At 42.7% G+C, this 67,560-nt stretch overlaps 1 protein-coding gene and 1 non-coding gene across 2 annotated transcripts; both read left to right on the forward strand.

Annotated features, from left to right (window-relative positions):
• The first annotated feature begins 15,735 nt into the window (after positions 1–15,735).
• On the forward strand, positions 15,736–46,844 carry LOC120065242 (angiopoietin-related protein 2-like). The gene is made up of 6 exons (XM_039016102.1): positions 15,736–15,947; positions 16,047–16,200; positions 23,908–24,833; positions 43,910–44,103; positions 45,296–45,566; positions 45,737–46,844. The coding sequence occupies exons 3-6, from the start codon at positions 23,939–23,941 to the stop codon at positions 45,934–45,936; spliced, it is 1,560 nt and encodes a 519-aa protein (XP_038872030.1). The 5' UTR covers positions 15,736–15,947; positions 16,047–16,200; positions 23,908–23,938; the 3' UTR covers positions 45,937–46,844.
• LOC120057281 lies at positions 26,425–26,478 on the forward strand. Its single transcript, XR_005477896.1, has one exon. It is a non-coding gene; the product is annotated as a U7 small nuclear RNA (small nuclear RNA).
• Positions 46,845–67,560: the final 20,716 nt, after the last annotated feature.

Below are 67,560 nucleotides of genomic sequence, written 5' to 3' on the forward strand. Positions count from 1 at the left end.
AAGAATTACTTATTTTTCCAAAGTCTTTCTAAGCAGAGTGATTTCCTTCTGCTTTCCTCATCTAGGCAGCCAAGGCCTTCCAGAAAATGATTAACTATTGTTTTCAGAGAGGAAATCATCACGACTGATTTGTAAGCTCATGTCAAACACAATCACAGTGGGGACACATAAAGGAAAAAGCCCAGCCAACACAGCCTTCTCTTTCTGGTGAATGTCAAGTGTGGAGAAATTTCCTATAAAAAGTAAGAATACAGAACAACCAAATGTCTGTCACAGTCAATCAGTCCCATTGTACCAGTGCATCTTTACACATCCTAATACCTCATGATCCTCTACCGCAGTTTTGTAGGTCTTGGTGATTAAATGCTCTCGACCATCAGTATCTCATTAGAAGTTGTCCATGCAGTAACTCTCTCTGGTCTGGGGATGAACCCCATGGAGCAGCTGGGGACCAAGGTGGCCTGAGTATTTTACCCAACTTCTGGTCTGCTTATTTGAGTTCTAATGATCCAAGACAAACAGGCTGAGCTTTCAAAGAGCTCAGTGTGGTCTACCTGTGTGTGACTGCAGTAGTAGTGCCCCTACTGTAACTCTGCCCACAATGGGCCAGAATGATGCCAGTGAACCACCAGGAGGGGAGGGCTACATAGATTCTACCTAAACATGGTTATATAGAGCAATATAACACTGTCCAGCTGAGAGGATTGGACCTGGTCAGGTCAAAGGTCACCTGTGTTTCCGGTTGTCAAGGTCTCTCAATGGGAGATGTTGAAATCAGTCATCAGCGTCTCTGCTCTTTGATGCATCTCTGCACAAGGCGACTGGGCTTCTGTGACCACAGAAAGGTGTGTGTTTTTTGGCAGGGACACACAAATACAGATGCTATTCTCAAACATTGGGGAGGAAAACACCACACTTTAGTGATTTTGGCCACATAAACTGGACAGAGTGTACTCCCAGGTGTTTAGGGTCACTGTCTGTGGCTTGGAAATATACTCATTAAGCAGGAATTGATCTGAGTAAAATGATGGATGGTTAGCAGACTAATGTGGAATGGAGGACAGAGAGTGAAGACACATCAGACATACATCATTAAAGAAAGTCTCCTGGCTTCAAGTTCTGTCAGATATTTTGCGGCTAAGCATAACTACAGTCGTTTCAACTTCTTCCACTTTCATTCCAATCAAGAAGAAAAAGGAATCACCTCACTAAGTGCTGTATGAGTACTAACTTTTAGATTACTGTACATGCATTAACCAATTTTGTATATCATTGATCGTGACAGAAGGTAGAATATAGCTTAAATAGGATACATGGCTAACAGGACATTGCATAAATAAAGTAATAGCCCAGCTAGCACAGTCGATCTGGGCTGATTCCCAATGAGAGTCGGGGCACTCAGCGGAGAGTCAGACTTGGCCTACGTCATGTGGCCCGAGTCTGGGCCGCCTTCGGCAGTATTACCTATGGCTAGGATGCGAGGATTGAGCTCGGGCCGATTCCGGTGTGAGTTATCTGGCACAAATATATTAATTGTGGCTCGGGCCGATTTGGGCTACTCTCTGGCAGACGATTGCACGGGCTGTTTTATATAATTAACATTTCATTATTTATTTATCCATATTTTCTCATTGTTTCTGTGATATAAAATACAATTAACATTTGAATTAAATTATTTAAGAGTCCTGTTTAAGTAGTATTTTAGTATTTTGATACTTTGTGCAAGGCAATTGATAAGCATTAAAAACTTTCTGGATAGAGCCTCCTGAGTGGCGCAGCGGTCTAAGACACTGCATCGCAGTGCAAACTGCTTTGTTACAGATGCTGGTTTGAGACCCATGCCAGTTGCAACCGGGAAACCTATGCGGTGATGCACAATTGGCCCAGCGTCGTCTGAGTTTGGCCGGCCGGAATGTCCTTGTCCCATCGCGCTGTAGTGACTCCTGTGGCGGGCCAGGCGCGTGCACGCTGACACGGTCACCAGGTGTATGGTGTTTCCTCCAACACAAAATGTTTTTTTGTGGATGGGTATAATTTGTATGTATAAAATGTATAATAGTAATATTTAAAATGACTAAATCGGGTAATTTTGTATTCATTCATTTAAATTTGCATTGGGCCGCTTCTGGGCCGATTCCTCATTGCTAGCTGGGAGAGCTGCTTAGGTATGTGGTCTCAGTCCTTAGAGTATGGTAGATCCACCAGAATCTCCTAATAATCACCCAGCTTAGTTTGCTCCAGAATCTCTGGGCTCAATCAGGTAACAGAAAATTACCTCAGACTGCTTTCAGATTTAGCATTGCTGCTGGGGTTTATTTGAACTACATCAACCTTTTTGACCGCAACATGCAAAATAAAACACTTTGGCGACATTGATATTACTGATATTCTGCCTAACACTGCTTCCTGTAACTCTTCAGCTGGATCTCTTTCTCTATTATTAAGCAGTGAAGCCTACTGGAGATTTAAAGTTTTGGCTCAGAATGGTACCACACTTCAGTAGTGATTGGAGCTCTACTCACCAAGGTACATAAACACAGTGGAAATTGGGTATGGATGGGTCAGGACAGGAGTCCCCCCCCATACCGCTGTTCCCGCTGTTCATTAGGCTGTCCCCAGGTCATCAGTCATTAGTCAGCAGACCTGAACCTAAATACACACCAGCAGAGCACATCTTGTTCTCCACAGTCAAGCAGTCGAGGCAGCACGGAAATGGGATTCATGTTAACACCACTACAAGCAACACTTGGCATGAAGACCAGCTTGTTCAAAACTGTTTTCAAAATGATGTTTTTCTCCTCATAAAGGTTGCATAACATTACCGACTACAGGAATTTGAGGTGTAAAACATAATTATTCAAGAGGCTGTAAAACGGAGCTGTCACATAGGCGTGTTATATTAAGATTTTAGGTATAACTGAGAAGCGGGGTCCTGTTTTGCCTTACTAAGTGTAACTAATAAACTGGAGTTAGTATTATTCTTTACTCCTCTACAAACTAAGACAGAACAGTCCACTGGAATGATCGAAGTAAAGGCATTTACCATTTATCGTGTTTATTAACTGAATATACATGTCATTTTATCATTACAGGAAAGTTAAAATATTCTACATCCACTTCAATCAAGCTGGAAGTTGTTTTTAGGGGGGGTATGTCAAGTATGTCAAATATATGAGGTCAGTCATAAAATACATGTCTCGAAACCATAAGGTATGGCTTTAGAAGCCTTTGAGGCCTACAGATGTAGGATTTTAATTTGAGACAGTTTGCTACAGCATGAAAATAATCCTGCAGCAACATGAAATGTTATTCCTGTAGGGGTTGATACGTTTTTCTTAAGGGAAAATCAAATCTGAAAGTGGACATTACAAACTTTAGAAACCTTTTGAAACCTCAAAAATACTACAAATTTTACATTTGCTCCAGCAACAGGGTGATCCTACATCTGTACCAATGTAACCTTGAACTTTAAATGGAGTGGCTTTTAGATTTGGAACACATAGTATGTTGTCAAATGTAATAAATGTAGAGGACAGATGTACTGAGTTAGATGAGCTTGCTCCTCTGTAATCCTGGAGGATTGCAGAAGGGTGACTATTCTCCCTATCTCTAGTCAAGATTTCTGTCAAGCTGAATGGCTGTTAAAATCTGCTGTAATTGAATAACAGCACAGGGTTAGGATATAGTTCAGGCACACCAGGTTGCTAGATCCCTGAAATGTGACATTTGCAGCTTCAATACTTGTGGTGATGAATCAATAAATCATACAAGCTGGGATTTATGGGCAGGTAATGTGAAGACTATGCCACACAGGCCTACATTCCTGTAGCCACTCACACTTTCAACTTCAGACTCATAAAGTTGAAATGAAATCCCATTCCTCTGAATTCTCACACGTTCTATATTTAGTGGTTTCATTCTGAGGCTTTTAACAGTCACTGTGATTCTGACAGAATCCTGAGCCAGACACATTTTTTCCACTGTGATCATAAAACAACATTTCTACCCCATAGGATCAGACCAGGTTCCAGCTTAACAATCACATCCGGCACAGCATTTAGTCCTTCCCTACTGACATGCAATGGCTGGAACCATACTATGGAAAGATAGGCAGGCCAGTTTTCCCCTGCATCACTGAGAAAGTCCAAAGTGGGATTACTCATATGATTAATGTGAAATGACCTGATAACAAAAAACACACAAAACAACAACAGCATGTGTACATCTAAATGTATCATGAAATAATAGTCTTATGCTGTGTGATGGTGTACAAACAGTGAGATCATTGACCTCCCCTCCCCCTTTTAAAAAAAGGAAAGCCTGTGACTCACTTAGAGATGTGACCTGCGTCCGAGTCAGTCTTAACTTCTTTGAGGTAGGGGGCAGTATTTTCACGTCCGGATGAAAAGCGTGCCCAGAGTAAACTGCCTGCTACTCAGGCCCAGATGCTAGGATATGCATATTATTAGTAGATCTGGATAGAAAACACTCTGAAGTTTCTAAAACTGTTTGAATGATGTTTGTGAGTATAACAGAACTCATATGGCAGGCAAAAACCTGTGAAAAAATCCAACCAGGAAGTGGGAAATCTGCGGTTTTTAGTTTTTCAACTCTTTGCTTATCCAAGATACAGTGGAAATGGGGTCATGTTGCACTTCCTAAGGCTTCCACTAGATGTCAACAGTCTTTAGAACCTTGTTTGATGCTTCTACTGTGAAGTGGCGATGAATGAGAGGGGATTGAGTAAGGTCTTTCCCAGAGTGCCACGAGCTGACCATGCGTTCATGTGAGAGTTAGCTTGAGTTCCATTGCATTTCTGAAGACAAAGGAATTCTCCGGTTGGAACATTATTGAAGATTTATGTTAAACACATCCTAAAGATTGATTCTATACTTCGTTTGACATGTTTCTACGGACTGTAATATAACTTTTTGGACTTTTCGTCCGTACTTTCCGCTGGACTTGCATGCGCGTCGTGAGTTTAGATTGTGTACTGAACGCGCAAACAACAAGGAGGAATTTGGACATAAATTATGGACATTATCGAACAAAACAAACATTTATTGTGGAACTGGGATTCCTGGGAGTGCATTCTGATGAAGATCATCAAAGGTAAGTGAATATTTATAATGCTATTTCTGACTTCTGTTGACCCCAACATGGTGGATATCTCTTTGGGTTGATTTGTCGTCTGAGCGCCGTACTCAGATTATTGCATGGTTTGCTTTTTCCATAAAGTTTTTTTGAAATCTGACACAGCGGTTGCATTAAGGAGAAGTATATCTTTAAATCTGTGAATAACACTTGTATCTTTTTATCAATGTTTATTATGAGTATTTCTGTAAATTGATGTGGCTCTCTGCAAAATCACTGGATGTTTTGGAACTACTGAACATAACGCGCCAATGTAAACTCAGATTTTTGGATATAAATATGAACTTTACCGAACAAAACATACATGTATTGTGTAACATGAAGTCCTATGAGTGTCATCTGATGAAGATCATCAAAGGTTATTGATTAATTTTATCTATATTTCTGCTTTTTGTGACTCCTCTCTTTGGCTGGAAAAATGGCTGTGTTTTTCTGTGGCTCTGACCTAACATAATCGTTTGGTTTGCTTTCGTCGTAAAGCCTTTTTGAAATTGGACACTGTGGCTGGATTTACAACAAGGGTATCTTTAAAATGGTGTAAAATACATGTATGTTTGAGAAATTTTAATTATGGGATTTCTGTTGTTTTGAATTTGGCGCCCTGCAGTTTCACTGGCTGTTGACGAGGTGAGACGCTACCGTCCCACATACCCTAGAGAGGTTAACCCAGAACACTCCATCTTCCCAGTAACTCCAGCTGTCTTTACAGCTCCACAACAGCAGACCTCCTCAGGCACTTCGCCAGATGCACAGCCAATAGAGCCAACCATTTCATTAAAAAAAAACATCACAAAGTTGAAAAGTACATGAGAGGATGGAAAAGGACTCAAGTGTTACACAGAAAAGGCCCCAGTCTTGGTGAACAACTAGGGGGAGGATACAAGAGACTGTAGTTACAGAGTGCCTGTTCTGCGTCTCAGAACAGGTGAAACAGAGATCAATAATTCTACCAGACTCTGTAATTCTCTTCATGATGCATGATAGTTGAAACTGAGTGATGATGAGTTGTTCATCTGACTGTTTACTTTAGCTCTGGGGCTTGTGTGTGAGGAGTGGAACAGTCTGTACAGTAAGTGTACTGTACTGTAAATTGTAAGTAAACAAGTCATCCAGAAATAAATATAATTTCCAGACAGAAATTCACCCACCCAATACTTCATCCAGAGGGAATAAGCATGCTCTGATGCTAAGATTCCACACAAAAAGAAACCTATATTTCTCTTCTGGTCTGAGAGCTGTCAGTCAACGTGGGCTACCAAACAGTGAGTAACAGTTGAGAGCAGCCCAGGGGTGACTAGGTCGCTAGGGGTTACCATGGAACCATCCATCATGGCCAGGGAGACAGGGGCACACTCTGGCCTTGTGGTGCAGCAGAACCATGTTTATCCTGCAGGGGCTGAGCAGTATGCATACTACACTATGTGTGTGTGTGTGTGTGTGTGTGTGTGGTGATCTGACACAGTAGGGCACACATCAGGCACACACTGTTCAGCTAAATCACAGAGACGTCTGCATCATCTCTATTCCATCTCTTTAATTTGTGTAAGATTATGTTTTCTCTCTTTCCTAAATATATTCTACCTATTGTTCTATGAACACCTTAGGTGACTCTGACGGTATATCTATGCTACAGTACTGCATGTCATGACTCTGCAGTTGGAATAAGGTCACTGCTGCTTTCAGCCTTTGTTTCATTGACAGTACATACAGCCACATCGACAGTAACTGGGAGCTTATACTCATGAACACTGGAAAGCCAGTTAATCCATCTGTATTAGCCACGATGAACTGATCACAGTGATACAAATAAAAACAATGTTGTGTGTCACAGTGTCTCTGTAAAATGGAAGCATGGATTTCTGCTGTTTTCTTATTTCTGTTCACTCTTGTTTATCTTCCCATGGCCTATTGCTTACTGCTTGATGCTACAGTACATCCCTCAACTAAGAGAGGGATAAAGACAGATAGGAACTTCAAGTTGTTGGACTTCAGCCCTGGGCATCAGACGGAATTCAGAACTTCATGTCACAGTTACCAGGATGCAGTGCTGATTAAAACAACATACAGTACATTTTCTCAAATTCACTCCCTGTATTGATCAAAGAAAAGGCTGCAACTTGATTCTTGCCATAGTAAAAATCCATACCAAAATCCTAAGGGATTCTTTTGGGCAGTTCTGTTACTTTTTCAGACATGATTTAAGATGACGCTTTACTTATGATCAAGGGCCTGAGGCATTTAGAGTCACAGCAAGACAACACAAAGTTGATATAGGCATAGGCTATGTCGCCTAAAACCAAGAGGCAACACATCAAATCATCTGCTTATCCACTACCATTGCATGTATTCAGACTTAGATTCCTTCACTTTCCACCACAAACTCTCTTAAGTTTAATGTGGAACATAATAACTTTGCACAATTTGTGAGATGCTCTTCCATCCCTAAATAGATACTGCTACATTTTAGCAAGGGAGTCTTTGATAGGCTGTGACAAGTCACTGAGCCTGTCTCCCACCATGTGGTGATGATGTAAGCTGTATGTGGATGATCTGCAGTGCAGACCTCTTTTTCTTTGTATAGGCCTCTCATTATCATGATTTTCTGTGGATAGGGAAGGCGGCTCATTGCATTGTCCCCTCTTAACGACCATTCTTTTACCTTTTAACGTTTAGCCTAAACCCCCTTTAACCTCTCATAATATGTGCATTTGCTTTCATAGTGTATGTGACAGAACACATTTCTAGAAAAAAATAACCATGCATGCTTAGCACATAATTAGACGAGTTGGAGAAAAAAGGTTTAGTGTATACCTAGTTTACATCATCACAGCATGCATAACAACCATTATGGCATTCAATCAATCAGTCAAATGTTGTCACAAAGTGCTTATTAAAAAGTGCTGATACAGAAACCCAGCCTAAAACCCCAACGAGCAAGCAAGATGTAGAAGCACGGTGGCTAGGAAAAACTCCATAGAAAGCCAGGAACCTAGGCAGAAGCCTAGAGAGGAACCAGGCTCTGAGGGGTGACCAGTCCTCTTCTGGCTGTGCCGGGTGGAGATTATACGACTACATGGCCATTAAGACCAGATCGTTCTTAAAGATGAGAGAGGGAAAGAGAGGGTTGAAACAGCTGGCCCAGGACAAGGCAGCACGTCTGGTGAACAGGTAAGGGTTCCATAGCCGTAGGCAGAACAGCAGAAACTGGATCAGCAGCACGACAAGGTAGCACATCCGGTGAACAGGTCAGGGTTCCATTGCCGCAGGCAGAACAGCAGAAACTGGATCAGCAGCACAACAAGGTGGACTGAGGACGAGGACAGCCAGAAGTCATCAGGCCAGGTAGTCCTGATGCATGGTCTTAGGGCTCAGGTCCTCTGGGAGGGGAGAGATAGAGATTGGAGAATTAGAGGGAGCATACCTAAGATCACACAGAACCCCAAATAAGACTGGAGAATTATACCAGACTGACCCTAACACCCCAGCACATAAACAATTGCAGCATACAATGCGTTCAGAAAGTATTCAGAACCCTTGACTTTTTCCTCACTTTGTTATGTTACAGCCTTATTCTAAAATTGATTAAATTGTTTCCCCCCTCATCAATCTACACACAATAGCCCATGACAGAGCAAAAACAGGTCTTTAGAAATGTTTGCAAATGTACTAAAAAAACTAAAAACTGAAATATTACATTTACATAGGTATTCAGACGCTTTACTCAGTACTTTGTTGAAGCACCTTTGGCAGTGATTACAGCCTTGAGTCTTCTTGCGTATGACGCTACAAGCTTTGCACACCTGTATTTGGGGAGTTTCTCCCATTCTCCTCTGCAGATCCTCTCAAGCTCTGTCAGGTTGGATGGGGAGCGTCAATGCACAGCTATTTTCAGGTCTTCAATCGGGTTCAAATCTGGGATCTGGCTGGGCAACTCAAGGACATTCAGAGACTTGTCCCGAAGCCACTTCTGTGTTGCCTTGGCTGTGTGCTTAGGGTCGTTGTCCTGTTGGAAGGTGAACATTCGCCCCAGTCTGAAGTCCTGAGTGCTCATCAAGGATCTCTCTGTACTTTGCTCCGTTCATCTTTTCCTCAATCCTGACTCGTGTCCCAGTCCCTGCATCTGAAAATCATTCCCACAGCATGATGCTGCCACCCCCATGCTTCACCGTAGGTATGGTACCAGGTTTCCTCCAGACGTGGCTCTTTGCATTCAGGCCAAAGAGTTCAGCCTGGTTTCATCAGACCAGAGAATCTTGTTTCTCATGGTCTGAGAGTCCTTTAGGTGCCTTTTGGCAAACTCCAAGTAGGCTGTCATGTGCCTTTTACTGGGGAGTGGCTTCCGTCTGGCCACTCTACCATAAAGGACTGATTGGTGGAGTGCTGCAGAGATGGTTGTCCTTCTGGAAGGTTCTCCCATCTCCACAGAGGAGCTCTGTCAGAGTGACCATCGGGTTCTCACCTCCCTGACCAAGGCCCTTCTCCCGCGATTGCTCAGTTTGGCTGGGTGGCCAGCACTAGGAAGAGTCTTGGTGGTTCCAAACTTCTTCCATTTAAGAATGATGGGTGGCCACTGTGTTCTTGGGGACCTTCAATGCTGCAGAAATGTTTTGCTACCCTTCCCCAGCTCTGTGCCTCGACACAGTCCTGTCTCAGAGCTCTACGGACCATTCATTCGACCTCATGGCTTGGTTTTTGCTCTGACATGCACTGTCAACTGTGGGACCTTATATAGACAGGTGTGTGCCTTTACAAATGATGTCCAATCAATAGAATTTACCACAGGTGGACTCCAATCAAGTTGTAGAAACATCTCAAGGATGATCAATGGAACCAGGATGCACCTGAGCTCAATTTCGAGTCTCATAGCAAAGGGTCTGAATACTTATGTAAATAAGGTATTTCTGTTTTTTATTTTTAATACATTTGCAAAACAAACTGTTTTTGCTTTGTCATTATGGGGAAGTGTGTGTAGATTGCTGAGAAAATAAAATATATTTAATCCATTTTAGAATAAGGCTGTAATGTAACATAATGTGGAAAAAGTCAAAGGGTCTGAATACTTTCCATAGGCACTGTAAGTACAGTACACACCATTCTCATGAAGGAAATATTTGGGGGATGACAAATTCTGGAACGATGATAAGCATTCATTGGCAATCATGAGTTAAGTTACTGTATGGGCACAAAATAATATTCACCAGGACTTGCATATTAATCCACATTAATCACATTAATCCTTTGACCTCATGGCTTGGTTTTTGCTCTGACATGCACTTTCAACTGTGGGACCTTATATAGACAGGTGTGTGCCTTTCCAAATCACGTCCAATCAATAGAATTTACCACAGGTTGACTCCAATCAAGTTGTAGAAACATCTCAAGGATGATCAATGGAAACAGGATGCACCTGAGCTCAATTTCAAGTCTCATAGCCAAGGGTCTGAAATACTTATTTAAATAAGGTTTTTCTGTATTTTAAAAAATTCTAAATGTGCCAAAAAATATAACTGTTTTCACTTTGTCATTATGGGGTATCGTGTGTAGATTGATGAGGAATACGTCTGTAACGTAATTTATTTTTGAAAAAGGCAAGGGGTCTGAATACTTTCCGAATGCACTGTAGATACTGGAGGGGGGGAGACACTGTAGCCCGATCCAAAATGACCTCCGGATAGGGTCAACCAGGCAGGATATAAACCCACCCACTTTTACCAAAGCACAGCCCCCACTCCACCAAAGGGATATCAACGTAGTACCCTGAGAAAAGGCAGAGTATAGCCCATTCACATTTGGCGGACAGAGAAGGGTCATTCATGGAAGTGACATTCATGGAAGTGATCAATAATGATGAACACACAGTCAGTCCAGTAAAAACACCTGCTCTGGCTCAGTGAAGGATGGCTCTTGGAGCTATAAAGACGATTCATTGGGTAGATGGATCTCATGCAGTCTTCAAGTGAGTGAGAAGAAACCCTCTCAAAGTAATCGCTAGTTGCAAGCTCCACCCAATACCTAACTGCTACTTTATCTTAATGGCTTCGAGGTATTGCCATTCAGTGGGTTTATTTTCAATACCTTTGAATCCACAATATGCATTTACTTTTATAAAGTCAACACTTTTCCAGGAATTGCTCAGCTCAGTAAAGCTAATGCCAAGAAGAACACCAGAGCACTCTCTTCACCTTTTCCAAACTAAGGTATTTTTGTCTTCATATTTAACCTTTATTTAACTACACAATATTGTTTTGAACATTTGTTTTAGGACTGATGCCCAACTGAGCGTTCTACTCAATGCAGTCTTTTTTCTTTTTTTCTTTATTTAACTAGGCAAGTCAGTTAAGGACAAATTCTTATTTACAATGACAGCCTACTCCGGCCAAACCCAGACAACACTGGGCCAATTGTGTGCCGACCTATGGGACTCCCAATCACGACTGGTTGTGATACAGCCTGGATTCGAACCAGGGTGTCTGTAGTGACGCCTCTAGCACTGAGATGCAGTGCCTTAGACCGCTGCACCACTCGAGAGCCCATTTCTGTATAGAAATGAGAACTCAAGGTTTCATTTGCAAATAATACAAACGTGTTTCTGATTAGAAATGCATAAATGCAAACTGTCTTTCATTCATAAACGCTCATTGATATAGGCCTACTGCATTTTAACAGTTAAGTAGCAAATCAGTAGAATCTCAATAAAGGCAGGCTGCTAAATTAATAGCACCAACCAATTAATAGCACCAACTCTTATAACAGTGTTATAAGAGTTGGTGTCATGATGTGAAAGCAAAATGCCTACTCTAAATAGAAAAATGTGGTCAGCTATGGCAATAAACATTATGTTTTAGCTATTTTAATCTATATTTCAGGTTGCAGTTAAGTTAAAGCCTGGCATTTCAGTGTTGTAAGTATCACATTCCCTCTGACTCATAACAATGTTTTATGTGTTTAAACAATGGAGGGTTATAAATGTGAATCTTATATTTGTCTATTTGGTCGACAAGAGGTTAGGGCTGGCCTGATGGACGGGAGGCTAAATAGCCTATAGGTCTCATGTTTATACCTGTAGCAGTGAAAGGCAACATCTGAATCACATTAGAATGGATGTAGCTCAAGGGAAACGCCAGACATCCTGTACATTGTAAAAACCCACAGTTTCACTTAATGATTTTATTTTACACCAAGCTACAATAAAAGCAGAGAAATAACATGCTTACATAAGAGTGTAGCATTTATAATACGGTAACATGTTGTAGCCTGCTGTTTCAGCCTACCAATATTTCTCTTCAGTCAGCTTTGATCAAGTATCACAAACCAACAGTCTGAGCAAGAATGACGGCAACTGCTAATATTTTATTATTACATACTCACTATTGGAAAACAAGTAACCATATTTATATTTAACCATCTAGTACCCTTACAAAATTGTATTTGTTGCTGCAAATTTCCTGTACGTTTGTGGCAAATTTGCTGCAAACCAAATAGAGTGCCACAAAATGTTGCCAGAAGTATGCAAATGTTTGCCACTAGTGATGAATTTGCGGGAAAACTTTGGCAACAATTATGTTTATTGCCGCTAATGGAGGCATAATCACTCATCAAGGCAAACAATTATCTCTAAATTCTATTTAAATCTGTGGCAAAACCTTTGTCAATGTATTGCCAGTGGCAATCAGTTTACTAGAAGTTGTTTCTGGTGAACACATGTTCATAACCAAGTGGGAAGGTGGTATTTACCGAATAAAACTGGGAAAAATCCACTTGAACGCAACTGGTAATTAGTAGTGGGAAGCTCGTCTATCATCCTTGTGCTCTGACTTCTCCCACATGCTGACTTCAATAACAGCATTTCCGGCAATTAAATAGGAAGACAAAACATTATTTCTAAAAAGCAATCTTTAATATGATTTTTGAACACCATCATTTGTTTGCAAGCATTATAGTTGTACTTTTAGTTTATTATTTGTCATTAGACAATCAGTGTTTCTCAACGAGTTCTAAGCACATTAATGCATCCAACTCATTTTTACTACTTCACAAGTTGAAATTACCACCTTCCCACTTGGTTATAAACACAGTATGTGTCCCAGTTTATGCTAGCTACCTCATTTGTTAATATAGCATTTATACAAGGCAGATTGTTTCCTTGCTGAAAATTATATAGAATGGCAGTATCAGTGAGAAGCATAGCAACATCAAGGCAACTTTGTAACAGATAACCCCGCTTTTCTAATGCCAAACTAATGCCAAACCTGCCCATTAGCTGAGTCAACATTTTAAGATGCCAAAATATTAAATGTTTTCAGTAATTGTTTTTAGTAGGTCTATCTTAATGTTGTTTTTGATTGTTTTAGTGCATGTATTCAACAAGCTTTGGCCTAAGGACTTCTAGAGGGCTGCCATCTCCAAAGTTCGCTCAAAAAGTAAATAGTTCTGAACTGGGTATGATTTTGTGTTTCTTGTGGATTTAATTATTTCATTTTGTTCATACTCTTTAAAAATTCCATTGGTTGAAGCTCATTGCTCAGTTATCACTTAGCTAATGTACATTCTGACGTTGTCTCTTTAAACATCCTAAGGTTAACATCCCCATAGCGTTCACATTTTCTCATGTAAATGTTGTGGCTACGTAAAAAGATTAAATACAAAAAGATTAAATAAACACTTTAAAGAGGAAATATTCAGTCTGCTTCTTTCTTTATTCACATGCTGATGATTTCAAGGTTAATATTATAGCACTCTGCATAATGTTGTTTTCATTGTGAGATAGATAAGTTATATTGGATACATTTTTTAATATACGTAATACATGTTGTTTAGTATTTTTAGTACATTTAGTATGTTTAGTTTAGTTTCCTCTGTGAGTAGCAAATTCATTTAAAGTTATATGTGATTTGTTTTTTAAAATAAGACATTTCAACACTGTTTGCTAGGTCAGCTTATTAGCTCTCAGTCTAATTGACCACCAAACATTGCTAATGCTAGCTAGCTAGCTACTTAATATAACTTGTTTTCTCAAAATGTATGCTAGCTAGCTAAGTTAGTAGTGTAATGAATACAACTCCCATCTGCTGTTGACATCAGAATATAATTTGAGAGCACTAATTTGCTTCAAATGTTGTTATGGGTTTGACTGTATGCTGACACTGAATTCAGAGCAATTCAGAGCCATTCAGCTACACTTACAAATATAACTTGACACGGTTGCCGTGAAGCAATTGTAATGACAGTCCACCACAACAAACCCAAGAGTTTCCTGATTTGTTTAATTTGATTGTGTATTCAAATTTGAGATCATTGTGAGGGGATTTCGCAAGTGGTTGAATGGGGCATTGGGCTTCCCGGGAAAATGTTGCAACAGTAACCAAGTGGGTCGGGGTTTAGTGAAGGGTGAATTGTTTGCCACAAACTAATTTGCATGTGAAAACATGAGCTTGCCGCAAATTTGCCAAAAGTTTGCCACAACTGTTTGCCAGAAGCTTGTTTTTTTATAAGGGTAAGGTTAATTTAAATGCCTACATATAATGATCATCTTAGGTTGCTAATCACCCTGGTTCAGACAGTATTCTAAATAAACACGTCATGTAAATAAACAATTAAAGTGGAATCCGGAAACCTAGTAACAAGACTATTACCTTGAGAAATAAACAATTCAGTCCTTATGCAAAATGAGAGAACAACAAAACCTCTTTGACTATAGCCAGTTGAAGACTGTCACAGCCAATTCTCTGCATGACTGCTTTTCTCAGCTTTGGCAAGCTTGTCTACACACTGACACATCATGAACACGCCTTGGCTCTGTCCATATTGAGCAACATGTTCCCAATCACTCTAACAAATTCCAGGCATCTTCTTCAAACAACAAGAACAAAACAAACACACAAACTCAATAATGCAAAGAACCCCAACAATAACAAAAACAACACTGGGTAGAGAAGGATGAGGCGATAATACATAAATAAACAGTTTAAATCATCCTCATCACCCCCTCCAGCCCAATCTGGTGCCCTCTGTAGAGCAGCCTGTTTCACAACCGAGAGAGCCTGCCCATTAGCTCTGGTCTAGGAACAACTTTCTCTCATCCAATCCAAAGCTTAACTACTATTAGCTCAAACCAAAACTGCCATTGTACTAATGCTTGGGTATATTTTCTCCATATCTCTATAAGCTGCTTCCTTCCTCCTACAGCGGCTCACATACATGCCCAATTAGGCTCTGATTACTGTGATATCACCACTCCTTGCTGTTACAACCAACAGCCAATGCCAGAAATAGTGGTGGTGGACCAAGAGGGGGATGGGAAACTGGAGTGAAGTGTGTATGTGTGTGGGAATGAGAGAGGGGAGGTGTGTGTAGCCAGAGCTTGTATCTCATGCTTGTGGGTGTATTTGTGCCAAGGGGAGGAGAAAGGAGAAAAGGGGAGGGCCTGTGCTAAATTTGTCATCTTACTGAAACGTTGTGTCAGAGCATTTTTCATCATGTAAATGCACTGAGAGAGGAAGAGAGAGAGAGAGAGAGCGCAAAAGAGAGAGAAGGAGAGTGAGAAACTGAGGGGAGGGAGAGAGAAAGGAGAGAAAGAAAGGGGGAGTTAAGGGGGGCAGCAGAAAAAGATTGTCTCAGAGTCGTCAGCAGAAGTGATGGACTCAGCACATAGAAAGTGATAGTCTTCTCCTACCGGGCTACAGAGAGCACACTGACCAGATGCTGCTGGCCTCTCACTGCCTGCTGCTCTATCACTGCCTCTGGGGAAACTACTCATTACATCTAACACATTTGGATGTATTCTCTTTTAATTGGTAAGTGTCTAAAATCTTATGAGGTAATTTTTTTTGTGCAGCTCCTGGTTGTAATAACATGATTCAAACCACAGTCAACTATTGAGTGAGTTTACTCAGGTGCCAAAGAGCAAGTGATCCAGAGAGAGAGGGACAGCCCCAAGCAGCTTTTACACAGACTGGTGATGACTTTCTTCAAGGGGACACGTCAATCAGTGTTGCCGGGAGGGCAAGGGAACTGAAGGGATAACAAGCTACAGTCTACAATTATCTGGTAAGGATTCAGTGGCCTTTGACTTTCCCTGTATCTTTCACTGTCTTTATTGAATGTGTACATGCAAACATCTAGCATGGCTTGCTCATAGTTCTTTAAGTGTTGCTAGTCTTATCTGTTGATAATCTAGTACATTTGTAGACATTGATTGCTGAGCTGCACAGTGACAGAAATGCTTTGGCCACTCTGTGTTGAGTTAGCCAGAGATGCCTGCTGATCAGTTTGAAGCTTAGCCCTTCAGTGGTAATCCAAATGGAGATACAAGGAGAGGTTTGTTGCCCGGGGCAATTCCCCTGTTTGATTCCTTTAAGTTGTTTAACAAGGCAGCTGGCTCTGATATAGACACAGCAGAGAGGGATTGACACAAAGCAGAGATAATGAAGTAGTGAGCTTTCCAGAGCAAGGGCTTGTTAACCACTGGTAAACACTCAGCTTGTCATCATTCCAAAGACATACTCGAACAACAAAGATAGGCTGCCAGTGAAAAGTGTCAATATTAGGAGCCTGGTCTTTTTACCAGGAGCATCTCTGGGGCATTCATGATTGCAAGCAGTGCTCATTTTGTGATGTGGTTCACACCAGTAGAAGTTGCTTATTTGAGGTTGTTTGATTATTCAGAAAAAATAACAGATTGACATCACAAAATGCCAAATTTCAGATACATTTTAGTCTAAATGAGTTTGCTGTCATTTGTACATGAATGGATAAAGCTTATGAATATATACAGTGTCTTTTTTAAATACAATTCTGCACAAAGTACAACTTTCTGCTGCCTCATGATATACCTCCATGCTGAAGTGAACACGGACGAAAAGGGCTGTTCTGTTGAATCTCTGCTTTGTCTCTGCTGCCAGGGCTGTGGATAAGAGTGCTTAGATGGTGCAATTAGGAACGTATCAAAACGATTCCTGAAACCCCCTGTCTGACAGCATGTCCAAAACACACCACAACACACAATCCTGAAAGAGTAAAATAAAGAAACCTTATTAAATGTGGTAAACTATCATCAGAACTATTCTCTGCCGTGGAAAGCCATAACAATGGCTGCTTTCCATCAGCGGCAGACTGAGCAGGTAGCGGAGGTTGGGGCTGAGGCTGGGCTGAGGTTAATTATGTCTACAGTGTCATGTTATGGGCTAACCAGGATTACATGCTTAAGGAAAGAATGGTGTCACCTTAGATAATGAATTACTCAGATGACCATTTCAAAGTTAACTTAATTCTGATCCAAGACATACTGAATGTTTACAACCAGCACTGTCAATTGGTCCTAATTTGAGCATATGCCTCATTTTGCACAGTGTTTCAGTGCTGTAGATTGGGAGGTGTTGAAATGATATGTTATGACTAGTAATAAACTGTGAAGAATTATGTGCACTTCTATTAGTTTGTGGTAGTTGAGATAACAGAGCTGCTGGTATATGTATGACTAGCTGTGGTGTGGTAGAGCAGAAGGCAGAACTGACTTGTAGATACAGCAGAGCTGGAGCAGAGAGGAGGGGTCTCTCTCTGTCGTTCTCTCTCTTCACAACTACCAGTGTGTCTGTCTGTCTGTCTGTGGCAGCTCACTCTAAAGAGTGGCTAAGAATGTGAGGAATGCCACTCACTCTGAAATGAGAGGGGCTGGGGCGAGAGACATCAGCCAGACCCGCCGGGCCGCTCTGCTCACCTACTAATTATTATGGGCTGCGCATGAACAAAAACACTGGAGCACGCTGCTGCTCACAGCCACACTGACCCACACAAAGCACTGCCTGTCACACACTATTAGATACGGAGAAAAACAGAGAGATGATTTGATAAAGTCATTACCAAGCTGTGAATTTGACAGACATTCTAATGAGCAAAACAGCCCTAATTAGACAGTCCTAATAAGGAACACTGTTTACCTCAAGTGCACTGTCATCCATAAAGCTACTGTAGTTATTTGTCTATAGTAACACCGTCCTCTTTTTATGTCACAACAATTACAAGGCCAGTTAGTCAGCTGTCTTTGTATAACTACGGTGGAGAAGAGGGCATGGGGCCTGCTGTTGTTGCCTCAGGTGCTAGGTAACGGAGGGGTTTTAATAATAGATTGACTGTCTTGGGGAAAATGGGACTAACTCTGGTCCCTGGGAGCCCTGGGAGCCCTGGGAGCCCTGGGAGCCTGAGTCTGGCATGTTGTGTTATCTGAACACACACACTCCCCCACTGCCAGCTCAGGCATTTTCCTCCAGCTTTGAGGTGGTGGGAAGCCTGGCTGGCAGACTAATTGGAGACTCCTGGCTGACCGCGTAGTACTATGGGGCTTTTCTGCGGCATGGAGTGACATGGAGTGGCCGGTGCATAGCTTCTCCCAGACACAGAGCTGATGTTCCAGAGAGGGAAACCACATCAATCCCAGGCCATTAACATAAGGGAGACAGTGACTGTTCCATTAGACCAGATCATTATCATGTGTTGTTGTCCTCTGTGTCCAACTGAGGAATTCATTTTTCCCCTGTTGTACATCCCACAACGTGGTCTTATATTAGTGAAGGCCATCACTGTCTCTTTCATTCAGAACCTTAATAAGGACTTTATGTATGTTTAGATAATGTAGTTAGATCCAACCTTTACTATTGTCTCTTTGTCAATCAGCATCTACTTTGATGACGTCACACCGCATCATACAACAGGGCTTTGTGGGAATGGATTCATTCCATGAAAGGGACCCATATACTGCATCCAGAGGAGAGTTTCACACTAAAAGCCTAAGACTCAAACCAAAACTTAACCACGGCTTCTTCTGAGCTTTTACTCGTGGGCAGACACTTTGTGGGAATAACATATGGGCATTCAGTAACAATATATATAGCTTTAAATGTGTTAAAGACATATTTCACAATTAATAGGAGACAAAAATGTAGGCTAGGCTTATAGAAAAAAAAAAATATATATATATATATTTATACAGTATATACAGTACTAGTCAAAAGTTTGGACACATCTACTCATTCAAGGGTTTCTTTATTTTTAATATTTTCTACATTGTAGAATAATAGTGAAGACATCACAACTATGAAATAACACACATGGAATCATGTAGTAACCCAAAAAGTGTTAAATCAAAATTGATTTTAGATTCTTCAAAATTGCCTTGTTGACAGCTTTGCACACTCTAGGCATTCTCTCAACCAGCTTCATGAGGAATGCTTTCTCAACAGTCTTGAAGGAGTTCCCACATATTCTGTGCACTTGTTGGCTGCTTTTCCTTCCAACTCATCCCAAACCATCTCAATTGGGTTGAGGTCGGGTTATTGTGGAAGCCAGGTCATCTGATGCAGTACTCCATCACTCTCCTTCTTAGTCAAATAGCCCTTACACAGCCTGGAGGTGTGTTGGGTCATTGTCCTGTTGAAAAACAAATGATAGACCCACTAAGCGCAAACCAGATGGGATGGTGAATCGCTACAGAATGCTGTGGTAGCCATGCTGGTTAAGTATGCCTTGAATTCCAAATAAATCACACACAGTGTCACCAGCAAAGCATCCCCACACCATCACACCTCCTCCTCCATGCTTCACAGTGGGAAGCACACATGTGGAGATCATCCGTTCACCTACTCTGCGTCTCACAAAGACACAGTGGTTGGAACAAAAAAATCACAAATTTGGACTCATCAGACCAAAGGACAGATTTCCACAGGTCTAATGTCCGTTGCTCGTGTTTCTAGGCCCAAGCAAATCTCTTCTTCTTATTGGTGTTCTTTGGTAGTGGTTTCCTTGCAACAATTCGACTATGAAGGCCTGATTCACATAGTCTCCTCTGAACAGTTGATGTTGAGATGTGTCTTATACTTGAGCTGCAATTTTTGGGCTGCAATTTCTTAGGCTGGTAACTCTAATGAACTTATCCTCTGCAGCACAGGTAACTCTGGGTCTTCCTTTCCTGTGGCGGTCCTCATGAGAGCCAGATTCATCATATCATTTGATGGTTTTTGTGACTGCACTTGAAGAAACGTTCAAAATTCTTGAAATGTTCCTCATTGACTGACCTTAATGTCTTAAAGTAATGACGGACTGTCTTTTCTCCTTGCTTACTTGAGTTGTTCTTGCCATAATATGGACTTGGTCTTTTACCAAATAGGGCTATCTACTGTATACCACCCCTACCTTATCACAACACAACTGATTGGCTCAAATGCATTAAGAAGGAAAGAAATTCCACTAACAGACTTTTAACAAGGCAGACCTGTTGATTGAAATGCATTCCAGGTGACTACCTCATGAAGCTGGTTGAGAGAATGCCAAGAGTGTGCAAAGCTGTCATCAAGGCAAAGGGTGGCTACTTTGAAGAATCAAAAATATATTTTGATTTGTTTAACACTTTTTTGGTTACTACATGATTCCATATGTGTTATTTCATAGTTTTGATGTCTTTACTATATTATTCTACAATGTAGAAAATAGTAAAAAAGTCAGAAAAACCCTGGAATGTGTAGGTGTGTCCAAACCTTTGACTGGTATTGTATATCTTTTTTGGCCTTTATTTAACTAGGCAAGTCAGTTAAGAACACATTTTTATTTATAATGATGGCCTACCAAAAGGCAAAAGGTCTCCTGCGGGGACGGGTTCTGGGATAAAAAATTTATATATAGGACAAAACACACATCATAACAAGAGAGACACCACAACACAACATAAAGAGAGACCTAAGACCACAACATAGCATGGCAGCAACACATGACAACACAGCATGGTAGCAACACCACATGACAACAACATGGTAGCAACAAAACATGGCAGCAGCACAAAAGGTTAAGTGAGTTAGTATCTGGCTGTCTCTCCCATTCCATGCCTTTATCTCTTTCATATCTTCAACTATAATTTCCCTCATACCAGCCAGAGATCTCCAAAGGCCTTGTTCTTGGACAGTTTTGCTCGCCATCTCTTTAACCTAATGTGCTGGCCCCATGCCCAGAATAGCAAGGCAAAAACAAGTGTTCTCCCCTCTCATTCTGAAGGCAGTCTGAACATCATGCACGTGGTTCTCCTTTGGGTCAGACCTCTAGCAATAACTACTGAACAGTTAATATAGTTACCCTTATACTGAACAGACTCAACAGAACTAGGCAGCCATGAGCCTGCCCTGCACCAAGCCTCCCACTTTGAGATTAGAAAGGCTTGTCCTGACTCTGGGGATTTGTTGCACAGGCTCCTCTGTAATACAATATGGAGCAGCTTTCAATTAAGCAGCCCCAGGGGTACAGGCCCTTGTTATCACATTCTCCTCTGCACTCTGGGGCATCCCCTCCGCTTCCAATAACACCACAGCCCCTTCAACTGCTGCCCGGCTATTTTTCTAATACAAATGCCTTCACTTTGAAATATGGAACAAACAGTCAAAGTGCCTCTTTTTCATGCACTCCTGCGAAAAGCTAAGGGTTGTATCTTAAAATGTAGTTGTTGTGCATTAATCACACTACTTAAATGTAACCTCTCTGCAGAGACACACTGTGTCAGGGAAGATTGATATTACACAACATTCTCTCAACACTGATAAACAGAGCAATGTAATGATCCAGAGCACATTGAGAAGGTTCAATTTGTTCTACATTCTAGACAATGTTCTACATTGAATTCTACATTGTTCTACAATGTTCTACATTCTTTTCAGGTTAAATTTAGATTGAAATTCCAATATTCCAAATACATATAGGAAATGATATATGCACAATGATGTGTACTTTAACTTGTGAATGCACCCCAGTATCTTGCTCTTGGTAAACAGTTCAGGTCTGATACAATCTGATCAATATATTAAAACAGGCGCAATAACAGCATCAGCTGCTATGCGTGTCAAACGTTCCATAAGAAGTGATGCCCAGGCCTGCACAGCACTGAGGAGCAGATAGGGGATAGAGATGTGAAAACACTCCTCCTAACAGTGGCAGTCACCCAAGAGAGCCAGAGTCAGGACAGCTAGCTAAACACAACTCCCTGACATCATTAAAAAAAACTTAGCAACTAGAGAGATCAGTACCTTATTAGCTAAAAGAAACAACACTTGCCTTAGCAGAGGTGGAAAGGGTTAGACTATTGACACTCCAACAGCTTCCATTTAACACATCTAATTCCAGTCCACTGAATAACAGTTCACAAACCCAAGCTACTGTATCGCAGATGACTTTACATTTAAGTAAAAGCACAATGCAGATCAAATTGCATGTGCCTGGCTATGTTTTTCATACTCAAACATACATTTTAAGGTTATTCCTCTACTTTTATTATGCAACACAGTTACAGTTGATGTTATATAATACAAAGTCACAGCATCCTAAGCAGGAAATGCTTCCTTTTATGGTGGCCAATATTTATTTAGCCCTAAGGACCCCCAGAGGTGCCCTAGATGCTGGGCTGGGCTCTGGAATGAATAGGGGCTCCCAGGGTAGGTGTGCCTGCCTGGCCCTCACAGGTAATAGAGACTGGGAGAAGGCCATTCTAAGGGACAGGCGGCCTCTGGTCTCAATCAGTGGAGCTGTGAAGGCTCACATTAATGTCCTGTCAGTGTAAGAGTAGATCCCAGCCCTGTGGGGCTCCAGCAGGGACCTTAATGGACTAAACAGGCAGGCCACGGAAAAGGTTTCTTAATGCCCAGAGCCAGCCATGCTCTCACAACCATAGCCAACACCACCAGCCTGGTGCCTGTTTAGAAACATGATGGCACGCCAGCTTGGCATCTTGGTGAAATCAAATCTGTCTCGGAGTTGAGATTTCCACTGTTTGATAACATTCAATGATATCACAAGCATAGCATATGTGGTGCCAGAGCTTGTGTCGGAATCAGTGTCTTGTTTCTTTCAGCCTGTACAGACAGGACCCATGGAAAACACACCATTACCAAGTGACAATACCTGACAAAATAATACCCTTTCACTTGAGACATGCTAACCCCAAGAAGTGAATATGAGTATGAGTTTAAAGGAAAAACCACTAATTCCTTTAATTTACAGTGTTAAATAACAGTAATATGTAAGAACAATATTTTTTTGTGAACAGAAGTATCATTTTGGCGTTATAATAAGGTAGGTAGCAACATGGAAAATCATTGTGGAAATCTGTTGCAGCTCAAGTCGACTACAAAATGCAAAATGCAATGCCTTGTCTATAGGTTGGCTGGCTAGCTAGCAAACGTAGCTAAACACACAATAATACCAAAGACAATATCAGCATGTAACATAGCTAGTTAGCTGTAAAATCGCTTAAACAAACTGCACAATTAATTTAGGAGTCTACAACGGCAGATATACTTTTGAGGAGATGGGAAACGTTGCCCATGCTACGTCAATGGGCCGTGAGGTGTAACCTGGGAAAAAGAGTGCTCTCCTTCAAGGAGTGAATGGGAGTCTATTGGGCGCTAGCTCAAAAACATGAAAACATGACATGACTCAAGGAATCAATAGATCACTCAGAGATGCACAAAAACAACATAAAATAAAAAATGGGTGAACCTTTCCTTTGAATTAAACAAATGAGTTTGTTTAGGTTTTATAACACATTCATCCATTTATCAAAACGGTAGGCCTATACTGTGCGATTAGAGATCATTTGAATGAGATAGCTGACCACAGGGTGGAATGCCACAGTATTTTTAAAACAATTCATTATTTGTGCCAAACCAATGACCTCCCTTTCTCTTTCCCCATCCATTCCTGTTGTTCTAAATCCCTATGCCTCCTAAGGTGTGTGTGAGTGAGAGCCCTTCCCAGACTGATGGAGCTCCCCGTGGTGCTGCTGTTCCTAGTGTATGGTCTTGTCTCTGGAGCCCAGCAGTCCCAGGGTCAGGGGAACCCTCAGGAGAACAACCCCCAGGCCAGGAGCAAGGAAAGGGAGAGCAGTGAGGATGGCCTGGAGAGAGAGTTCCTGTATGCTGGGCAGAGGAGCAGGCAAGCCCCCGCCGAACCTCAGCAGCCTGACCAATGTTCCTACACCTTTATCGTTCCCCAGCAGAAGGTGACAGGGGCCATCTGTGTGAACCGCAAGGAGCCGGATGCAGCGCTGGAGAACCGCGTCAACAAGCAGGAGCTGGAGCTGCTGAACGAGGAGCTGCAGAAGCAGAAGAGGCAGATCGAGACGCTGCAGCAGCTAGTGGAGGTGGACGGAGGCATCGTAAACGAGGTGAAGCTGCTGAGGAAGGAGAGCAGGAACATGAACTCCAGGGTGACCCAGCTCTACATGCAGCTGCTACACGAGATCATCAGGAAGAGGGACAATGCCCTGGAGCTGTCCCAGATGGAGAACCGCATCCTCAACCAGACCTCGGAGATGCAGCAGCTCACTAACCGCTACAAGGACCTGGAGCACAAGTACCAGCACCTGGCCTCTCTGGCCAACAACCAGTCAGTCCTCATCGCTCAGCTGGAGGAGCAGTGCCAGGGTCGGCCCGTCAGCCCCCCTCGCCCTGTTCCCGTCCCCCAGCCAAGGCCACAGCCCCCACCCCCACCTGCACCATCACCACCCATCAACAAGCCCTACCAACCTCCCACCTACCCACGCCTCACCAACCAGATCACCAACGAGATTCAGAGTGACCAGAAGTCTGTACTGCCTGTCATTCCTACCATGCCCAGCGGCACAGGCAGCCCCTCTATCACTACCAAACCCTCTGGTGAGTCTCTCTGTTTCATTGAGCAGCCTGACTGTTTTATGTTACCAATTGAAATGAATATTCCTTGATACAGATCTGGTCTGAAGTTAAATTTATATGAGGGGTCAAGTGGAAAAAGAGAAGCTGGCATGTTCTATGAACACTCATCAGACTAATGTCTACGCCAGTCTGAAACAGAGGGTTGTGTGTGAGAGCAGTTTGGTATTTCTTAATCATAAGCCAACAGCAGCTCTCCATTCTTTATCCATTCTTCTCACTATTGTCTATGGGAATAATAAGTTCCACACATTCCCTGAGAAAAGGCCTCGAAGGGAGAACAGAGCTGTTGTTGTCTAAAACCCTTTGAGATGCATATCATCTAATGGGCTTGATACTACAGTCAGCTGATTACAATCCACACAAGAATCTTAACACACATATTTGTGTGTGCTCATGGATGGTTGGACTAGAGCCCTCTGGTTTTGAGGCCAGTGAAAGTGGAGCTGTCTGAACCTATCCTCCCTGATTTGGTACACTTAATGAAGCTTAAGTAAGTGGATGATTAATTGATAGATTTAGTTAACTGTATAGTTGACTAAATACAACAGGGATCACAACTGGATAAGGCTGTCTGTCATGTACTCTAGCTGTGTGTGTGTCTGGCGAGTTAACTTGGTCTTTATCTGATAAGAGAAGTAAAACAATCTGACTGGTCTTCAACAAAACATGACTAATACCTACAGTATATCATTGTCCTTAAAGTTGTATTCCTTTATTCCTCATATTTAACTGTTAACAGTGAAATATTAGCTCGTATGTCTGTGCGAGTGACTATTGCTGTTGGATATGAATATTCCGACATGAAAAAAACACTACAGTTAACTATAACATACTACAGTACTTACTATAGAATTCTGTAGTAAACTGTCATATACTATAGAACAGTGGTTCCCAAACTATAGGTGAGATCAGCAAGGGGGGCGTGGAGTTCCCCTTTCCCCCCAATTGTCTTTTTTTTAAGGAAGTCAGTCAGGCTTTCAACTTACTGACGTTCACCAATGGTGGAAGGGGGGCCCGAGTGAAAAAGTCTGGGAACCACTGCTGTAGAATACTATACTACACACTGTAGTATCCCTCGATCATCTGTAGTACTTACTATAGATTATTGTAGTATACTGTAGAATACTATAGTAAATACTATAGTATTATCCGCAAAAAAACACTGTTGTAAATACAACAGTAATGTCCGCAAAAACACTACAGTTCGAAAAGAAAAAAAAAAATTAAACTACAGTAATACTATAGCAGTTCATTTGCATATACCCTGCCTATTCCCCTCCTCCATATCCCAATTTGTGCCACCGATAAGTGAGAAACCTACATGCCAAGTATAGACCATATATGGTGTTCCCTATAGGTTACAGAAAAGAGCAGACGCTCTGAACTATCTGTTCAGACCCCAGTCCTACCTGCCTGCCTGCCTGCCTGCCTGCCTGCCTGCCTGCCTGCCTGCCTGCCTGCCTGCCTGCCTGCCTGCCTGCCTACCTACCTACCTACCTACCTACCTACCTACCTACCTACCTACCTACCTACCTACTGTACATGTTATGGAAAATGTGCTCTTTTAGTATTTGTCCAGTAGGTTTGCTCAAGGAGAAAGACCCCACTTCTATGTCAAAGATAATTCAACAAAAACACTACAGTAAACACAACAGTAATGTCCGCTATAAAACACGACAGTAAATACTAAAGTATACTAGGAGTACGCAAAAACACTACAGTAAATACGACAGTCCACAAAAACACTACAGTAAATACTACAGTATACTAGTCAGCAAAAAAACTACAGTAATTACTATAGTATATACTACAGTTACCAAAAACAGTACAGTAACTACTAGTTTATACTACAGTTTTTTTTACAACAGTGTTAGTCAATTCTAAATACTACAGTATACTACAGTAATGGCCGCAAAAACACAACAGTTACATTAAAGTCCGCAAAAACCCTACAGTGAATAATATAGTATTTATACCATAGTATACTATAGTATTTTTTCAAATGGACTGAGCGAAAAGCAGATGTGTCTCAGCGGACAGACACCAGATGAAGGGAAGTTTAGAGACAGGGTTTGTGTGGTCTCAACTCACCATGGGCTACAAGCCGACTGCTGAGGGGGCGAAGCCAGCTTACACTGCATTTCATGGTCAATCTATCCCTGACAATGGTAGCATGGTAAATATAGCGTTTCAGTTATGAGGGAATCCCCGCCACAGACTAGCAGCACTCTGCCACGGATTGTCCAGAGGATGTATGAGACTCGGTGAGGCTTCCATAAGGGGCCGACTGCAACTCACCCCTCAAAGGTTATACAAACTCCTCACACAAAAACGGAGTCCTATACAATGCAGACAGGAAGGGAGAGAGAGAGGTGGAGTGGTAGAGAGAGAAAGAAAGAAAGAGAGCAAGAGTAAGGAATAGAGGGTATGAAAAGACAGAGGAAAGATAATGAATACGTATCTGTGTGATGTCATTTATTCCATCCCCACCAGGCTTGTATCAGTCAAATGTTCTGCCACAGTGGCAGGCTCAGCCCTCTGGTTTATGTCTGAACAACACAGCTCTTCCACAAAGCCCACTGGAGAGGAGGAGGCTAGCTGATGGATTACTTCCCACATGCAATCCAAGCACAACCTAACCTGTTTTAGCCTGGTAATTTACAATGTGAACCTTTGTTCCTCTGTCTCTGTGACAGTCCTGCTTGTCGTTTACAGTCCTACTTGGAATTAGCTCCTTGATCTCTCTCTCTCTCTCTCTCTCTCTCTCTCTCTCTCTCTCTCTCTCTCTCTCTCTCTCTCTCTCTCTCTCTCTCTCTCTCTCTCTCTCTCTCTCTCTCTCTCTCTCTCTCTCTCTCTCTCTCTCTCTCTCTCTCTCTCTCTCTCTCTCTCTCTCTCTCTCTCTCTCTCTGCATGCTGGGAGTGTTTGGTGCATGCTGGGAAGTGTGTGATCGAGGGAGTGCGTGTGTTGTGTAGAGTTGGATATTCAGAACTTTCTTTCGGTTTTTTCTTTCTTGGTGGCATTCTTTGGTTTCTTCTGTGCATGATTAAGATTATTATATATTTTTTTTGTGTGGTAGAATTAAGTATTTGGGTTTTTTCGTATCGAAATTACCTTGATTTTGGCGGGGATGGCTTCCAGAATTGGAATGCCGTCCCTGTCACTTCGGCACGGCTTTAGGTGTGTTACTGAAGCTACTGTCACGGTGGAGGAGTTTCTGGTCGCCGTAGGAGAGAAGGTAGGATACGATAATGTTGCTTATGCGTCACGGATGAATAAAGCGGTGGTGGTATTTCTTAAGGAAGAGCGCCTTGTTGATCGTATGGTTGAGCAGGGCGTACTTCTTAAGGGAATGTTTATTCAAGTTACCCCGCTTTTTTCTCCGTCAACAAGGGTAACGATTTCAAATGTACCACCGTTTATTCCAAATGAGCTATTGGAGCGCGAGTTATTGCGCTTTGGGAAGTTTGCAAGCTCAATTAAGGTTGTTCCGTTGGGTTGCAAACACCCGGCGTTGAAACAGGTTATGTCGTTTCGGCGACAGGTGTTTATGTTTTTGGACTCACCGGAGCAGACTTTAGAGATATCGTTTAAAGTCAAGTATGACAATAGAATGTATATGGCGTATGCTAGTACGGGTAGTCAACGGTGTTTTGAGTGTGGGGATGTTGGCCATAAGCGACATGCTTGCCCGAAAAGGGAGAAGGCAGAGGGAGGGGCGCAGGTGGTCACCGTAACGCCTGGGCCCACTGATGTAGGGAGAGGTGGGCTGACAGTGGTTGAGCAGCCACAAGCACCTGTTGCCGAGGAACAAGTTATCCGTGTTGAGGCCACGAGTTTGCAACTTGTATTAGAGGGAGATGTTATGCAGCAGAAAAATATTGTTGTAGAAGGTAAGGATGGATCTGAAGAGCCAGTTCCTCAGACTGGTGAGGAGGTGCCCAGTACGAGTACTGGGGCACAGGAGGGGGTTCATATGGAGTTAATCTCACAGGTAGTGGAGGAGATGCCCACTACGAGTAATGGAGTACAGGAGGGGGTTCATGTGGTGCTAATCTCCCAGGTAGTGGAGGAGATGCCCACTACGAGTAATGGAGTACAGGAGGGGGTTCATGTGGAGCTAATCTCCCAGGTAGTGGAGGAGATGCCCACTACGAGTAATGGAGTACAGGAGGGGGTTCATGTGGAGCTAGACTCCAAGGGAGTGGAGGAGATGCCCACTACGAGTAATGGAGTACAGGAGGGGTTTCATGTGGAGCTAGGCTCCCAGGTAGTAGAGGAGATGCCCACTACGAGTAATGGGGTACAGGAGGGGGTTCATGTGGAGCTGGGCTCTCATGTAGTGGAGGAGATGCCCACCACGGGTAATGGGGTTCAGGTGGGGCTAGTCTCCCAGGTAGTGGAGGAGATGCCTGGTACGAGTGATGGGGTGCAAGTGGGGAGTGTTGAAAGGGATGTGGTAGAGGGGAGTCAGTGGTCTGTGGCCTCAGCTGAGGAGGATCAGGAGAAGGATATGGATATCTCTTCTGATATGACAGCAGCTGGTGAGGACTCAATTTATGATCTAGAGGAGGTAAATGGGTTTCTGGATCAGACTTTTGGGAAATCTGTCAAATTGGCAGAATATTTTGAGGTTGATAAGTTTGTGAGGTCAGCTGTGATGTTACAGAAGACGGTGGGGTTAGACCAGTTGAGTGAGAAGAAGCGGTTTCGCTTGAGGAAATTTGTTACTGCTGTTACAGCAGCAAAAGGTGGTGGGAAACGTGGTCAGGTTAATAAGAAAAAATTTAAATAATGATGATGATCATGCTTCATAGGGTGTCTTTTTTCTCTTTGGTTTCTCTGTGGTATCTTCTGCTTTTCCTTTCTCTTTTCTACATGGAGGTACTAAGGGTGGGCTCTCTCAATATTAATGGGGGAAGGGACAGGAATAAGAGGGCTTGGGTTTTAGAAGAAATAAAACAGAAAAGGCTTAATGTAGTTTTCCTACAGGAGACACATAGTGATGAGGATAATGAGGTTGACTGGGGAATGTGGTGGGAGGGGCAGCATATACTCAGTCATGGTACTAATTTCAGTGCTGGGGTGGCCATCTTGTTTTCCTCAGGTTTAGGGGTGACTGTGATATCTACAACAGAGATTGTCAAGGGTCGGGTTTTATTGGTCAAGGTGGATGTTATGTTTTTTTTTTTTTTTTTTTTTTTTTTTTTTTTATGTTTATGCTCCTAATGAGGGTACAGAGCGTCTTGTTGTGTTTGATAAAATAAAAGAAACCTTAAGACAGTGTGACCAAGAGGGGTGTATGGTTTTAGGGGGGGACTGGAACTGTACTGTGGATTTTACTGTTGATCGCAACGCTGAAGAACCTCACCTGCGGTCAGCCACTTTCCTGTCTGGCCTATTAACTGAGTTAGAGCTTTCTGATGTGTGGAGAGTAAAGAATGCAAAAGTTAGGCAGTACACATGGTTGAAAGTGAATGAAGGTCGTGTCAGTGCAGCAAGGTTAGATAGGTTGTACGTATCTGATCAATACTGTAGTAGGGTTGGAAGGTGTGCCATTACTCCTGTGGGTTTCTCTGATCATCACATTATAACTGTTGATATTCACTTGTCCTGTCCACGAAGGTCATCACCTTACTGGTATTTTAATGTTAAATTGTTACATGATGTCAAGTTTTGTGAAAGGTTTTTGTTGTTTTGGGAAAAATGGAGGGTTACAAAAGGGAATTTTGAGTCCTTGAGACAATGGTGGGATGTTGGGAAGGCCCAAATACGAGTATTTTGTCAACAGTATACTGCTTTGTCTCAAATTGAAGTTAAAGAGACTATCAATGCCCTTGAACAGGACATCAAATCAATTGAATTGAAGCTGCTCACTCAGAATGACCCTGGACTAGTCATGAACTTACAGGACAAGAGACATGAACTGAGGTCGTTTCTGCATGAAAGAGTGAAAGGTGCCTTGATTAGGTCTCGTTTCGCTTCCCTCAAGGATATGGATGCTCCTAGTGCCTTTTTTTTTAACCTTGGACAGTCGAAATTACAACGTAAACAGATGGTCTGCCTTCGTCTCCCTGATGGGAAGGTGACCACGGATGACAGTGAAATGCGTCAACATGCCGTGGATTTCTACTCTGCCCTCTATAAGGCGGAGGATTGTGACTCTCTGTGTACTGAACAGTTGTTACATGGTCTTCCTAAATTGGGACCTGAACAGAGAGTCGCATTGGACTCTGACATTACACGGCAAGAGCTGTCCACAGCAGTTATGCAGCTCTCAACAGGCCGAGCTCCTGGCATTGATGGTTTACCATCTGAGTTCTATAAGCACTTTTGGGGGTCTATTGGGGAGGATTTTTATGAAGTGGTGTGTGAATCTTTTCATGAGGGTTCTCTTCCTGTATCCTGTCAACGTGCGGTGCTTTCACTGTTGCCAAAAAAGGGGGATTTGGCTCTCATAAAAAATTGGAGACCTGTTGCTTTGCTGTGTGCAGAATATAAAATAGTTTCAAAATGTCTCTCAAACAGGTTGAAAGAGTATCTGGGATTGTTGGTCCACAAGGACCAGTCCTACTGTGTACCTGATCGCTCAATTGTTGACAACTTGTTTCTGATAAGAGATGTTCTAGACATTTGTAAACTGTCTGATGTAAATGTGGGTTTACTTTCTTTGGATCAGGAGAAGGCTTTTGACCGAGTGGACCACCAGTATTTGTTCAAAACGATGAAAGCCTTTGGGTTTGGGGATGTTTTTTTGTCTTGGATGAATTTACTGTATGCTGGGGCCTCGTGTATGGTGAAGGTGGGGGGTGGTTTGAGTTGCCCCATCCCTGTCCAAAGGGGTATCAGGCAGGGATGCCCAATTTCAGGGCAGTTATATAGTCTGGCGATTGAACCAATGCTTTGTTTTTTAAGAGCGAAGCTTACTGGTTTCTCTGTGCCAGGTGTAATGAAGGGTCCCACGATAGCACTGTCTGCGTATGCAGATGATGTGACAGTTTTTATTACAGGGGCTGAGGATGTTAAGGTTCTCTCAGACGCTTTAATGGTGTATGAGGGTGCCTCCTCAGCTAGAGTCAATTGGGGAAAGAGTGAAGCGCTGTGGGCAGGTCAGCTTCAGATAGGGTCCGCTCCACGGTTACCAGGGGGGCTTCAGTGGGGCAGAGATGGGATGAAGACATTGGGTGTTTTTCTAGGCTCTGATGTCTTTCAGAAAAAGAACTGGGAGGGTGTAGTGGAGAAAGTGTGTGCCAGACTGTCAAGATGGAAATGGGTGCTACCCCAGTTGTCTTATAGGGGAAGGGTACTGGTAATTAATAATCTTGCTGCCTCTACCCTGTGGCACAGACTAATGATTTTGCAGCCACCAAAGGGTCTGATACAAGAGCTTCAGAGGACCCTTGTCAATTTCTTCTGGTCTGGACAACACTGGATCAAGGCTGCAGCTTTGTACCTGCCACTGCACGAGGGGGGGCAAGGCCTGGTGGACATTTCCTCTAGGATCATGGCTTTCCGGCTTCAAGCAGCCCAGAGACTGTTGTACAGTGACGGTTCTAGCTGGGTCGACACAGCCTACGCACTGATGAGGAGAGCAGGCTGTTTGGGCTTAGACAAGCACCTTTTCCTCTTAAAGCTGGAGGGGGGTGAGTTGAATGGCCTGACTCCATTCTATGAGTCTGCTATGCAGGCTTGGAGGGTTCTGGTCAAGTCCCGTAAGGCCGGCACGCTACCAGGGATGTGGCTTTTTGAAGAGCCTCTTTTTTATAACACTGCCATCCAGTCCAGTGCTCTGGGTTCAGCCAGCCTGCGTTCATGCCTGTTAGGTGTCGGGTGCACCAAGCTGGGTCATCTGATGCAGAGCAGGAGCAGATCGTTGGAGGAGCTGGGAGAAAGAGCGGGGATCCGATCATCTCGCCTACTGAGGAAGGTCGTCGCTGAGGTCTGTGACTCTTTGCCAGTTCTTCATCGTCAGTATGTGACTGACATTTCCAATTCTGATCGGTGGAAGGAGGGTCTGGATTATGTGTTCCCTGCACTGATTGTTAGTGCTGCGGTGGGGGCATTTGAGGAGGATGTGGGGATGCTGCTTTCCTTCGATACCCCGGAGCTGGGGGATTTCAAGGAGGTGGGAAAGAAGGCCATGTACAGAATATGTGTAAAGGTGTCCCATGCCTCTTCCCTGGAAGGGGTAAAATCGACGAGGTGGGCGGGTGTGCTTGGTCCAGGTGCTTCCCCAAAAGGCTGTTGGCGATCATTATATAAACTGCCGATTGATAAGAGGACAGCTGACCTCCAATGGAGGATCATACATGGAGCTATAGCCACTAACATGCATCTGGTACACCTGGACCCTACTGTTGGGGAAGGGTGTCCATTCTGTGCAGAGTCTGAAACTCTGGCACACCTGTTTTTACTGTGTCCCAGGTTGGTCGGGATGATTGACCTGATCACTGACTGGTTCTCAACGTTGGGAGAGGTTTTCTCCTCCCAACTGTATATATTTGGGCCAAAGTACAGGTTCAGTCAAAAGGGTGTCGTTGTGTTGCTTAATTTTGTGTTAGGGGCAGCAAAATTAGCGATATGGAAGACCCGAAAGAACAGTATTCAGGGACAAGGGTCTGTGGATGTGGTGGGAATGCTGGAGGGAATGGTGGCAGCGAGACTAAGGGTTGAGTTTGCCTATTATAAACTTATCAACAATATTGATCTGTTTTTGAGTATATGGGGTATTCAGAGGCTGTTGTGTTTAGTTACTGTGGAGGAGGAGTTGGAGTTGTGTTTTTAATTGATGTGTAACTGTGGTTTTGTATGAGTATTTATTGTGTGGTGGGCTCCCAGACCCAATAAAGATTATTTAAAACTCTCTCTCTCTCTCTCTCTCTCTCTCTCTCTCTCTCTCTCTCTCTCTCTCTCTCTCTCTCTCTCTCTCTTTCTCTCTCTCACAGACAGACGGCCTTTTCCTAGTAATTTAAACCAGGGCTCGCTTCCATTCCCTGGTTGGACACAGACTAGCTCCTTCAGTCTCTGTGTATACCTCTCTTCCTCTTGTCTCTGTACAAATGTCCATCTTGTTCTAAACAGGGTCAGTTGGCTAATCATATCAGTGTAAACCAGTGGTCACCAACTGGTCCAGTTCATGTTTTTATTCAGCACTGTCAACACTGTTTTTATTCAACACTATTACAAAACATAAAGCGCGCTTCTCCCTACTTCCACTCGCGCTGCAATGAATGTGTAGCCAAGTGTATCGATACCACAGGAGGTTGGTGACACCTTCATTGGGGAGGACGGGCTTGTAGTAATGGCTGGAGCGGTATCAGCAGAATGGTATCAAATATATCAAACACATGGGTATCTTTCTAGAGCTCCAACTTTCCGACCTGAAGATCACTGACATCATGATTTGACCTAGTTTTTTTCCGAGTTCCCAGTTGTTTTGAAAGCACCATGACCATCAGATGCAGGTAACATCAGTCCAGTAAAATAAAAAAGCGAATTATTTCAATTTATACTCAGCTGTGCCTCGCACATCAACTTATCTATTATGTTATGAAAGCTTGAGTTTTCAAATATAATTTGGTCTGAGAAGAACAATATTGGCAGGCCAGGTATATAGCCAATATGCTGGGATAATATATTAGGCCTACTGCACAAACCTCATTCCTACAGAACAGTTTTTATTAGGTTAATGTAAATAAAAAATACATGTTTTTTAAAAATCTGAGCGGTAGATCTCGGCTTGCTTTTTGACTGCGATAGTGATTTTTACACTAGTTGGTGACCACTAGTGTAAACTCTTGAATAGGAAAATACTTTCACATCCAATTAGAGAAGTGGAGCCAGTGTAACTGATGTGAAATGGCTAGCTAGTTAGCGGGGTGCACGCTAATAGTGTTTCAATTGGTGACGTCACTTGCTCTGAGACCTTGAAGTAGTTGTTCCCCTTGCTCTGCAAGGGCCGTGGCTTTTGTGGAGCGATGGGTAACGATGCGTCGTGGGAGGCAGTTGTAGATGTGTGCAGAGGGTCCCTGGTTCGAGCCCAGGTAGGGGCGAGGAGAGGGACGGAAGCTATAGTGTTACACCAGCGGCCCAATATAAGCCGGTTTCCAAGTATGATGACTAGAGCTCTTCTGAGTGGAGAGTAATGGCTAACAGGCAATAAGCCAATTAATGTTATTACAGATATGAACCAGTTTCAAAGAGAACACCAAGAGAGACTAATAAACCAAACACGTGCAGCATTTAACATAAACTTCATTCCTCGTTAAATGTTATACTGCAGAACAATAGAAAACACATCCTGCTCAGACTTTGGTATCTGTCAGAGCATCCATTTTAGCATACAGTTCTGTTACTTCTATGCAGTGAATCATATTACATATGCTGCTAAATGCATTAGAACATCTATGGTGGTGGAGGATGTTTCAGAGATAAGGAAACATACTTTAACCTACAGAAAGACACAACATTGCTTAAATGGTCAGTTTTCAAATTTGTCTTCAAAATATAGCCATATTAAATACCTCATCACAGTACTTCTGTAAAACAACCAACTGCCAAGTTGGGAATTATGTCAGATAAATGAAACGTGAAGTGAAAGGTTGAACATTTTGGAATTTGGGATAAGTTCCAGCGGTCTCCCTGGCAGAGTTACTGAGGTAAAATAAGGATTTTAATGTAGTAGGATTATCTTAAATTAGTCCAATTCAGTATAATGAGCTTAAATAAACAACCAGATTAATAGTGTACACTTGAAAAGGTTCAGGAAAATCTGAGTTGAGGTAATGTTTTGCAAAAAGTGTCATTGTAGTGCTGCAAAACCCACGCAGTCTGATGCTGGAACACCCCAACACAACACATTCCCCGTCCCCCTGAGGATCTGTAATTTTCAGCCATATATTTGTGATTTTTTTTTAAATCCGAGGGTATCCTGCTATTGACACTCTTATGCAACAGAACGTGACAACAACAGTAATTAATGAGGCTGTCTAGACAGCGCAGGTAAGTGCAGGTAGGGTAGACAGAACAGGTAAGTGCAGGTAGGGTAGACAGAACAGGTAAGTGCAGGTAGGGTAGACAGAACAGGTAAGTGCAGGTAGGGTAGACAGAACAGGTAAGTGCAGGTAGGGTAGACAGAACAGGTAAGTGCAGGTAGGGTAGACAGAACAGGTAAGTGCAGGTAGGGTAGACAGAACAGGTAAGTGCAGGTAGGGTAGACCAAAGTGTTTGGTGGTTGCAGCCATGTTCAGCCCTGTTCCATCCCTTTGTGTAAATTTATTAATGCAAATATGCCCAATAGTTATCTATTTTAACACGAAATATCTGATAAGAAAATGTATATATGATTGCATTCTAAGAAAAAGTGAAATTCAACAATAAATGCAATGCCTGAATTCCCACCAAAATCACTGAACTCCATACATTATTTGTCTATGTCAGTAAAAAGTCAAAATCTGATGGATTATAAAAAAAGAAAACATTTGCAGTATTTTCATCTATTGCCCAACTCTTGCATTTATTAGAATTGCTATGATGATTTCTACTCGACGGAGGTGCAACCATAAGACAGAGCATAGCCTGTATTTGTACTTCTCCAAGTTGGAAAAGGGGCTAGCATATTCATGGGTTGCACCTCCGTCACTAGGTTGCATCGTTGCGATTTCTATAAACGTTCTACAGATGCTGCAGCATATTGATGTTTGGCTGATGGTTGATGCCAAGTCTTTCTGAATGGGGGCTAATGACTGTTTCATCAAATGTACACTATAATGGCTTGGAAACATTGCTGCTTGGACATTGCTGAAGTAGATTAAAACAACTTTGTCATCATTATGATGTGGTCAAGTTTACTTTAAAGAGATGGCAAGGTTGCCATGAGCTAGCAAAGTTAATCAGAAGTACAGTTAAAGTCAGAAGTTTACATACACTTAGGTTGGAGTCATTAGAACTTGTTTTTCAACCACTCCACAAATTTCTTGTTAACAAACTATAGTTTTGGCAGGTCGGTTAGGACATCTACATGACACAAGTCATTTTTCCAACAATTGTTTACAGACAGATTATTTCACTTATAACTCACTGTATCACAATTCCAGTGGGTCAGAAGTTTACATACACTAAGTTGACTGTGCCTTTAAACAGCTTGGAAAATTCCAGAAAATGATGGCATGGCTTTAGAAGCTTCTGATAGGCTAATTGACATAATTTGAGTCAATTGGAGGTGTACCTGTGGATGTATTTCAAGGCCTACCTTCAAACTCAGTGCATCTTTTCTTGACATTATGGGAATATCAAAAGAAATCAGCAAAGACCTCAGAAAAAAAATTGTAGACCTCCACAAGTCTGGTTCATCCTTGGGAGCAATTTCCAAACGCCTGAAGGTACCACGTTCATCTGTACAAACAATAGTACACAAGTATAAACACCATGGGACCATGCAGCCGTCATACCGCTCAGGAAGGAGACGCGTTCTGTCTCATAGAGATGAACGTACTTTGGTTCGAAAAGTGCAAATCAATCCCAGAACAACAGCAAAGGACCGTGTGAAGATGCTGGAGGAAACAGGTACAAAAGTAACTATATCCACAGTAAAACGAGTCCTATATCGACATAACCTGAAAGGCCGCTCAGCAAGGAAGAAGCCACTGCTCCAAAACCACCATAAAAAAGCCAGACTACGGTTTGCAACTGCACATGGGGACAAAGATTGTACTTTTTGGAGAAATGCCCTCTGATCTGATGAAACAAAAATAGAACTGTTTGGCCATAATGAACATTGTTATGTTTGGAAGAAAAAGGGGGAGGCTTGCAAGCCGAAGAACACTATCCCAACCGTGAAGCATGGGGGTGGCAGCATCATGTTGTAGGGGTGCTTTGCTGCAGGAGAGACTGGTGCACTTCACAAAATAGATGGCATCATGAGGCAGGAAAATTATGTGGATATATTGAAGCAACATCTCAGGACATCAGTCAGGAAGTTAAAGCTTGGTCGCAAATGGGTCTTCCAAATGGACAATGACCCCAAGCATACTTCCAAAGTTGTGGCAAAATAGCTTAAGGACAACAATATCAAGGTATTGGAGTGGCCATCACAAAGCCCTGACCACAATCCCGTTGAAGATTTGTGGGCAGAACTGAAAAAGCGTGTGCGAGCAAGGAGGCCAACAAACCTGACTCAGTTACACCAGCTCTGTCAGGAGGAATGGGCCAAAATTCACCCAACTTATTGTGGGAAGCTTGTGGAAGGCTACCTGAAACGTTTGACCCAAGTTAAACAATTTAAAGGCAATGCTACCAAATCCTAATTGAGTGTATGTAAACTTCTGACCCACTGGGAATGTGATGAAAGAAATAAAAGCTGAAAGAAATCATTCTCTCTATTATTCTGACATTTCACATTCTTAAAAAAAGGTTCAATTAATAAAAAAGACTGCATTGAGTAGAACGCTCAGTTGGGCATCAGTCCTAAAACAAATGTTCAAAACAATATTGTGATGAAACGTGGACAGACAGCTGTATGGCACATTGTGTGTCCACAAATACACAGGCCTTTCCAGATGGAGGCCATTGTCTCAGTAGAGTTTTAATGGCTGATATCTGAGATTAGATTACCAGAGAATGGCCGAGCTAAAGTCCACTGCTGAGAGAACCCGCTATATGAAAACACTATCAATCACATAGAATGTCTCCGATCTGCATGACAGCACAACTGCTCTCTGGGTCAGTATAGTAGAGGATGTGGTTTGACCTCCAATGGGGTAGGTCAAAACACCCATTGACAATAACAACATAAGAAACATGCAAGGGTTTAATAGGGGTTCAGGAAGACAGTGATTAAATATTAACTTCTAGTTCCTCCCAAACCCGGATCCGGGAGCACCCCCATCAGTAAAAAAGCTGACTAGCATAGCCTAGCATAGCGTCACAAGTAAATACTAGCATCTAAATATCATTAAATCACAAGTCCAAGACACCAGATGAAAGATACACATCTTGTGAATCCAGCCATCATTTCTGATTTTTAAAATGTTTTACAGGGAAGACACAATATGTAAATCTATTAGCTAACCACGTTAGCAAAAGACACCACTTTTTTTACTCCACCATTTTTTTACTGCATCAGTAGCTATCACAAATTCGACCAAATAAAGATATAAATAGCCACTAACCAAGAAACAACTTCATCAGATGACAGTCTGATAACATATTTATTGTATAGCATATGTTTTGTTAGAAAAATTTGCATATTTCAGGTATAAATCATAGTTTACCATTGCAGCCACCATCACAACTCTCACCAAAGCAACTAGAATAACTACAGAGACCATCGTGTATTACCTAATTACTCATCATAAAACATTTCTTAAAAATACACAGCGTACAGCAAATGAAAGACACAGATCTTGTGAATCCAGCCAATATTTCAGATTTTCTAAGTGTTTTACAGCGAAAACACAATATAGCATTATATTAGCTTACCACAATAGCCAGAAACACAACACCATTTACCAGCAGCAAAGGTTAGCGATCGTAACAAACAGGCAAAAGATATATAATTTTTGACTAACCTTGATATTCTTCATCAGATGACAGTCCTGTAACATCATATTACACAATGCATATAGGGTTTGTTCGAAAATGTGCATATTTAGCGGCACAAATCGTGGTTATACAATGTGATTAGTGGCCAAAACTTCAAGCAATCTGTCCGGCGCCATCTTGGAGAGGCACCTATTCTAATCGATAAGTAATCATAAACTTGACTAAAAAAATACAGGTTGGACAGCAAATGAAAGATACATTAGTTCTTAATGCAACCGCTGTGTTAGATTTTTAAAATTAACGTTACTGCGCAATACAGCGTGCGCTAAAGCGAGACCGCACCGAAATTCATGGCGGAATTATTATTTGACATTTGTCAACATAAATACGAATTAACAGCATAAAGACTGCTTACTATTTGCTGAGCTTCCATCAGAATCTTGGGCAAGGTGTCCTTTCTCCAGAACAATCGTCTTTTGGTTGAAAGATGTCCTCTTCTCCTGTAGAAATAGCAGCTAACGCTAGCCATCCACTGGAGAGGTGTCCAACTAGCGATAGCGCGTCACAAAGAAATCCCAGAAAATCGCAATAAACTGATATAAACTGCTATAAGTCGGTTTAAATTAACTACCTTATGATGTCTTTAACACCTATAACGAATAAAAACATGACCGGAGATATAGAACTGCTAAAACGAAAGCTTTTCAGGACGCCATTGTGATGTCCCTCTTGCGCCAGGCGCCCCGTTGAAAAGAACGGTACTTCCGTTCCAAGAGCTTTTATAGTGCCCCAGATGGTGCAATCCACTCCATTCAAATTCTCACCGCTTACTGACATCTAGAGGAAGGCGTATGCAGTGCATGTAGCCCCATAGCTTACATGGGGACTTATAAACTGACCCTAGAACAGGGACCTCGATTTCAGAAATCTCACTTCCTGACAGGAAATGTGCTGCAGAATGAGTTCTGTTTCACTCAGAGAAATAATTCAAACGGTTTTAGAAACTAGAGAGTGTTTTCTATCCAATAGTAATAATAATATGCATATTGTACGAGCAAGAATTGAGTAAGAGGCAGTTTAATTTGGGAACGAATTTTTACAAAGTCGAAATGGCGCCCCCCTATTGACAAAAGGTTTCCAACTCTACTTCAACAAAAGAGTGTTTTCTACAGCCCAATGCCCATGATATCATTCATCAACAAGGGACCTTTACAGTACCTGCTGATCTACAGTATCTGCTACTGTTGCATCATTCAGCAATCAGGTCTCCCTATAGCCATATGCCAATGTTGCTCTTGGCTGCACAGCCTGCAGTCATTTCACTTGTGAGAGCAGCAACCAAAGTCAATCCTGGCCTTAAACTGAAAGCTTTTCCTACTGTAAAATGGGAGTAGCAGCAGTAACATGATGCTGTGGTCTTTTCAATTAGGCTGCATAGCATCTATCCCCAGTACTGTGATGGTCACACAATAAGAACATTGTATTAACCCTTGTGTGGTATTCAGGTCTGTGGGACCCATTTTTAATGTTTACTAAAGAAAAATGATCAAATTAATTATTTTTTCAACCTGAGACTCATTGGCCTTGGCTCATTTTCTGTGAAGAACATGTAAAATAACCCATGTTCATTGAGTGCACACTGTGCACCCCCCTACAGATGCATATTACATACAGTATGTGGTGTTTGGGTCCACTGGACCCGAGGTTAATACAAAGGTGTAGAAAAGTGTGTGTGTAGGTGAAAACAAGTAAAAATGAAACAAAAAGGTTTGCTGTGTGCCTTCACCCTGTCTTCCTCCTCCCTGGGCCTGCTGTTTCAACAAAGCACCAAGAACCTGTCTGTCTCCCTGCCTGTCTCCCGCACTCTCCTCTCCTCACACTCTTTACCCTTTGTAGTGTGTGAAACTACACAATGTCTTGCGGGAACCTACACAATGTTATTACAATACATTATTTCGATACATTGTAAAACATGCAGTATTTTCCCACACTCTACCCCAGCCAGGTGCAAATTGGGGGAGGGACTCAACAAATAAATAGCTTTGCATGTCTGCTCCTTACCACAATCAATCAGTATGTCAAAAATAATCTCTGATCAGAGGACCTTAGAAATAATGTTTGTAGAGAGAGAAGCTAGTGTGGAAGGAGCATCTTTCACTTTGGAAGATGAAGAATTTTCCGAATATGAGGATCATGTCTTTGTCAATTCGGAGTCTGACAGTGAGTTGGAAGATAAGGATGAGATTGACCCTCAGCCAGCCCCAGGACCAGCCCGTCAGCAGCCAACCCCAGGACCAGCCTGTCAGCAACCAGCTCATCAGCAGCCTGCAGGAGGAGAAATATGGATGTAAAAAAAAATGCCCAAGGAATGAGCCACCCTGCATAGCTGTCAATGTGATAAGGATGCAACCAGGGCCGACGGCGGTTACTCATGGGCAGGACATAAAGTCTTCTTTTGAACTGTTCATCCCAGTCACAATCCAGAAAATCATTCTGGACTGCACTAATTTGGAGGGAAAGCGTGTTTTTGGAGAGCGATGGAATGAGATGGACCAAACTCATTTACATGCATACTTTCGGGTTCTTATCCTTGCTGGTGTTTTCAGATCCAATTGGGGAATACATTGGGAATCCCTGTGGGATGCAGAAACTGGCAGAGAACTTTTCCGTGCAACAATGTCTCTGGAAAACTTCCACATTATTTCCAGGATTATTCCCTTCGATAACCGAGACACCAGACCAGCTCGGCGGCAGAGAGACAAGCTAGTTGCAATCAGGTCAGTGTGGGACAAGTGGGTGGACCGCCTCCCCCTGTTTCACAACCCTGGGCCCAACGTTACTGTTGATGAGCAGCTTATACCATTTAGGGGACACTGCCCCTTTAGGCAGTACATACCGTCTAAACATACAAAATATGGAATCAAGATCTGGGCTGCCTGTGATGCTGCTTCATCATATGCGTGGAACTTGCAAGTGTATATGGGGAAGCCAGATGGAGGAGCCCCTGAGAATAACCAAGGGATGTGGGTTGTCCTGGACGTGACACAGGGACTCCGTGGCCACAACATCATATGAAATAACTTTTTTACTTCGCACAAGCTGGGACAGGAGATCCCCAAGATGAAGCTGACGATGGTAGGAACAGTACGAAAAAACAAGCCAGAGCTCCCAACTCAGCTGTTGAATACACAGAACAGGCCTATCAATTCCTCTACATTTGTGTGCACGGCCTACACGTCCCTAGTGTCCTACGTGCCAAAGAAAGGCAAAAATGTGGTACTCATGAGTACGCTGTGGCCAGGAACATCAAAAAACAGAAATCATAATTTATTACAATGCCACAAAATGAGGGGTGGACAATTTAGATAAGCTGGTGACTGGCTACAGCTGAAAAGAAGAACCCTACGATATTCTTCAACATCTTGGACATCTCGGTGTACAACCCGTTTGTCATCTGGATGGCCTTGAACCCAGATTGGAACAGAGGGAAGCTCCAGAGGAGATGGCACTTTCTCTAGGAGCTGGGCAAGGCATTGGTAAGACCTCAAATCCAGAGGAGGCAACATATCCCAAGGACCCCAGCTTCTGCAGCTATCGTGAGGAGGATGCTGGTGCCCCATCCGTCCGACCCACAGAACCAACAACTCCAATCCCGGAAGTAAGTGTGAGTGATGTTGTTGCATGTGTGTGTCTGACTCTCCTACCTTGGCCTGCTGTAACTATATATGCGAGTGAGTGAGATGTTAGTAAAATTCCTGAACTAAATGTTTTCATCATTCTAGATTGCAACCGGTAGCAACAAGAAGAAGCACTGCGATGTGTGTGGACCCAAGAAGGACAGGAAGACACAGTACACATGCATCAAATGCAATAAATACATTAGCAACACACACACAGTAAAACTCTGTCCCTCATGTGATGTGTAGACCGGCCTTAATTTGTGTTCAATGGGGCTCATTTATCATTTCCATAAAATACTGTATGTAAAATTTGTCCTACGAATTTGTTCAGTTCAAATCAATAAACATCAATAGTGATGAAAACCTTGTTTCATTTATATTTGTTCAAGATAAACATGATTTTTTTTACACCCATGTCTTGATTATAATAGATTTTTGTTTACATAAATCACATTTTATTTAAAAAAACGAATAGCCCTTTTATTGATCAATGTGATCTAGCAGAGGTAAATGGCAAATATTAATCATGTATGCTGTCTATATTCCTTGTAATTGATATCAGTCAACATATAAATATTAAGTGTTAAGTATTTTTACTAAAATTGTTATGGCTGTATTGTTTTAAAAACCCAATAATGTTGTGGGTCCAGACCCGCAAACATTGGGTGAATAACAAAAACATGAACACCACACAAGGGTTAATTATGAATATAAAAATGACTAATATTATAGAAAAAAATATCCTTTGACAAACTCCACTGGCTCCACCAGGCTTTCTGTCTAACCACTGTGTCTGTCTCATTTCCTGTCCCATGCAGGGCCATGGAAGGACTGCCTACAGGCCCTTGAGGATGGCCACACGGCCAGTGGCATGTACCTGGTGAAGCCAGAGAACGCCAACAAACTAATGCAGGTGTGGTGTGACCAGAGACACGACCCTGGTGGCTGGACCGTCATCCAGAGGAGACTGGACGGCTCAGTGAACTTCTTCAGGAACTGGGAGACTTACAAGGTATGTAAACAGCCCCACACTAAGGCAAACTCATTTAGTAAAAGGGGGAGGCAGGTTCTATGTAGAACTGTGTCTGTATGCTGAACATTGGCTGTAGTTCGAAGTGAAACAGGTGACTTATGTCTGGTGTGTCTGACGTTAAAACGATATAAACTAATAAATAAACTAAGTAATTGTTGAGGTTTGAGGAGAATGGTCCCTTGCACTGCCTGTACCTACAGGGTTTTGCACCTGTCAGTCACACCACTGGCCGATGACTCATACCATCTGTCAACATGAGTTGGGTCTTTGTGAAATTAGTCCACACAGGACGCATACAGGCTTAATGAGAAACGTGTGGATGAAAAGCTGCCATACTGGAAATAAATGCCACAATATAAATATTGCCCACTGAAAAATTATTCATGGTCCATGAAAATGATTTATATTTACATCATAGCAATGGTTTGAGGAAAAATATATGAATTCTGAATTCAGGTAGTTACACAACATTACACAGGCAGTCATGAGGACAGCATGAAATACTAAGGGATGAATATTGCTAGTGGGGAATGAGGTGAAAAGGGTCTGGCTAGTGTAAGGATCTAAAGTACTGCAACAAGGCAAAACAATTTGAGTGCAAACATCATAGGGCAGACAGACAATTTGCAAGAATCTTGTTTAAATCCTTGCCAGAGAACTTTCCAAGACATTTACAATACACATTAAAACACATGGGAATTAAATGTGTACAATTGCCAGATCTTCCCATGATTCAAAGCATGTGCAATGTAATGTAAAACATATCACATCCAGTGACCTGTCCTGGCACGGAACTGAGGCAGAACAGTCCAGACCAGCATACATCTTGTAGATCCCCCATTCTCCTCTACAGGCCATTAAATCATTTTTTTAATAATTGCAAGACAGTGAAGATCTGACCACTGAATACTGGCTATGGTGTAGTAGGCTCATGGGCTATTTGCTGGTACCTTCCCTGACAATAAACAACACTCTAAGACAGATTCATATTGACCTTTACTGTCAGGGCATCTAGAGGGACTGTTTATCTCAGTACTTCCGGGGCACCGACTAGAGAAGAGGCTCTGAATTATCCCCCAGACCTCAAGACCAACTGCTTTCAGCTGAAGGGACTTGTGTAAAGCCCATCATGCTGACTGTGTTGTATGTATTCTCCCTTTGCCCATCATAGCAAGGCTTTGGGAACATCGATGGAGAGTATTGGCTGGGCCTGGAGAACATCTACTGGCTGACCAACCAGAGGAACTACAAGCTGCTGGTGACTCTGGAAGACTGGTCTGGCAGGAAGGTGTTTGCAGAGTACGCCAGCTTCAGGCTGGAGCCTGAGGCAGACTTCTACAAGCTCAGGGTGGGCCGCTACCATGGCAACGCCGGAGACTCCCTCACCTGGCACAATGGCAAACAGTTCACTACGCTGGACAGAGACCATGATGCATATACAGGTAGCACACACTCACTCAGTCACGTTGAAACAAAAACACGAGATAACGTTTCTAGTGTTCTGAGTTCTGACTCAGTTAACTAACAATTAGCCTAGTCCATACTGTAAGCCCACAATACATTTTTGTTGAGATTCTACAATGTTGTCTAACTGATATTTGCTTCAACCCAGGTAACTGCGCCCACTACCAGAAGGGAGGCTGGTGGTACAATGCATGTGCTCATTCTAATCTCAACGGAGTATGGTACAGAGGAGGACACTACCGCAGTCGCTACCAAGATGGAGTCTACTGGGCTGAATTCAGAGGAGGTGCCTACTCCCTGAAGAAAGTATCTATGATGATACGACCGAACCCAAACACCTTTCATTAAATATCCATTAACAAGACAAATTAGCCCCTTTTCAAAACGACTTCCTCTCCACAAAAACTTAAATTCAAACAACAACTCTTGAACTCTGAAATAAAGGCATCTCACACAGCCAGATCAAGAAGATGATGACATAGAAAGTGCAATATCTAAGCCTCAGGCAGGACTCTTGGAAGAGCAATAAAGGAGAAGCAGGGTGCATCCTGTTGCTCCACAGACAAACACATGTAACGGTGTGGCTGTATGCTTGCTTCGCTCCCTTTAAATTTAGTTCAAATGTGTCTGTTTACTTAACTTTGAGCAAAGTGTACTGCTGCCTTAGAACTGATGGTACGGTGTGATTCATATGGGAGAAAACAGGAGGAAAAGAGGAGAGCGTATGTCAGTTCACAGTGCTCACACTAAGTAGCTTGGGATAGCAATTCTATATTGTAGTCCGTATGTGTTATAGTGCAGAACATAATTTTATGAGAATGAAGATGACACAGGACAATATATCCAGTGACTAGCCTTATGGTGTTTAAATCAAGCTCTTCAGGTGAGTAATTTATAGGAAACAATAATCACATTTCTTAAACCATGGTATAGACAGTTACTCTTAATATGTTAGCCATAATCTTTGTCAACATACACAATCTAATGTCTACCACCTATGTAAAAGGGGGAATAGATACAATAGTTTGCTCTACAGCACTGGTACTGTCAACAGTTATGACCTGATATCTGGCTTACAAACTCAAAGTAAACAATGATTTAGATCATTCCACTAAACATACTGCTAGTGTGGCGGAGTGCAAGGTACAGGGAATAATGACAACTCACTTAATCATACAGTGCATTCGGAAAATATTCAAACCCCTTGACTTTTTTCACATTTTGTTACGTTACAGACTTATTCTAAAATTAATTAAATCGTATTTTTCCCCCTCATCAATCTACACACAATACCCCATAATGACAAAACAAAAACAGGTTTTTAGAAAGTTTAGCAAATTTATACATTTAAAAAAAAATGAAATATCACATTTACATAAGTATTCAGACCCTTTACTCAGTACTTTGTTGAAGCACCTTTGGCAGCGATTACAGCCTTGAGTCTTCTTTGGTATGATGCTACAAGCTTGGAACACCTGTATTTGGGGAGTTTCTCCCATTCTTCTCTGCAGATCCTCTCAAGCTCTGTCATGATTGGATGGGGAGTGTCGCTGCACAGCTATTTTCAGGTCTCTCCAGAGATGTTCGATCAGGTTCAAGTCCAGGCTCTGGCTGGGCCACTCAAGGACATACAGAGACTTGTCCCAAAGCCACTCCTGCGTTGTCTTGGCTGTGTGCTTAGGGTCATTGTCCTGTTGGAAGGTGAACCTTCACCCCAGTCTGAGGTCCTGAGCACTCTGGAGCAGGTTTTCATCAAAGATCTCTCTGTACTTTTCTCTGTTCATCTTTCCCTTGATCCTGACTAGTCTCCCTGTCCCTTCCGCTGAAAAACATCCCCACAGCATGCCACTACCATGCTTCACTGTAGGGATGGTGCCAGGTTTCCTCCAGATATGACGCTGGCATTCAGGCCAAAGAGTTCAATCTTGGTTTCATCAGACCAGAGAATCTTGTTTCTTATGAGCGGAGTTCTTTAGGTGCCTCCAAGCGGCGCTCGTGCCTTTTACTGAGGAGTGGCTTCCGTCTGGGCACTCTACCATAAAGGCCTGATTGGTGGAGTGCTGCAGAGATGGTTGTCCTTCTGGAAGGTTCTCCCATCTTCACAGAGGAACTCTGGAACTCTGTCAGAGTGACCATCAGTTTCTTGGTCACTCCCTGACCAAGGCCCTTGTCCCCTGATTGCTCAGTTTAGCCGGGCGGCCAGCTCTAGAAAGAGTCTTGATGGTTCCAAACTTCTTCCATTTAAGACCGATGGAGGCCACTGTGTTCTCTGGGGACCTTCAATGCTGCAGACATTTTTTGGTACCCTTCCCCAGATCTGTGCCTCGACACAATCCTGTCTCAGAGCTCTACGGACAATTCCTTCGACCTCATTGCTTGTTTTTTTGCTCTGACATGCATTGTCAACTGTGGGACCTTATATAGACAGACGTGTGCCTTTCCAAATCATGTCCAATAAATTGAATTTACCACAGGTGGACTCCAATCAAGTTGTAGAAACATCTCTTTGTTTGATCAATGGGAACAGGATGCACATGAGCTCAATTTCGAGTCTCATAGCAAACTGTTTGAATACTTACGTAAATAAGGTATTTCTGTCTTTGTTTTTTTATACATTTGCATTTTTTTTTTGCTTTGTCATTATGGGTTATTGTGTGTAGATTGATGAGGAACACAAAACATTTAAACCATTTAGAATAAGGCTGTAACGTAACAAAATGTGGAAAAAGTCAAGGGGTATGAAATCTTTCCGAATGCACTGTAAGTCTAGATGGTAGAGTGATATTCTATAAAATATAATGGTTACCTGCAGCAGTCATATTTTAATATTACTTTATGACATGAAACCTCAAATGTAAGGCCAGGTATTCATTTGCTTGCAACAAAGCAACCAAGCAATGTATGTACTGTATAAATTAATTGTTGGTGTAAATTGAGCCAACACATTTTGTCTGTACATAAAATATATTTGTAATATAACGTAACAAAGCTAACATGTATCACTATACAGTTGCAATAAACAATGTGCAGCTTCTTTGAGAGTTTTTCTGTACGTACAGACACAACTGTAAATGTATATTCTATTGTATTACCTTGTATATGTTCACGTGTCTTGGATCTAGTATTATAGGCCATAAACACACATAGAGAGAGAGAGAGAGCGAGAGAGAGTAATGCTCAACATGAGCTCCTGATATATTTCATATATTTTTGTTTTTAGAATGAGATAGAAACTCTAATCGAAAAAGAATTCCAGACAAGAAGTGATGAACAACAACTCTATTAATTCAGAATAGAAAAAAAAGTAACTTTGCGCCTCAATTTAAGAAGTTTTGAGTCTAGCTAGCTAGCTACACAACAAAGACCTAGCCAGCAGACTAACAAGCTAGCCAGAAGAAACGAGCTAGAACAAACCTAGCAAGGGCAGTTAATACAACTACATCAAACGACCAAACTGAGTGAGTAAACCAAAAAGGAGCACGGACTAACTTTAAACGTATTGTAATGACCCGGCTGGGTCATAAAAGGAAAAGAGACGGACTCTAGGTGTGCAGGTCAGAACACAGGTTTATTCCTAAACTGGGCTATTGTTCAGGCCACAGCCCACGCCGCTAAATGCCGAACATACACAATTACACCATGTCGAGTTAAGGGTCACTCTCATAGGAACAGATCAAGGCCCCGAACAGAAGAGAGAGAGATGAGACAGTAATCCCTATTTATGCATTTCCAAACCCCGCGGGATTACCCATCATACCCCCCCAACCTTTCCATCTGTCCTGACATATTTAACCCCTGCTAGTAGCCATGAGAACCATAACACACCCACAAACACAGAACACAATACCGGGTCGTTACATAGCCCCCCCCTTTCTAAGCCCTAGCCCCTAGGGTTACACAACAAAATCCCTAAAACGACCCGGAGGTCGCATCAGTCTCTTGGGCCTCCCCGTGACTCTCACCGGTGAACCCCCAGAACACTCCTCTGCCCCAATGTCATTTCCAGCGCCCTCCGAAGAAGCAGCCCCCTCCCCAGGCTCATGTTGCGCTAGAGTCTCCTTGTTAGACTGTTCCCGTGGGCTCACATCAGAGACCTCACTCCCATTCCCTACCGTTTTCCTCCCTCTGTAGGGTGCCAATCGATCCCGGTGGACCACCACCTTCCTGCTCCGTGGGGGGACCTCCACCCGGTACGTCACCTCCCCCACTCTCTCTATCACCAGACACGGCCCCACCCATGCACTGTCCAGCTTTGGGCACCGCCCCTTCTTGCGCGTGGGGTTGTGAAGCCACACACATTCTCCCGCTCCAAAGTGCCTCCCCCTAGCGCACGAGTCGTAGTGGCGCTTTTGGCGCACCCCTGCGTTCTCGAGTTGCTCTCTTGCAAAGGTGTGAGCCGCTTCTAACCGGTTCTGCAGACGACACACATAGTTCGGGCCAGGCAAAACCCCGTCGTCATTATCAGGAGGGTGGCCAAACGTCAGTTCGGCTGGGGTGCGCAACTCACGACCTAACATTAGTAGTGCTGGGGAGCACGCAGTCGATTCTTGAACAGCCGACCTACACGCCATAAGAATAAACGGTAAGTGGGTGTCCCAATCTCTCTGGTGTTTTGAGGTAACGATGGCCAGCTGCTGTGCTAATGTTCTGTTAAATCTTTCCACCAGCCCATCACTCTGGGGGTGAAGCGGAGTAGTGCGCGTCTTCTCCGCGCCTAACCGTCTACACAACTCTGAGAACACCCGTGACTCGAAGTTTCTCCCCTGGTCGCTGTGAATAGACTGTGGCACCCCAAACCGACTGATTATTCCCCCCACCAACGCATCAGCTACTGTCTCTGCCTCCTGGTCTGGGAGAGCGTAAGCCTCCGGCCACTTGGTGAAGTAGTCCATAGCGGTTAGGATCCACCTGTTACCGCTGTCTGTGGTTGGAAACGGCCCTACTATGTCTACCCCCAGTCTCTCCATGGGCTCCCCTACTGGGAATTGTTGTAGGAGGGCGTGTGACTGACCTGGAGGTCCTTTTTTAGCAGCACACTCGTCGCACTGCCTACAAAAGTCCTCAACATCCCTCCTGTGCCTGGCCCAATAGAAGCCTTTACGCACGCGCTTTAACGTTTTGGAGACCCCAAAATGCCCTGCGCCTACTCCCCCATGAAGCTGCTGTAACACGCTCCCCTGCAGCCTTTTGGGCACCACTACCTGCCACGTAATTTCTCCAGTCGCTGGCTTTTTCCACCCCCTCTGGAGCACTCCCTCAGCCACTCTAAGGACTGTGAATTTAGCCCACAGTCCTTTGGTGACTGGTGATAGAGGGGCTACTTCCCCCCACGGCGGTCGTCTTCTCTCTTCCACCCACCGCAGCACAGGACGCAGCTCTGCGTCCTCCTCCTGGCGACGCCTCCACTCCCCAACGTCCACAGCCTCAAGCTCCCGGCACTCTGTCACACTCAGCTGACTCACCGTGGCGGTGACTCCCTCCTCCCTGCACAGTTCTCTCTCTCGCTCCACCCGTTTGGCGCAGTACCCACAGCCATCCTCAGCACACGGGCGGCGGGACAAGGCGTCTGCATTGCTGTGGCGAAGGCCGGCTCTGTGCTCCACCTGGAAGTCGTAGGGTTGCAGCTCCTCCAGCCAGCGGGCAATCTGACCCTCTGGCTCCTTGAAGGAGAGAAGCTACTGCAGGGCGGAGTGATCCGTCCGGACCACAAACGGCAGGCCCCCCAGGTAGTACTTGAAATGGCGTACTGCTGCCACGACAGCCAAAAGCTCTCTCCTTGTCACGCAGTAGCGTTTTTCAGCCTTATCAAAAGTTCTGCTGTAATAAGCTACTACGTGTTCCCCATCAGGACCACGCTGAGCCAGCACAGCCCCCAGACCCTCATTGCTTGCGTCGGTGTCCAGGATGAACGGACGGTTCGGGTCTGGTGAGGCCAGGACAGGGGCCTCCATCAGGGCACGTTTGAGGGCCTCAAACGCCCGCTGGTGCTCTTCGGTCCACTGAAAAACAGTGTCCTCCTTGAGAAGGTGGTTCAAAGGAGCCGCTACCCCCGCAAACCCCTTCACAAACCTACGATAGTAGGATGCCAGCCCCAGGAAGCTCTTAACCTCTTTTTTCCCCCCTGGAACTGGCCACCCCCTCACAGCCTCTACTTTGTCTGGCATCGTGCTGATGCCCTCACCACTCAGCTGATGCCCCAGGAACGCCACCTCCCTTTGCATGAAATGGCACTTTCCCGGATGTAATTTTAGCCCCGCCCCCGAGATCCTCTCCAACACTCGCCTAATTGCCCCCAGTGCCCCCTCAAACGATGTGCCGTGCACCAATATGTCGTCTAGGTACACAACACACTCGTCTCTCGGAACCCCCGCCAGCACTCTGTCCATGAGCCTCTCAAAGGTGGCAGGAGCATTACAGAGCCCGAAGCACAGCACCTTGAACTGCCAATGGCCCCTATCTGTGGAGAAGGCCGTTTTTTCACGTGCCCCTGGCGAGAGGGGCACCTGCCAGTAGCCACTGCGCAGATCAAGGGAGGAGAACCACGAGGACCCTCTCACGTGGTCTAGCGACTCATCAATCCTCGGTAGGGGATAAGAGTCTTTAGTGGTGACAGAATTTAGGCCCCTGTAGTCAACACAAAACCTAAGTTTACCCCCTTTCTTAGGCACCATGACGACCGGCGCGGACCATGGGCTATCTGATGGCTCAATGAAATCAGCCCGCAACATGTCAACAATAGCTGTGTCTGCTGCTTCCCTCCTGGCAAGGGGAATACGACGGGGCCGAATTTTAATGGGTCGGGCGTCCCCAGTGTCTATTTCGTGCTGAACTAGGTGCGTTTGTCCTACCTCATCTTCCCCCCAAGCGAAGCTATCTTTAAAGTCCAACAGCAGCTGCTTTAACTGTCTCTGTTGTCTCTCATCCAGACCCTGACAGTTCTTCAGCCACACAGCCTCGACGGCGTCGATAGCTTCCTCCTTCCCCCCGTCGGGCTGATGGGGTGAAGGAGCCAGTGTGTTTTGGGCTACTGGGCTGCCTGTGCTTGCACCATGATGGGGAGTGAAGACCGTCGCCGCCGGAGACAGCTGCTGGGATGGCACAACGACCAAGGGAGCAGCCGGGATGACCGGTGGAGTTTCTGCAAGCTTGGAGGAAGACGGAGGGACAGCCCTGCCCCCTGCTGGCCCTCCCGAAGGCGACATTCCCACTGTGGGCCCCCCCGACAGCCTCAAAGTGCCCGACGCTAAGTCCAACTGAGCCCCACAGTTTTTCAAAAAGTCCATTCCCAGTATACAGGGGTCCTGCACCGCTGCTACCCACACCGGACACCCCACAGTTCTCCCCCCCACAGTCACAGATAGCTGACACTTCCCTAACATGGGGGCTAGCTCCCCCGTGACAGTCCGTAGCTGGACAAGGGTCGGCTCCACCCGCACCCCAACAGGTAGTATGTCTGGTCTCACCAGGGTTACTGTAGAGCCCATGTCGACCAGGGCCAAACATTCCACCCCCTCTACCTTGACGATGACATTGCAGAAGTCCCCAACGGTGGTACGTCCCACCACAACTACCGGACTAGGAAACACGGCGGCAGCTACACCCTGGGGGAGCAGGTCCCCACCCTCTTGTCTGCGCTGCTGGGTACCTCTTTTGCTTACAGTGGGTTCGGGGGCGGGGGGGTGGGCCCGCGCTGCCCCCTGCGCGAGAACCCGCTGTCGTTTCCCTGGTGACGGGAGAATCTGCCACACTCCCGCTGAATGTGGCCAGGCTGGCCACAACCCCAGCAGACAATAGGAGTCGAGCTGACACTGCGACGTTGCCTGGAGCCCCTCTCCATGACAAGCGAAGCAGTCTTGACTAGCCCGCTCAACTCGTCAACCCACTCTGGTTTTGTGACCCCTGGCACCCCAGCCACCGCTGCTCTCACCTCTGGTTGACTGGCGACTTCCACTCTCACTCCCTCACCCCAGATCAGCTCCCTCTTCCTGGCTATCTCCACTGCAGCCCGCAGAGATGGTGGGTCCGCCATCTGAACATGCTTACCCAGTTCGGTGGAAGAGAGCGCTCTAATAAAACTGTCCCGTGCCAGCTCGTCTTGCACCCCAATCGGCATAGTTGCATAAGCCCGCCTGGTCAGGCTCAGAATACCACTTGCCAACGCCTTTAATGATTCCCCCTGAAGTCTCCTTTTGTTACTCAGTTCAAACCGCAGCATGTTGGGCTGCGCGTCGCTGCCGAAACGGCCCCCCAATGCCTCCACTAGCGCACCGTAGTCGCCCCTCTCGTCCGGGGCTAGCGTTAACTTCTTGCGACTACAGGGGGTGCTGTTCCGAATTAGCATTTTGTCGTCTCCAAATTAAACTGCCTAGTACTCAATTCTTGCTCGTACAATATGCATATTATTAATTCTATTGGATAGAAAACACTTTCTAGTTTCATACAACGTTGAAATTATGTCTGTGGGTGACCCAGAACTCTTTCTACAGCGAAATCCATGACAGACAGTGAAAGGTCTGAGAGCGAAGCTCTGGTTTCAGATCAGTTTTTAAGGTCTCTGTCTATCCTATGGAACGACACGAACTGCACCCGCCTTCCCCTGGATGTCAGTAACCAATGAGAAGTGGAATGGGCCTTCTAGGTAGCTCTCAGAGGTTATAAAAGACCAAGGAGTGAGAGTAGCCCCCCTTTCGACGCTCGCCCTTACGCAGGAAGGGACCTCCGGATGCCATTTTCACAGGCTCGGTTATCAACTTGAAATGTATCCGTCTGTAATTTAATTCGATATAGGACTTAGAAACATCATAAGGTAGTTAATTTAAACCGTTTTATAGCAATTTATATCCGTTTAGTGCGATTTTGATGCATTTCTATGTGAAGCACCGGGCACATTTCGGGGTCCCGGTCGAACGTTAGCGGGCATTTAGACGGACAAAGGACATCTTTCGACCAAAAGAAGATTAAACCCAAGAAAGAATACATTGCCCAAGAATCTGATGGAAAATCACCTCATAGTAAGTAATATTTAATATGATAAATCGTTGTTCTGTCGAAATATTTTAAACGCATATTTCGCCATTTTGTTTTCTATCCCTTCGCTTGGCGAACCCTGTATTGCACAGTAAGGATAATTTTTGAAATGTAAATCAGCGATTGCATTAAGAACTAATTTGTCTTTCGATTCCTGTCAACCCTGTATTTTTTAGTCAAGTATATGATTAGCTATTGATTAAACTAGATCACTCTGAAAGATGGCGACCGACTTTTCCATGCTGGTTTTGCTACCATCTTCATTGTATAACCACGTTTTTTTATGGCTAAATATGCACATTTTCGAACAAACAATATATGTATGTTGTAATATGATGTTACAGGAGTGTCAACGGAAGAATTCTGAGAAGGTTAGTGAAAAAATTAATATCTTTTGGCGATGATTACGTTAACGCTCTCTTTGGCTTGAATTGATGCTCTGGTATTGTTTGCATATGTGGTATGCTAACTTATCGATTTATTGTGTTTTCGCTGTAAAACGCTTAGAAAATCTGAAATATTGTCTGAAATCACAAGATCTGTGTCTTTCCATTGCTATGCTTTGTCTATTTTTATGAAATGTTTTATGATGAGTAAATTGGTCATACACGTTGCTCTCTCTAGTAATTCTAGTCCAGTTGTGACTGTGGGTGCAATTGTAAACTATGATTTCTACCTGAAATATGCACATTTTTCTAACAAAACCTATCCTATACCATAAATATGTTATCAGACTGTCATCTGAGGAGGTTTTTTCTTGGTTAGTGGCTATCAATATCTTAGTTTAGCCGAATTGGTGATAGCTACTGGTGGAGAGAAAAAATGGTGGACAAAGAAAAATGGTGTCTTTTGCTAACGTGTTTAGCTAATAGATTTACATATTGTGTCTTCCCTGTAAAACATTTTAAAAATCTGAAATGGTGGCTTTATTCACAAGATCTGTATCTTTCATTAGATGTCTTGGACTTGTGATTTAATGATATTTAGATGCTACTATTTAATTGTGACGCTATGCTAGCGATGCTAATCAGTGTGGGGGGGGGGGGGGTGGGGGGTGATCCCGGATCCGGGGTTGAGGCTCGTTAGAGGTTAAATGAAATTATCAAATATACAGACCACAAATTCAAATTGGCTATACTCAAACTCTTCAACATTATCCTCACTGCAAGTATTTTCCCCGATATTTGGAACCAGGGATTGATCACACCAATCTATAAAAATGGAGACAAATTTGACCCAAATAATTACAGAGGGATTTGCGTTAACAGCAACTTGGGGAAAATTCTCTGCAGTATTATAAATAGCAGACTACATCATTTCCTTGACGAACACAACGTCCTGAGCAGAAGCCAGATTGGATTCATAAAAAATGATCGTACAACAGACCACATTGACACCCTCCACACTAATTGATAAACAAGTTAACCAAAACAAAGGCAAAATCTACTCGTGTTTTGTCGATTTCAAGAAAGCATTTGATTCAATTTGGCACGAAGGTCTTCTTTATAAACTAATAGAAAGTGGTATTGGAGGGAAAACATATGATTTTATTAAATCAATGTACACTAAAAACAAATGTGCGGTTAAAATTGGCAACAAGCAAACAGACTTCTTCTCTCAGGGGCGGGGAGTGAAACAGGGCTGCCCAATAAGTCCAACACTATTTAACATCTACATTAATGAATTGGCAAAAACATTAGAAGAATCGGCAGCACCTGGTATCACCCTACACAACACTGAAATCAAGTGTCTGCTGTACGCAGATGACCTGGTGCTGCTGTCTCCCACTAAAGAGGGGTTACAGCAGCACCTAGATCGTCTTCACAGGTTCTGTCAGACCTGGGCTCGGACCGTTAACCTAAAAAAAACAAATATAATGATATTCCAAAAAAGGTCCGGAAATAAGGATGACAAATATAAATTCTATTTGGACACAGTTCTATTAGAACACACCAAAAACTACACATATCTAGGACTAAATATCAGCAACACAGGTAGCTTTCACATGGCTGTGCATGAGCTGAGAGACAAAGCAAGAAGAGCATTCTATGCCATTAAAAGGAACATCAAAATCTAAATTCCAATTAGAATCTGGCAAAAAAAATCCAATCAGTTATAGAACCAATTGCTCTATATGGCAGTGAAGTATGGGGTCCACTCTCTAATAATGAATTTACCAAATGGGACAAACATCCAATCGAAATACTGCATGCAGAGTTTTGCAAGACTGTATTGCAAGTACAAAGAAAAACTCCAAATAACGCATGTAGGGCAGAATTGGGCCAATACCCCCTCCTCATTCGAATAGAAAAAAGAGCCATCAAATTTTACAACCATCTAAAAACAAGTGACCCCAAAACATTCAATCACACAGCTCTACAATGTCAAGAGATGAAACAAGAGAAGAGTCCCCTCAGCCAGCTGGTTCTGAGGCTCAATTCACCAACCCAAACCAACCCCATAGAGTCTCAGGACAGCCCTCAGAAAATCTGGCCCAACCAAATCATCACAAAACAAAAATAAAAATATATCACCTATTGGAAAGACACCACAAAAAATCAAAGTAAACTTCAATGCTATTTGGCTCTAAACAGACAGTACATGGTGGCAGACTATCTGACCACTGTGACTGATAGAAAACTGAGGAAAACATTGACTAGGTACAGACTCAGTGAGCACAGTCTGGCTATAGAGACCGATCGTCACAGACAAACCTGGCTGCCCAGAGAGGACAGGCTGTGCTCACTCTGCTCCAGGGGAGAGGTAGAGACAGAGCTGCATTTCCTATTACACTGTGACAAATACTCAGACCCAAGAGAATACTTCTTTCCCAAAATTATAATTCAATACAAAGAATTTGAAACTATAAAAGATGAAGAAAAAATCTAATATTTATTGGGTGAAAAGCCAAAATGTGCAGTTTTGGCAGCCAAATATGTGTCCTCCTGCCACAACCTGAGGGACAGCCAGTGAAAAGTGCAAAGTAATGTTGATAATATTTCCCATCTTGTTTTGTTTTGTCTTTCATACCAGGTCATGTGTCTTCTCAGTCATGTTGACACTGGTCTACTACCATTGCTTTAATGTATTGTTGTTCTGATTAATATTGTTGTTGTAATGGTAATCCCATGTCCACTACTACTATTATTATTGCTGTTGGTCCCACCATTTATTTATATATAAATATATATTTTGTATATATATACATATATATTTTATTTTTCGATATGTATACTTTGACAATGTAAGTAACAATGAACTTGCCATGTCAATAAAGTCAACTGAATTGAATTGAATTGAGAGAGAGAGAGAGAGAAAGAGAGAGAGAGAGAAAGAGAGAGAGAGAGAGAGAGAGAGAGAGAGAGAGAGAGAGAGAGAGAGAGAGAGAGAGAGAGAGAGAGAGAGAGAGAGTCCAAGCCAAGCAGGGCCTGGGTCCACAGGAGCCATGGAGATTAGGATAATTACAGGCAGTCTGCGATGAAGATGTCATCTAGCAGCTCTCCTCTCCTGTGTACAACGTGTGATTGAGGAGATAGAGACAATGTCTTTGATATAGCATTTATCAACCACAGGGCCAGTGGAACATGGGATGATGAATGAAACATGACAGCCTGTAAAACCTCTGGCATGCCATGCCCTTCCCCTCACAGCGCTTTTATTCGACTGCACCAGGGACTTCCAATCCAGGGTGGAAAATGGAGAGAGCTTGAAGGGGAGAGAGAGAAATTTCATTTGTATTGCAGTCTGAAAATATTCCCCATTAAAGGTGTAATGTGCAAAACTTGCGCCACCATTTACTGGTTGCTAAAATTCTAATAGTTCAGCTAATTTTATGTAATAAAACAAGTATAGAGAATCTTTGTAAAACTTGCGCCACCATTTACTGGTTGCTAAAATTCTAATAGTTCAGCTAATTTTATGTAATAAAACAAGTATAGAGAATCTTTGTATATTCAGCTGTTTGAAGCTGGTGTACAAAACTGAATGTAAAAGATGTTAAAACTAAACGTAAGAATGGGAAGCATAGAAATAGTGCACATACAACATATTTTCTGCTTCTTAGATTTGCTTTCCATGCGAATGACAGATCTATAACTCACATTTCTATGCGAATTTGGTCAGTTTTCCCAAAAAGTGACTTATTGCAGCTTTAAGACGGTATGACAGAGGACATTTAATGCATCAAGAAATGTAAATGGTATAACAAACTTTGTAGATGGATATTGCCTGTCTGTAGAGAAAGGAAAAGCATGTTAACACTGCAATGAATCTAGTTCCATTAGATGTTTTTCATCTGAACATTCTTTTGCAACCACTCGATTAAATGTATCAAAAAATAACCATCAGTTAACCAATGAGACGTGTCTAAAACAAAAGCTTGTTGAGAGTGTTTATTTGGAACAGCTCTTTAAAGATCTAGTCCGCATTTGTTTTTCTGATGAAACGGAGAGGAGCGTCCGGCATCACCGTAACAAAACAAAAAAAACTCTTATTCATTGTTTGTAATAGGCCGCCAGGTAGCCTAACGCTTAAGCGCATTGGGCCAGTAAGCGAAAGGTCGCTGTATCGAATCCCCGAGCCGACTAGATGAAACTGTTGACGTGCCCATGAGCAAGGCAACCCTAATTGCTCTGGATAAAAGTGTCTGCTAAATTGTAAAAATGCAATGTCGCGAACAGACATGACAGTTTCCCCAAATAAGGATTCTAGTTTTAAAGATAGAATCCTTATCGGTGAAACTGCCACGCCGGTTTGCGATATAATAACAACAAATCAGTTACTGCAAAGCTAATGTAAGTCATGTTTGTAACAATGTTTTCCCCCCTCAGATATCACTGCATGCGCAATAGAACAGCAGCATATGTACTGCACTTTTTTCCCCCACGATGTGCAACGCTCCTCATCTCTGCCTCGTCAACAAAACAATAACAACGGCCGTGGGGCAGACAGTGGCCCTGTTTCCCCTATTGTGGATTCCATCTTTAATAATAAAATAATCTAAAAGGCTTTAGCACTGCCAGATAGCATGCTAATGGATGCTACAGAAAGAGGGAGCAGCTGTACTTTTTTCCCTGGCTAGAAGACCATGAAAAAAGAAAAGGACTCAGGAGTGAGTGTCACTGAACTGGTTCTCAAATCTGCAGCTTTGATGCCTTATTCCAATAGAAAATTGGTTTTGGATCAGCTGTGTGCTCACAGGAAATGAATGGGACAGTAAACCAAGCATGCTGCACCAGATCCTCCTCATGTGGTTATGAGAGGAGCTATACACATAAAGCAATCACATAGATTTTTCCGCCACTTTTGAGTTTCCATTTCTGTCGAATTCAAATACACATCTAGATTATAGGCATTTAGGAAAAGTGGAAAAGCCCTGTGCTGTATTCACTCTCTACATTGTCACGCCCTCTGCTGGAGGTGAATAAACCTGGGAAAAAGAAAGACAGTCCGCTCAATCTGAGCCATATCTATAACCATACACTTACAAAATAACTGAAGTAAAGTCTCAAGTAAGCTCTAGAGCCGTACAGAATAAAGTAGACAAAGACATATCGTTTGGTTTTATAGGCAAATAATACATCTGAAACTTATGAAAGATGACTCACTTGTGAAGCTTTATGAATTCCTGGCCTTCCCCCCCCTGTGTCCTCCAGACAATCATTAAGGAATTTTAGGGAGTTCTCTTTTGATCATTACTCACAGACATGACTAACATTAGCTTCAGGAATACTAACACATTATATTAATTATTGAAACAAAAATAAGTTAAGCACATCTCACGATGACTCAAATTCAGACACACATTTTAGTAGTCATTTATCAACAGAGATGGGTCATTCCACAAAAAGAGTGCCTTATGGCATCCCTTTGATATTTTAACTGAACTGTGCACCAATATTGAATTTTAAAAGCCTGTTATAATGAACGAAGTGCCATTTAATTCAATAAAACAAGCTTCAATTCCCCCTGTCACAAGGGGATTTATTGCTGATTTAAGAAGAAATCGTCAAAGCTGTTAGGGTCAACACTTTTACTTTATCTGTCACTTAATATGCACTTACTATAGTCATTTCTTTATTTAACCTCTTTACATGGGAAAACGTGTTATTTTATTAAGTTGAACATGTGCTCTTTATGAATGTTACAATTAGGTGAATTACATTTTTCTTTTTTACCAGGTTATACTTCTCAAAAGGCACCAGATTGGTGGAACGACCCAGATGCCATTCTGGGATTCCTTGATTGCAGCCACTGAGAATAAACTGTGTGATCCTCCTGTGTGGCTTTTCTTTGTGAGAAGTTCCTGTATGGTTTAACAGTCATCAACTAAAATGTTTTCCATTTGGAATTTTCATTCCTCTTCATCATTTCAAATCCATCAGAACAGAATTTCCACAAATGGAAGTTGGATGTTCAGAATGAAAGGGGTTATGCTTGAAATGTAGGTCTACACTACATTCCAGTATATTTTGATATTTCATTTCCTTCAGAAAGTTGTTTTAAGGAAAGATTTCTACCATGCAGCTACAGCAAAAGCTAAAAAACCTTTCAATAGTGGAGAACTTATTGTTTGAATAAACACAATGGATCACAACTCACCAGATAAACAGTGATAATCAAACAATCTGTGGATTTAGCAGGCTCTATTTCTGAACCATTACATTCCTAGTGGTGTCACCTCTATCAAGGTATATCACATACAGTAGCCTACATAGATCAGCATAGAGAGATATGACAGGACAATTTAAGAAGAGCTCATCCTTTCATTTTCAGGTCTCTGCCAGAAGAGCACAAATCCAATTTCTTATGTAACAGCCTATTTCTACAATTATGATCAGGTCTGTGCTTTGTCCAAGGTGGAGTGGAAAGCTTCTCTGACAGTGGGCTGGCTCTCAATCAGCTGCTCATTTGCACAGAGTTGAGCAGCCACAGTCAGTCCTAGCCAGCCTGGTGAAGAACCAACCAACATACTCGGCCAAGAATCTACCAGAGTGGCTCTCAGAACTAAATACATTAATTTTCCTCAACCGTTAGCACAAACTCATATGCTCAGGTCACTGCAGGTCTGTTCATCCTCACATCCTTGTGTCTCGTGGAGAGAAATCATATGTAACAAAGTTCCATTTATGGATCTGTAAATCTGAGGAGCAAGGTACATGTTGATGTATCAATCATGGACATGAATGTGACTGTAGCCTGACTGCCAGTGAGCTGTCCCCGCCGCATAAGTCTAATGAACCACCACAATGGAAAAGCCCATTCAATGTGGCTGACAGAGCCCCGAACCCCACCTCCTCCTCCTCCCCACCAGACAAAGCCGTGTTGAATCTGCACACATACACATTCTGAGCAGAGAAACGCTGAGAGAATCAGTTCAAATGCCTCATCTTTTGAATAATGACGGCTGGGCTGATCGACTCGTATTGCTGTGCAGACTCATTGAGGGCAGTCAAGGTTCCAAGACATCTTAATACCTCATACATCAAAGGCGGTGGCAGGGAATTAATAAGATGGATCCCTGCAGTTAGTCTTTGTGGCTTCGGGCCTAACGGCTACGTAGCAGGTGTGTGTCAGTGCATGACTCTCTAGGGCAGTGTACATGTAGTAAAGATAAGGAGTGGAACCACAGGACAATGTAATATAGTTCTAAAAGCATTTGACTCTATACACTGCTCAAATCTGCCAGCAGTAGTATATCATCTAACTTTGTTATAGCACCCTCCTCTCTATCGCTCGCGCCATCTTTATCTATATCGTTCTCTCCATCTCCCTCTTGCTCCCTCTCCCTTCCACCTGATGAGCATCACTCCACAATGAGCTCGCCATCCTTCAAAATCCACAGGCGGTCAGACGGACCTTGATTAAAGGGTCATGTTTTTCTATGGGCGTCTGGATTACCCCTCACCTCTACTTCTCCTATCTTTCCATCTATTTCATGTCTCTGTCCTGCAGCTTTCACAAAGGTACTGTATCATAAGAAAGACAGCGTCTCTGCCCTGCAGTCCAGTAGAGTCTTAGCTGAGCACGGTAGTGAAGGCTGAATCAAGCTGACGAGGCGCCTGTTTTTCTGCAACAACAATCATGGCATGATACAACATTTGCAGACAGGTTCTGATCTGAGGCAATGTTTCAGCGAAACAGAGGAGCAATTGATCTACCAGCACAGGTATGTTCTGTTGGTGTTTCACTGGCGTAGAACAAAGTTAGGCTTATGTTTAAATATTTTCCCAAAAATGCAACAAAGAAATGCCCATATGAAATCTGAAAGCATTAATGCAGCACAATGTAAAATAAATATGTCAAAGCTGGCATGGCAGACAGTTATGGGGTCATTTAGAGAGACCACAGATTGAGACATGCATGGACAATGTGATCTCATAGGCACATTGTTGAGAGGCATCAGGCATCAGTAGTTGTTGAAGGAGGCCTCTGTCAAGAAAGTCTATAGGCCTCACAACTTTACCAAGATCATTTACTGCAAAGTACTCTGATGTTATGTGCCTATTTTCATATAGAAATTTGACATGAAGCCAAAGGGTACCATATTCCACTCTTAATTGTACTATGTGAAGAACATTCCTCAGCCATAGTCTGGTAATATTAGAGACTGTTCTATTTCTTTGATCTTTATTTCAATATATAGCCAAATAGACCTAAAATGTACATCAAGCTGGGAAAAGGAGACTGGCTTTGACATGGAGCAGAGCTTTTCCCATAGAGGTGGCATATAGCATGTCACTGAATAGTGAGCAGAATGGTACACTTCACTGACTTATTGTAAGTCAGCAAAAACACAATTTAAAACAACATGGATGGAATAATTATAATCATAGATTGTGATTGCAATAAAAACCTAACCAATATATTGTTCCGTATGTATATCAAAACCAAACCAAATGATTGTCACAGAAGTATTATCATCAATGTGGTACTCATTGGAAACATTTAGAAACAGAGAGTCACATAGTATGTAGACTAATACAGTATAGCTGGTTGAAGATGAAATATCCTTAGTTGTTTATTGCATTCATTGGTATCAAATGTGGAATAATTCAGCTTTCCCTAAGACCAAAACCATGGAACTGAGCTTCAAATTGTGGTGATGTGTAGATCTACTAATAGCTTTTAAGCCTGGGGTAAAAACTGATGCCATGACCACTGTTTCAAGTTCTTCCAACCCACTGCTGTGCACTTTCTGTGTGGAAACTCTGTCCCGGGTTTAATTCATTCATATACTTCTTCTAAAAGTTAGAGCAGGGTGTGATGCAGAAAGCAACCTCTTACAGTCCTACCATGTCTTGCGATCCAAGTCTATCTGGAGATCTAAATGACAGAGATTAAAGAGAGCATAGGTCATTCAGTTCCAGGAAAAGTATCAACCTTTCAGAACGAGACAGCTATTAATGCATTATATGGCTTCGTATAAGCATTCACAATAAAATATGACAAGTTTAAAGTGCATTTAATTCTAATACTGAGACTCTGCTTTCATCCCACTTCCTTACATCCTCAATAAACTCAATTATTTATTGACCTCTGTGCAGCTTCCGTCTTCAGTTGTTTGTTCCCTTCCAGATTTTGGGGGTGTATGATGTCATTATTTCCCCACGTTTTTAACTTCCACAGGGTGACCCGTCTGTAGCACTGTGCTGGCTTTCCCTGTATTAGAAAAGTCAGAAGGAACTCTTTGTTTTTGTCATCAGTGTGCCTGCTTTAACTATTACCTTTAGCCCAATCATGCTAACTGACACCTGATGACCAAAAGGAGAAGAGAGGTTAGGACATAGATATAGTATACACTGTTGTTTTACCCTTTAGAGGTGACTTTTCAATGGTGTACCGACATGTTACAGACCAAAAATAATTGTGACAAGAATTTGCAATCACCTCTTAGTCTGTTGCTAACATTGAGCACATTGTTGTACTAAATCCCATTTTCACAAGTGTTCCAATGACAGCTGCAAGTCCAATAAAACGCATGAACTACATCTCCCTCGAAATGGAAATAACACTTGTAAAATGAACACATGAACTCCAGGAATGTGGAAAAAGAGAGGATACAAGATCTACAGTGTAAGACCATGTATGGAACCCTTTTCTTCACCTATTTCAATGCCCAAAGTATCAGTTAAGAGCAGAAAGTGCTGCTATTTTCTGTCACACTGTAACCCAGCAGGTTGCATGCAGCTAATAGGGACTGAAACAACATGAATGTGCTATGGGTCTTGACAGCAGTGCCACACAGCTGAAGGTCTGCGGGTTTACTGGAAGTGTTGGAAACTTACACATGGTTCTCTCCATCCCAGCCTGTACAGAGCCAGGAGGGCTGTAGCTTTTACTACACCCAGTCACTGAGGTAATGCTGACAGTGTTCGAGCAACTCATAAACTTCAGACTGAATCAGATTTATGGACTACATTTATAATTTGACACGGGCAAATGCTCTGACCTGGACAAGTCCAGTGAGGACTAATACTGTAGGGTCATACTGTTAGGGGACTGTGGGTCGTAATTTAAAAAAAACTCATATGCCTTACTGGGAACATCTAAGCACACCATTACAAACCTAGCACAAATGTAGCAGGAAGTAACTCACCTTGGTGGTTTTAAGAGATTACTCATTATTTATTTTTGCATTTTGTTGTAAATATGTCTCTCATCAGCCATAAACTGACTTGCAGGAAATGGAATAGCCTATGGATGAAATTAAGATGACAAATCAACAAGTCACACATTCATTGATTCACCAGCCATCATCACTATACGCATCTACAGGAAGAGATGCTGTAGAAGCCAAAAATCAGTCCTTTGGTCAAAGTGTTTCTATTACAGTATAATACAGTTGTAAATTAGGCCTACCTGATGGAATGTGAGGGAGAGATGGAGGCTCAACAAGACACCTAGGTCTCCATCTTACCCTCTTATTCTATCATGTAAAAAATATAAGTAGTCTGAAATGCACTCTTACGAAAACAAGTGAGGTCATCCACCCTTCTACACGAGGGTATTGTGCAAATGGTTGGCGTGATGTGGGCTACATGATTCTGGGGCACAGCTGACATATGGTTATGATGACATGGGATTCAACATTTCCAAATCGTTTAATAGCCTACATCAGTATCTATTCCCAATGGGGTTGGAATTTGTGTCATTGTGGAAATCGTTTGAGACCAGTTCAACATATGCCACAATAAACAACAATAACATGTTAACTAAGAAAATGGACAATAACATTCCACTCCATCTTTGGGTTTGCGTGACATCCCAACATCAGTCAAACATATATTTGCGGTTGTGAGGGTTTGGGCAATTCAGGCAAAACGTGAAAGATGACACAGATCGGTTAAACAATGGTTTTAATTCAACAGCTCATTTAAACTGTACAGCCTAACATCCAATCAAAGTGATGTTTTAATGCTTACAGTGGTGAATGAGCTCATATTTTTAGATGTGAATTCACATCAGTGAACCATTCATGATTTTTTGCACATTGCTGCAATAATTCTGTCTGTCAAAGGCGAAGAAATACTGTTAGTACTGTCCCTTGTTCCTTGTTCATACCTAACATTTACAGCTTTCATTCATGCAATATCAATGACTGATTGTCTCAAAATATTAACTCCATGAATTTATGACATGGTAGATCACTATTAGGGTGATGCTTTCTATCTACTTTACTATTGTACTAACACAAACCTTCACAGCCACTTCAATGTTATCATGCATGTACTGATGATAAAAATAAATCTTAAGAGAGTACTAAAGACAGGAATGGGGTGAACCAATAGAGCCACATTGAATAGCGCTGAATAGAGGTCCAATAAGGATTTAACAGGCAAAATTGGAGGGTGGCATCATGTCTATAATTTCAGCACAACCAGTACTCCTATTAAAAAGGCCATAAATAATGCCTGTTTCACTGAACAACAACAAGTACAAATCTGAAAATGACAAATAAAACGTGGTTTACAGAAAAATATGGAAAATGTGACTGGAAAAAGTGCTAACATCAGGTTTATGAAATCAAGACACCTTTGTAATGTCACCAACTATCAAAGTGGAATAATCAGAGACATTAACCCCTTCATTAAGTGCCATCAGAAATATTGCACCAACAGGACCCATAAACATTCTGTACTGGAAAAGGCCAACCGCAATTTAACATCTAGGCCCAATGGCTCTTTCTTATACTCCTTAGGCTTTGGCAGAGCTCGAACACTGATAAGCAGAGCATGGATTCATGCATGGATACTACTTAGCTTATTGCCTTTCATGTCTTCCATATTTGGCCACATTCTCCAATGAAAGACTGGAGGCACAAAAGCTATGCTGTGCTCTAACGGTGAGAGTTCGTCAGTATGGGCCACAGGAGATACGCAATAACATTGTTATAAAACTGCACAGTCAGAGTCCAGAGATAGTAAAAAAAAAAAAACAGACCAAGATGAGGTATTCAATACGAAGGGAGGTGTAGGCCTATTCCCCTATTATGGGGTTATCAAGGATTTTTATCATAAAGCTACATCTGAATCAAATATATATATATAATGTACTTAATTAGCATGTAATTGTTTTACTTTTAACAGTGGAAGTTCCACTTTTCATCCCGTCGAATCCAGATGACCAGATGATGAGTTTTGAATTAAGATGCCACAAATTACCCAGAGAAAAGACATCAATTTTAGTCAATATGAGTCTCCTAGTCTCCTGGTACAGTGTTTTACCATGTCATAAAGAACTGCTAGAACACGAGTTACTGTTCCTCTGAGGTCCTGAAAGAAATATTTTAAAATGTCAGCCAAACATAAATCCAACTCCATAATACACTGGCTACATACCCTGCCAGTTGTTCCATGATTAAGCTACTATAACAATACATACAGTAGGTCTATAATGCCTACTCATCTTTGAGCTGAAAGCTGGAATAATAATACAATAAAAAAA

This window comes from Salvelinus namaycush, chromosome 1 (assembly GCF_016432855.1).
Source record: "Salvelinus namaycush isolate Seneca chromosome 1, SaNama_1.0, whole genome shotgun sequence".
In the NCBI taxonomy this organism is placed as follows: domain Eukaryota; kingdom Metazoa; phylum Chordata; class Actinopteri; order Salmoniformes; family Salmonidae; genus Salvelinus; species Salvelinus namaycush.

Excerpts from the sequence above, each read along its gene's own strand:
- LOC120065242 (XM_039016102.1), top strand. The coding sequence starts at position 23,939 with ATGGAGCTCCCCGTGGTGCTGCTGTTCCTAGTGTATGGTCTTGTCTCT. Across the intron at positions 24,834-43,909 it reads TATCACTACCAAACCCTCTG|GGCCATGGAAGGACTGCCTA; the intron begins GTGAGTCTCTCT and ends TGTCCCATGCAG. Across the intron at positions 44,104-45,295 it reads GGAACTGGGAGACTTACAAG|CAAGGCTTTGGGAACATCGA; the intron begins GTATGTAAACAG and ends TGCCCATCATAG.